Below are 72,089 nucleotides of genomic sequence, written 5' to 3' on the forward strand. Positions count from 1 at the left end.
ATTTTAGATCAGAAAGAGCAAGTGTTGCATTCTAAAACTATTCCCCCAGTAAAGGTCTTGTTGAGAAGCCATTCCATTGAGGAAGCCATATGGGAGCCTAAAGAGCACATACGGGCTCAGTATCCATACCTCTTCATTTGACAGGTACGAAACTTCGAGGATGAAATTTTCTAAGGGGGGGGGGAGGTTGTAACGCCTCGGTCCAACTATTTAATTTTATTTTGGAAAAGTTACATTTTACACGTGGTGGACTCAATTCCGAGTTAAATTGAGAAAGTTATGGTCTAAAAATGTTTTGGGTAAAATGATAATTTTGGAAGTTGGGTTAAAACCCCTAAACCCTAGCACGAGCGATCATATTCTCTTTTCTCTCTCCACGCACACATCGTGAGCTCAACTTCCCATTTAAAATTCAATGCCGTTTGACCACAGTTCCGGAGATATTGGTGTTAAAAGTTTTGTCTCTACCTCCTTTACATAGCCTAGTCCTTCATCGATGATGACAACTAGAGTTTGAGCCGAGATCAGGATTGGAAGTCGCAGCCAAAAGCCTCCTTGCAACGCTAGACTTTGCATGGGCGAGATTAATGGTTTCTGGCTAGCACTGGCCAAGAACTTGGTACCAAAACGTTCCTCAACACCTCCTCTGTGTTTTCCCTCCAAGGATCAACACGATCCATCGCCGGTGAGCTCGAATCGACAACGGCAAAAGCTATGGTTTTCGGAGAAAAAATCGGTGGTTTGAGGCCGTTAACGATCGCATTGGAATTTGACCTAAGGTATAAAGTTACTCCCCTTGTCATACTCGTTCTTTTGCGATATTCCACTGTTTGACCGACGAACATGTGCTTCGTCTAGTGTGTGTTGTTTGGTTCGTTGTGATCGGACCGTCGGATCGGTCTAGTTTTGAAAAGTGTTGTTCTTCGTGCCATTAGAAATGTGTAGGAACTTTCAAATAAGAGATCAGAGGTCTTGAAACCCGTGGGCCCGATTGCTCTAAGGTTAGATCTCTTCGACTCGGTTGACCTTAGGAACATTGTCCTTAGGGTCGTGCATACCTTGAGACCTGAGGACTAAGGTTTCGTTTTAAAATTAAGTTTCAGAATCGCTCGATAATCTAATCTTTGTGTTCTCTCAAATAAGTACTCAGGCTACACGTACCCTACAGGAAGGATCCTATTAGGGTTAAGCAGCATTGGACTTTTTGTTAGTGGACTTTGTTTTCAAATGAGCATGATCTTTTAAATAACAACATGCATGCATAACTGTGATTTGATGGGATTTCGATTAATTTAATATGTTGGATTTATGGAACTTTATGTTTTCCTTACTATGGTTTGATTTATGGTTTTTATAAAGGAAAATCAGGTTTTACTTTATATATAAGTATATGGAAATGAATTTTGGGATATTGGAAGATATGGCTTTGCACCACTATATGTACCTCCCTTGGTTCGATATGGAAACTTGGATACTTGGGACACATGGAAGGCTCTTTTGGGGGTGTGTCCGCAAGACACGCGGAAGGCTCCCAGGCTGTGGCGGAGCCAGAAACTTTGTACAGAGGGGGCACCGCAAATATTGAAATGACATTTGAATTTTTTTACTTAATAAAAAATCCCTAAATTTGATTATTATACTCTATTATTTTACACATTACATTAAATATATACTCATCATTAATACTAGCAAAAGATATTGATTCAAAATACATGTACTTTGTTAAATACACAGTAAGAAATTCCAATTTTAGTTTATTGCTACAAAATTCATAGTCAAAATAAGACAAAAAGAGATGTAGAAGGGGTAGTAATAATAGTGAAAAGAGAGACAAGAAAAATATAAAAAGACCCTCAATAAAATTTGATAAAAGATTGGTAATTGTGTTGAGAAAACAAGGGCCTCAACAAAAGTGAGAGGGGGCATAGGACCCCCCTGGGCCTTAGCTCCCTCTGCCCCTGCTCCCAGGGAGGTGTGTCGGATCCTGTCACCCTTGGGTGGGTGGACTGTAAAGCCCTTGGTGGGGCTGTCTGCGTGTGTATGACGGAGATTTCAGCCGCACGTGTATTGAGGATTCTGTCGTGCTTGTATGGGGAGCAAAGTCTTCTTGTTGGACTGCTCAACCCTAGCCATATGTGTATTGAGGATTCTACCATGTAATTTAGTTGTAATGGTCCGCGTGTTGGACTGTTCATTCCAAGCACATGTTTTGGTATGGTGCATATGGATATTCTTATATATATATTTTGAAAGGAAAGTATACCAGGTTTTGGGTTTGTTGGGCATGTGCATTGAGGGCACTCTGCACAGGTATGGTGATTTTTATGTGGTTTCATATTTGGGATGGATATTTTGATCACTGGATTTATACTATGTTTTGTAAGCATGTGCCTTGGGAAGGATATGTTTGCGGGAGAGTATTTGATTATGAAATTTCCTTATTATATGATATAACATGGATTTCCGATTTATAGCATATCTCAAGTATCAGAATATACTTATATAAAGGATTTCAATTACATGGTTGGCATTATTAAACGGAGGGGGTTAGTATGTTCATTATAGCTTATGTTTAAAATTTTATTTTTGTCCGCTCACACTTTCTGTTTAGTGCCCCTCGGGCTGTAGCTCGACGAGATCCATTAATCCACATAGAGCTTTTCTTCCAACACACTCTGTTTCCTTCCTTAGGACTTCTTGTTTGTAGTTCATGGAACTAACTTCTGTTGTAATTAACTCTACTTATTTAGTATGCCCATGAGACCTTTGGACTGTGTAAACTTATGTTCTTTAACTTGTTATTGCTGGAAGTTTGGGATTTCTTTATTACTTGCTTTACAGGTGGATTTTCTTTTTGGGAATTAATCTTTTTACAAGGGAGACTCAGTCGCTGAATGTTTTGTAGAAGTCTTTGCCTTTCTTGGGAAAGAAGGGTAGTCTAGTAAAATGGGCTCATCGTCTGCCAAATGTTGAATGGACATATGGTACGGCTTGGGTTTTGAAGGGGAATCCGAGGCGGGTCCTGCCAAATGGTCTCTTGGTTGGTCAACCTGTTTATTCTCCTATGGAACAAAATTTGAAACTTACAAATAGTCAAGGTGACATTCTCAATTACCCCTCACGTTTTCGAGGGCTGGTAGATAGGCTAATTTATCTTACTATTACCAGACATGACATCATGTATGTAGTCAATATTGTAAGCCAGTTTATACATCAACTAAGGAAGCCACACTTGGATGCTGCACTTCGAGTTCTCCATTATTTATTGGGTTCATTTTTACACAAGATTTATCATGTTGTTCACCCAATATTTTGAGTTAGTTCTTGACATTTTATAGCTTTTTACTTCCTTTTTTGTGCTTTTCTATACTTTACCTTGGTTAGAATGAAAATGAGCTAAAAATGCATTATTGGTTATAAATTCTGTTTTTGTTCATTTTCGTAGGTCAACGTCTTGGCCTTGGATCAACATTCTCCAGTGCTTGGATGTGATGAAGATTTTCATGAAACTTGTTCCAATGGATGTTGACTACAACATATCCGAATTTGAGCTCCATTGAGCAAGTATTGCCTAGCCAACTGATCCAACAATTGATCCTAGCTCTGGAAATTTGTCTTGGGCCAGTTTTTACCTCCATAATGTCATGTTGATTCTTCTTGTTACAATACAAGAAATTACTTTGATTGAGTGTAATTTTCTGAGACAGAGTATCTTTGTGAAGACAAAAACCCATCATGGCAAGGAGACAAGGAGGAGACAAATGCTAAAGGGGTGAGTTGGAAAGGACGAGAGAGAGAGATGAGGAATGATGAAAGGCAATCAGCCATATTCAACATCAAAATTCATTTTTGCAGAGATTGAGAGAAGGTTTTGGGGAGCTAGAGAGCAAGAAGGAGCAACCAAGGAGAGGGGAGAATGACATAACAATTGGAGAGAACCTTGGGGAGCCTTGAGGCAAGGATCCAAGGGGTTGAAGATGCAATTCTCTTTCTCCTCTTTGTTTTTAGTTTCTTTCATTTTAATTATTTCTTATATTTTCTTAGTTTCACTGTAACTTCATATTTTTCTAGGGCTTTGGTCGAAGCCCTAAACATGATTACACTTTTGTTTTGATGCTTTGAGTTTATGAATTTTTAGATGTTGTTGATGGATCCCATTCACTAATTGAATCATATGATATGTGTTTGCTTCCTTTGATTGATCACCTTAGGTTGTATGCATGTAGCTAAAGTTGAGAAGTTGTGTAAGATACCCAAGAACATAATTTCTAATTAGCAACAAATGATTGAATCCTTTCTAAGTGAGCATCATGTGAATTGATTTCTTGACAACAATTGATGAATTCCTCTTCACTAAAATAATCTATCATTGATGTATGTTTTTCTTTGATTGATCACCTTTGAAAGCATGCTTCTTGAGGTTGTTGGGATTATGTGTATCCTCATGTTTTCCTAAGCAACAAATGGATGAAGTAAGAATCATCCATGTGAATTGGTTTCTTGAATGCCTAATGTAAACATCATACTATTAGGGTTCTTGTGATGTTCATATTCTCTTTGAACTTAATTTTTCTTGTAATTAAATTGAAGTACTAAGCACACCTAGATTGATTATAGGGAAGGCACGAGTATTGTAGCACTAACCCTGCACTCTACTTATTTTAGAGAGAATCATGCATCTTGAGCTACTAAACTGGTCTTGATTGCGACCATCTTCATCAACACGTTTAGAATTAATTACTTGTCCATGAACATGGGTAGAATTGTTTAGGGTGGATTCCGAAACCCTAGTGTTTGTTACATATTATTTTCACACTTTGATTTTCATCTCTGTCATTCTTGTTAAATTTAGAGTTCAATTACATTCAAGCATTAGAATTAGGTCACTCAAATCAAATCAACACCCCCCAACCCCCCAAAATCGTGTGTGTGTGATTGTTTGAAACTTTGTGTGTTTTCTTCACTGAATTCTGTTTATTTCGGTAACTATTTTTGACATTTGGTCTGTGTAAAGTTCTTCCATTTTCTGTGCTGAATTCAACCATATAAAGAACGTGAAATTTGGATAAACGGTTGGAAAACAAAGGTCGAAGCTGAAAAACAGAGAAACGTATCTGTCCAAATGGTGATAAACAGGTGATAAATAGGTGATACAGTGGTGATAAAAGGGTGATAGAAATTGCTGTTTGTATTTATCTTTGGTTTCTTGTTTTGTTTCATTTCTTTTACCTTTCTGTACTCATTTTTAGTTTCCAATTTGTATTGTACATTTGTGTTGTGTTAAATAAGTGTTCTTTTCATACTCAAATTAGAACTTGTAGAAAGCCGACAGTTCCTTGTGGGATCGACCCCGTACTTACATAATCTATACCTTAATAGATTCGTGCACTTGCGGGTATTTTTAATTCGATGATTAGCACATTGATTTGTGTCAACTAACAAATACAACATTGTTTGAAGACTAGTCCATGACAAGTTGTGCTTCTTGTTGGAAATTGTCTCACATTAAGGATGCAAGCTTCGGTGGAAGCGACCTGTTGCAAGGTAGGCGTGACCGGTCGTTTTGAAGTAGAGTCGAAGAGCTGGAAAAATCGCAGAAAGCCACCAGTCTCCAAGTTGGTGCGACTGGTCATTTTCAGGAAGATTTCATTGCTACTGGTCACCCGCCGTGCTATGTTGATTTTTCCACGCGTTTTCAGGTTCTTTTCACATGTGTTAATTCCCTACCTAACTCCAAGTGCCTCCAAAGACTTTTATGGGTTCTATGAAGTTTGGCAAGGTGCTGAAAAAGCTGGAACACCATTTAATGTTGTTTGTTGACTTGTAGCAAAGGATTTTCTAAATAAGGTGGCTAAAGATGCAGGCATTAATGACTTGCTATTTGCTTGCCTAACCTATGGTCTATGTTGGGTGGCTAAAAGTGTGAATGTGCAGGAAGAGGAAGCTTCCTCCTAAGTCCAAGGGTCTGTCTATAAAAGGAAGAAGATGCAAGGCAACTGAGTAGTGGTCAAGTTCATCAAGTGTGGGTGAAAACCATCAAGGGATGAAGATAGAGAAATTAGCTCAAGCTAGGAGCTAAGAGTTGGAGTTTTGTAAGTCTAAACACCAAAGAGGGGAAACACCAAGTGTGAGAGAGTGTTCACAAGTGCATCAAAGTGTTGAGAGAGAAAAGAGAGCTTGGGGAGAGAATAGAGTTCAAAGAGGTTTTTCTTTGTAAACCAATGTTGTAACTTATTCTTTCATTAGTGAATTTCTCAAGCGGTTCACCACAAGGATATAGGCAATTGTTGAACCTCTATAAATTCTTGTGTCATTTTGAGCTTGGTTATTTTCTGCAAGTTTGTAAGTGTGTGATTCATCCATCATTGTGTTTGTCACAAAGTCTATCAACGACAAGATCATTAGGGAAGTGAAATCAATTTCACAACACTTCTTTCTTCTAAGAGCGAGTTGAGAGCCTTTTATGATTCAAATTGGACAAATTGTCACTACTACAAAAAGGGCAAAAGACGACCAGTAAACAACGACGGTAGATCAAAAAACCGTCGTTATTTTTTAAAAGACGACGGTAATAGAAACCCGTCGTAGAAACATACTTTAAACACCTAAAAAACGGCACACGTATAGATATTTTGAAACCACGACGCACCAAATTAAAAAAGCGTCGTCTTATTACAAAGGTATTTTCAGAGTTAAAATCTGAACCTAAAAACAACGACTGCATCTATGAAATCACCGCCGTAGAAAGTAAAGACGACGATATAAAAATAAGACGCCGTGTTAATTAATTAATAAACACGACCCAATTTTCTTAGTCAGCGACGCATAAATTCAAAGGAATCTACGACGGTTAATTACAAAAAAAATCGCCGCTTTAAATTAAGTTACCACGACTGTAAATATAAATTTATCGACTTTTTAATTATAATATACTACGACGGTATCCATAACTCTACTGCCGCATAATTGTACTAACCACGACAGTTTGTTAAATTAACGACGTACAAATTTTATGCAATTATTCGTCTATCATTACCAGAATGAACTCTGTTCCTCATCATAATCGAACCAGAATGAACAAAGGCAATGTTTTAGAAGTGGATGATGTGCCAATTACTCTCACAAGGAGTTTGAGGGCAAGAAGCTTGTCTCAGCCGCCAAGGAAGGTCTCAAGCTTGATGAGAGTGAAGACGAGGCAAAGAAGAAGGAAGAGTTGAAGGAGAAGTTTGAGGGACTCTGCAAGGTTGTGAAGGATGTTTTGGGTGACAGAGTGGAGAAGGTTGTGGTGTCTGACCGTCTGACCGTGCTGGACTGCCAACATGGAAAGAATCATGAAGGCTCAGGCCTTGAGGGATAACAGAGCGGCTGGGTACATGTCGAGCAAGAAGACCATGGAGATCAACCCAGAGAACCCCATCATGGAGGAGCTGAGAAAGAGGGCTAATGCAGACCTTGTTCTCCTTCTGTGTAGAAAGACAATTTTTTAGATGATGTGTGCGTGTTTGTGTCTTTCAGATACACAAACGCGCCCACACATCAACACCCAAACTGAAAAATGAAAGCGAGATGAGACAGAGAGGTGATGTGCCTCCAGAGAATTGAGAAAAAGTTGAAACCCTAATTGAAAAATGAAGACGACAGAAAGACAGAAAACCCATTATTTATAAACAAATCTTATATACCACGTCGGTGTTTTAAAATATCGACGTTTATATATAACATACACGTCCTTTAAATTTAAAATAAGGTCGTATAAATTATTTAACAACGACGCTATATAAAAACGACGTTGTAATTTTTTGGAAAATTAATTTATTGTGTAATTAAAAAAATTACATGTCGGTATGAGTAATTAAAACGACGTGGTATTAATTTTTAACGTCGTTATTATTGAATATAAGGTCGTTTGGTAAATTGGAAAATGACGATTCATCTTTTTTGAAGAAACATGCGTCGTGTAATTCGATTTCAAAACGTCGTTTCATTAAAATATACCGTCGTTGAAAGTAATATTATAGGGCAGTGTTAACAATAGCGCCGTATAATGTATCATACTAGGGCGCATACTATTAATACGTCGTTGTTATGAAAAGGTTTTTTATTATTTTAAACTTTTCGCCTTCCTGACCCATACTTGCATTGGTTCCAAACCCGAGAAAAACTTTCAAGCTTTTCTCATTTTTCATTCTCCAAGAACTGTTTCAAACTTTCAAGCTTATCTCCTCTTCGTCTTCATCTCCGAACTGAAACACCAAACTCCAGAAGAAAGCTTTCATTGCAAGCAAAGGGTAAGCATTTCTGGAAGGATTTTTGTTCCTGTTTTGCATGCGCATATCATTTTCGTTTTTTTAAATCTTTTTACATTTTTTCTTTCCAAGTTTGATAAAATTTGCAGACAAAGACGAAAAGTTTCCAAGTTTGAACACTACTCTGGTTCTTTTACTTCAACTAAATAAGACGACGGTGGCTTATTATTTACGTGGTTAGATTTATAGACCACGACGGTTCGTCAGTCACCCTAGCGTCGTGTGAAAGTGTTCGTCGTTGTTTTTTAAAATGATATCCTTTTTTTGTTTTTGATTTTTAAGGATATCATTTTAAGTTTCCAAGCTTTCATCGCATGTTTGATTTCTCTGAACAATGGTTTTTGTTTCGAAAATCTTTTTAATTATTTTTCTGCTGAAAATATTTTACGTTGTTCCTAATTTGTTTTTGTGGTATAGACGACGGTATATTAATATTTACGTCGTTTTATTTTCAATACCACGGCGAATGTTTATTATTAACGTCGTTGTAATATTTAATACTCTGTTTTTATTATATCATAAGACGTCGGTTGTTTATTATTGACGTCGTTGTAATATTTTATCACGTCGGTGATTAATTACCGTCGTGTAAATTTATTATTACGTCGTTTGTTTTGTTCTTACGTCGTTTGAAATATTATAATACGTCGTAGTTTATAAATAATCGTCGTGGTTTTTCTTAATTTCACTGATATATTTTCACTTGCTGGTTTAATTTGTCTATAACCATGGTTTCTCAATCCCAAAGTAAGGAGTCTGGTTTGAAAAAAAATGAATCCTCGAAGAAGGAGCTTAGAGTTGTAAATCCTCAAACCAAGGCCTCGAAGAAGATGAAGTTTGTTTCATCTTCTGAGACAGAACCAGCCAGCACGGCAACTATTTCTGAGGAGGCAAAGTCAGGTCGGGGTATGAGCACAATGCCCCGTGTTGTGCAGAGAAAAATTCAGAAAATCAAGCCTGTTGTTGAGTACAATGAAGAAGGGAAACCTTATGGCCGTGCACATAATGAGATGCAGTCCTACATTGGTATGTTGGCACGCTCCAGAGTCCCACTTGTGGACAAGAAATGGGTTCAAATATCCAAGGATATAAAAGAGCAGATTTGGGAAGCCGTTGACATGGCTTTTGTGGTTGGTAAAGGGGGCAAGCAAATGGTGCTATCTTCTGCCGCCAAGAAATGGAAAGATTTCAAGTCCACACTAACGAGGTTTCATATCCTTCCATTCATCAAGGAGCAGGATAGATTAAGGCAGCCCCCTGAAACATACAAATTCATAGAGAAAGCTCAATGGGATGCCTTTGTAGCTTCAAGGTTATCTAAAGAATTTGAGGCTGTGCATGAAGAACAATCACAGAGGAGGGAGAAACTCGAGTACAATCATCGATTGTCTCGAAAAGGATATGTTGGTTTTAAGGAGGAATTGAAGGAAATCATGCCTGGGGTAGATATTGATCGATCTACCTTATGGAAAAAAGCAAGAGAAGACAAACATGGTAACATCCCGGATCCAAAGAATGCAGAGAAAGCAAAATTAATTGTAAGCCTACTCACTCTGTTTTAAAAAATTTATTACGTCTGCTGTTATATTTTTCCGTCATGTGAAAAGTTTTACTACGTCGAAATATTTTAAAAGGCGACGTTAAAGGTCTGAATCTGGAATCCATGCTCTGTTTTTTGTAATTATATCATAAGACGTCGGTGGATTATTATTGACGTCGTGTTAATATATTAATAACGTCGGTATTTAGTTAGCGTCGTCTTAAATATTATATTACGTCGATTGTTATGTTATTGAGTCGTGTGAAATATTATATTACGTCTATTTTTTATAAATAACCGTCGTTTGTTTCCTTATTCTGACTTTTTATTATGTCTTTTTGTTAGGATGATTTGCAAAAGCAAGTCTATGAATGCACAATTTCTCTGTCAGGATCCAATGATGTTTTGACAATGGCTTTGGGTCCCGAGCATCCAGGAAGAGTTAGAGGTGTAGGGGCTGGGGTTTCCCCTAAGCAATACTTCAACTTACCTAGACAACAGAAGGTTAGGTTTGCTGATCAATTGAAGGAAAGTGTAAGACTTGTCCTTCAAGAAGAGACTTTGAAAATGGAGGCTAGATCAAGGGAAGAGAGTTTAAAGATGGAGGCTAGGACGAAGCAATTGGTAGAAGTTGAGAGGGAAAATTTGCTGAGTCAGCTTTCAAAAATCATCCCCAATTTTGATCCAAGCCTGCTGAAACTGAATACATTGTCCCAAATCCAAGGGCAAAGTCCCAAAAATCCAATGTCTGACAAAGCAAGCTGTTCTGGGGCACTTGATGTTAGAGCCCTACAATTTGAGGAGGATACTGCCAAGAATGGGGAACAGCAGGAGGAAATGGTAACGTCTTTGAACTTTGAATTTTCTGTTTCTCTGTTTATATTTACCGCCGTGTTAAAGTTATACCACTACGCTCTTTATTAAACCGTCGTTTGATGTTATTCAGACGTCTGTAATTATTTTATACCGTCGTCTGTTAATGTTTACCACGACGGTTTATTTATTTGTTTTAATTTTTCTACAATGTCATTTATATATTTCTTTATTTCTTATAACAGAAATCAGGGGAAGTTGAAAAGAGAGTAGAAGGAAAGATACTTGAGATAGTTGAACAGGTAAATTCTCATAACTTTGCTTTTTTCAATTTTTTTTTTTCAATAAAGGAATTACCACGACGTTTAATGAATGTTACACGTCTGCAATTATTTAATTGAATGTTTAAATTGTTGTACAAGCTTAGATACCGTCGTAGTATATGAAATACCACGACGTTTATTATTTACCGTCGTGTGATTAAATATACACGTCTGTAATTCTTAAATACCGTCGTTTGTTATTATTACCACGACGGTTTAATTTAATATTTTTACTTTTTTTTTTTTTGCCCTTTTTGTACTATGTCTTATATATATTGAGTTTATTTCTTATAACAAAAATCTGGGGATCGTGAAAAGATTGAAGAAAAGAAAGATGAAAAGGTAAATTCTCTTCACTTTGCCTTTTTCATTTCTTTTTCAATTTTCAGACGGCGGTTTACAGAGAAGGCAGACGTATAAATTGAAAAAATACGACGGTAATTTGAACTTAGGACGTGGTAAATAAACACGACAGTAGTGTTGTAGGTACCGTCGTAGTATGCTCCAAAATAATAAGTCGATAAATTAATCACTCGCGTCATGGTATATTATTTAACACGTCGTTTTTTGTAATATACCGACGTGTATTAATTACATATACACGTTTAGGTCGTGGAAAATGGTTTGTACGTCGTTTTCTGTGTAAAAATGGTCATGGTTTTAACTTTAAACGACGTTTGTTTAAAAATTACGTCGTTTATTATAATTTAAAACGTCGTTAATTTATTAACGCCGACGTGGTTTGTGGGTTTTATTAATAATATTTTATTAATAATATTTTATTCTATTTAATTCGAAATATTTATAATAAATTGAAAATAAATCCAAAAAATGCAACGTCAACTCCTATGAAGTCATTGAGATATTTTCTTCCCCCTTAAGCTTTAAAAAATTAAGTTTGAGTTATACAAATTTAAAATTAAAACCAAAAAGAGAAATGTTTTCATGAGTCACAACATCACTTATACTTTCATGGTTTAGGGTTTATATAAATTTAGAAAAGGGATTAGGGTTTAGGGTTTTATGGACGAGATATTTTAGGACATAAAACCCTAATCCCTTTGGAGAAATTATTTTTTAAAAAAATATATATATAATTGTGGTTTTATTTATTAGGGTTTAGGGTTTAGGTTATATTTGTCTATTAGGGTTTAACGACGGTAGTTTGGTTTTGCGTCGTAAGGATATTTACAACGACGTCATTTTTAAAATAAGCGTCATGTTTAGGTTGAACTTTTAACGACGATTGTGTTTTTGTTTCCGTCGATGTTTTTTAAAAAGCGCGCTTTCTAAAAATTTCACCTCGACCTAAAATTTTCAGATTTCGCTCTAACTCTTATACAAGTTGCCAAAATTTCTGTGTCCTAAAACATTTCGCTCCGCTCTCTCACTTCAACTCTAATTCAAAGTTGGTCTCTCCGTCGAATCCAAGTTGGCCAAGTTTACAACTCCGTCGAATCCAAGTTGGCCATAAGCTGTGAGCTCTGCCTACCTGTAAGTGCAAACCCTAATCTCATGCTTGTAAATTCATTGAATGATATTCAGTTCTGTGGTAAAGGGTTTTGTGATGTTTTAATGTTGTCGACGGTATGGGTTAATGGATTTAATGTTTATTGTTTTCATGAATCGGGTTTAGGGTTTAATGTTGTCGGATCTTTTAATACTCTCTGTTATTATGAATCGGGAATGGATTTAATGTTTTCATGCTTAGTATATGTTGGTTTCGTGCTTAGTATTAATGTATATGTTGTGTTCTGAATATATTCTGGGTTCTTGAAAATAAACTGGGATTTCGAAATCTTTTTTATGCATACGACGACGCTTGTTTTAACAAACCGTCGTCTATAAAAATATACCACGACGCTTGTTTTAACTACCGTCGTGGTTCAAGTTCACTGGCGTCTGTTTCTTGCTAGCATTAGACGACGTTTTTTTAAAACCCGTCGTCTATATATGTGTAAAACGTCTGTTGTTGTTAAAAAACCGTCGTCTGTTTACTATATTATTTGCTATTAAAACCTTATATAATCTGCTATAGTGATAGTCATTGCTTGTCTTTTCACCTTATATATGTTGTGTTCTGAATATATTTTGGGTTCTTGAAAATAAACTGGGATTTCGATATCTTTTTATGCATACGACGACGGTTTTTTTAACAAACCGTCGTTTGTAAATATATACCACGACGCAGTTTTTAACTACCGTCGTGGTTCAAGTTCGCTGGCGTCGTTTCTTGCTAGCATTAGACGACGTTTCTTTTTAAACCCGTCGTCTATATATGTGTAATACGTCTGTTGTTGTTTAAAAACCGTCGTCTGTTTACTCTATTATTTGCTATTAAAACCTTATATAATCTGCTATAAGTGATAGTCATTGTTTGTCTTTTCACCTTATTATAGATAATAGGATATAGTGTCGGAGATGGATAAGTCATGGATGCACTCGGATAGAAGATCGAAGGCATATGAGTTAGGGGTGGAAGCATTTTTGCAATTTTCTGTAGAAAATCTTCTAACTACAACGCATATCCGTTGTCCATGTGTTAAATGTGCGAATTTGAAATTGTTTGGGGTTGGAATTATAAGGGATCACTTATACTTTAATGGAGTTGACCAAAGCTATAAGAATTGGACATTTCATGGAGAACCTTGGGAACCAATTGCAACTAGTAATGCTAGTAGAAATGTTGAAGAAGATGATGACCATAGTAGGTACAGTTTTGTGTCTGAAGAAATAGAGATGGATGATAATGATTTTGGTGATTTTGGATCCGATCCTTATGAGTTTGCTAATGTGATTGGGGATGGAGAACAACCATTGTACCCTGGTTGTAGAAAGTACACCAAGTTATCGGCATTAGTGAAGTTGTATAATTTGAAGGCAAAACATGGGATGAGTGATGTATGTTTTACAGAATTATTGATACTTCAGGGCGAGTTGCTTCCAGAAGGAAATACAATACCGGCCTCTTTGTATGAGGCAAAAAAGACTTTGTGTGCATTGGGGCTGAGTTATGAGAAAATCCACGCATGCCCCAATGATTGCATCTTGTATAGGAAGGAGTATGAAGATTCAACTAATTGTCCTACTTGTGGTATCTCAAGGTGGAAGGAAACCAAAGATGGATTCTTGAAAAAGGGTGTGGCAGCGAAGGTGTTGTGGTATTTTCCTCCAATTCCAAGGTTTAAAAGGATGTTTCAATCACATGAGACAGCTAAGAATTTGACTTGGCATGCTGCTAGAAAATCAATTGACGGTCAGATGTCTCATCCGGCGGATTCCCCGTCTTGGAAACTTGTTGATGATAAATGGCCCGAGTTTGGTAATGAGCCGAGAAACTTGAGATTGGCTCTTTCATCTGATGGATTCAATCCCCACAGTTCTCTAAGTAGCAGATATAGTTGCTGGCCAGTTATCTTAGTTACATATAATCTCCCACCATGGCTGTGCATGAAACGAAAGTTCATGATGTTGACTTTATTGATTTCCGGTCCTAAACAACCCGGAAATGATATAGACGTCTACTTGGAGCCTTTGATTGATGATTTAAAATCATTGTGGGATGGGATTAGAGGAGTGTATGATGCACACATAGGAGAATATTTTACACTCAGAGCTGCATTACTGTGGACCATCAATGATTTTCCCGCCTATGGAAACTTATCTGGTTGTGTTGTTAAAGGATATAAAGCTTGTCCAATATGCGGCGATGATACACCTAGTCACAGGTTGAAAAATGGCCACAAAATTTGTTACATTGGGCATAGAAAATGGTTACCAATTAATCATCCATATAGAAGGCAACGTGCAGCTTTTAATGGGAAACCTGAATATGGCACGCCTTTGGAGCCATTAAGGGGAGAAGAAGTGCTGCATATGGTTGAAGATATTAATTACATATGGGGATCGAAAAAAGGGGGAGGTGGAGGTGAAAATGATGGTGACAGAGTTTGTTGGAAGAAAAAGTCAAAATTCTTTGATCTTGAGTATTGGAAATACCTTCCAGTGAGGCATGTCCTCGATGTTATGCACATTGAGAAGAATGTTTGTGATAGTATCATTGGTACATTGCTGGAGATCCCTGGAAAAAATAAAGATGGGATTGCTGCTCGATTAGATTTATTGAACATGGGGGTCAAAACTGATTTGCAACCCGAGTATGGAGAAAGAAGTACTCGTTTGCCTCCAGGGCCTTGGAATTTGTCAAGAGCAGAGAAGAGAGCGGTTTGCAATTCTTTCTATGGTATGAAGGTCCCTGAAGGTTATTCTTCAAATATAAAAAATCTTGTATCTTTACAAGATTCAAGACTTCTTGGCCGTAAATCACATGATTGTCATACCTTAATGCAACAATTGCTCCCTGTGGCAATTCGTTCTGTTTTGGAGAAGCCTGCAAGGTATGCAATAACTCGTTTGTGCTTCTTCTTCAATGCTATATGTGCAAAGATGGTTGATGTTTCCAAGCTAGATAAGTTGGAAGAAGATGTAGTAGTTACTTTGTGTTTGCTTGAAAAATACTTTCCACCTTCATTCTTCGATATCATGGTTCATCTAGTAGTACATCTTGTGAGAGAAGTTCGTCTATGTGGGCCAGTTTATTTTAGATGGATGTATCCGTTCGAAAGATATATGAAAGTTCTAAAGGGGTATGTTCAGAACCGTACTCATCCTGAAGGTTGCATTGCGGAGCGTTATATAGCTGAAGAAGCTGTAGAATATTGCACTGAACATTTATCTGATATTAGTACAATTGGAGTGCCATCAAGTCAGAAGATAGGAGTTTCAAAGCCATTATCAGGTTGCACAGTGAGCTTAGTTGATCGGGACCTGTTGAACCAAGCACATCTATATGTCTTGGAGAATACGGAGGAAGTTCTACCTTATATCGAGTATGAGTTTTATTCCTTAAGTTTCCATTTTAAATTATTCCTTATGTTTATCTTATATGTTTGGGACCGTAATGCTTGAATTTTTCGTGTCATGTAGGGAACATATGATCCAAATCAAGGCCGCTTATCCAAAATTTAGAAAGAGAACAAAGTGGCTGCAAGATAAGCACAATAGCACTTTCATTCAATGGCTACACTTCAAGGTATATGTTATTCAATAACATATTGGACTTTCAATTTTCTTCTTTCTATGTTAGATTGAATTAAGATATGATTAATTTGCAGGTTCAAAGTGAACTTGATGAGGGAGGCAATCATGGGGTATCAGAAAATTTAAGGTGGCTAGCAGCTGGTCCAAACATGGCAGTGCCATTATATAGGAGCTATCTTATTAAAGGTGTTAAATTTAACATCAAGGCACAAGATGATGTGCGGACAGTTCAAAATAGTGGAGTTTATTTACTTGCACATACCATGCAAGTTGCTAGTGCCAAGGATAAAAACCCAATTCTCTCATATATGGGTTTTTATGGTGTCATTCAAGAAATTTGGGACCTTGACTACCAAAAGTTTACAATCCCAGTCTTTAGGTGCGATTGGATAGATAGTACTTCCGGCCTTGTAGTCGACGAACTTGGATTTACCCTTGTAGATTTGAGTAAAATTGGACATAGGAATGACCAATTTGTTTTGGCTTCTCAAGTCAAACAAGTATTTTTTGTTGACGACCCGATGCATCATGGTTGGTCGGTAGTGTTATCAGCGCCTAATAGAGAATATAATGATGATGTTATTGGTGATGATGTCTTAGGTGATGTGAGAATTGAGTGTGAGCCATTTACTAGAGGGATGCCAAATGTTGACACATTTGATGAACTAGTGGGTGAGTTTGGGAGTCAAAATATTCGAGATGGGTGTGAAGATATATGGATTGAATGATGCTCTTGTAATTTATGAAATTATTTATGCCCTAAACAGCACTACTGTATGACATTAATTTTGCAATAAATTGTAATGTGTTTTCTTCACTTTCATTATGCAGGTTTTGGACACAAAACAATCAGTACATAAAATACTGGTTCAGTATTATAAAACGACGGTCCTTATACAACTGTGAAAAACAGACGTCTGTTGCCATAAAATTGTCAATAAAAAACGACGTTTTGGAGCATTCAACGACGGCATTGAATTTACCGACGTCTAAAAGCGAACTAAAAGTGAAAAAAGACGACGTTATTGTGAAACAGTTATTAACGATATCACGTCGGAGAAGGATAAAGAGCCGACATGTAATTACAAATAACACGACTTCAGTACAATAATACCGACGTCTAAAAGGACAGATATCGAACCTGAACGTTACAAAAGACGACGTCTTGGATGGATTAGACGACTATTATTTTACTAAAGACGACGTATAAATAGGGAAACACGGCTGTCTTTTACATGATCACGACGTTGTATATCACATACTACGTCGTTTATAGAAATAAATATGTCGTAAGTCATGAGCCTAACATATTTTCCACGTCGGTTATGTAAATATATAAGACGTAGTAAATATTAATAACGTCGTATTTTATTTATTTAAAGACGTAGTATATACATACACACGACTGCGTTTGTATAAAATAGGTCGTCTATTCTTCTAAATGAAAATTTTTTGGTTCATTTTTCAGTATACAGACGTCGGTTGTTTTTGTAAATGACGTTGTTTATTATAACAACGACGGTGATTTACCTTAACCGCTATTTCCACGTCAACATTAATGGAAAAACTGAAGTAACAATACTATTTCACGACGGTTATATAAATATATTCGACGTCGTATGATTTAATAACGTCATATTTTATTTATTTAAAGACGTAGTGTTTTCTTTTACACAACGAATGTTGTATAAAATAAGTCGTCTATTCTTCTCCATGACAATTTTTTGGTTCATTTTTCAGTGTACAGACGTCGGTTTTTTTTTGTAAATGACGTTATTTGTTATAACAACGACGGTGATTTACCCTAACCGCTATTTCCACGTCAATATTAATGTAAAAAACGAAGTGGCATTACTATTGCACGACGGTTATATAAATACATTGGACGTCGTATGATTTAATAACGTCATATTTTATTTATTTAAAGACGTATTGTATTCTTTTACATGACGGAGGTTGTATAAAATAGGTCGTCTATTCTTCTCCAAGACAATTTTTTGGTTCATTTTTCAGTATACAGACGTCGGTTGTTTGGTTGTTAATGACGTTGTTTGTTATAACAACGACGGTGATTTCGCGTCGTGGTTTTACTTTGCAAAAGACGTCGATCGATTTTACGACGGTTTGAAAACCAAATTCACGACGGTGAATTCCCGTCGTCTTTTGCCTTTTTTGTAGTAGTGTGTCCTATGACTAGGAGGTCGGCATCAGGTTATTGTATTTTTCTTGGAGTCTCAGTTATCTCATGGAAGACGAAGAAACAAAAAATTCTCCACCGTGGTTTTGTTGAGGCCAAATATAAGTCCATGGATGCTGCTACTTGTGAATTAACTTAGCTGCGATACCTTCTCAGAGACTTACATGTTACCAATCTTGGACTTGCAAAACTATTTTGTGATAATTAGGTTGCTTGCAGCTAATCCAGTATATCATAGCGTACAAAGCATATTGAAATTGATTGTTATGTGATCAAAGAAAAGATTCAAGATGTTGACATTGTTACATCATTTGTTCCTTCATCCTCACAGGTTTGCCGACTTGCTCCCCAAGCATTGGGCAATGTTACGTTTCCTAATTTCGTGCTCAAGTTGGGAATTATGGATATCCATTCTCCAACTTGAGTTAAGACTAGAATGGGAAGTTATTTTGCTTTCCTAATTGATGAATGTTTGTCGTTGACTTAGCTTAGGCTCCAAATATTTGTGTTTCCTTGCAAAGCTATGTAAACCTGGTATATATATCAAGCCTTTTTTTTTTTTGGTGAAAACCAAGGTATACCCCGCGCGATTGCGGGGACTAACCCTCGAGGTACTGTCGGGCGCAAAACGGGGACCTCTCCCAACAAAGTCTGCTCTATTCGCAAGCGCCTGGGATCGAACCCAGGACCTCTTGTTTAAAGGATCCAAGCCCCTTCCACTTGGACCAACTCCTGTTGGTTATATCAAGCCTTTTAGGCTAATTAAATCAATATAGAAAATTATTCCCACAATTTATTTACCAATTTAAGAAAATGGGATAGCATATCCTCTCCCAAACTAATCCCGCACATAGTTTGGTATTATAATTAGTTTGTAAACAAACTAGAGAAAAAGTTATTTAAAAAAAAAAAAAAAATCTTCCATAGAAAATCTAAGAGATGAAAAATGTTGCATTATCAGATCATCAAGGTATCTAGTTAAATTCATTACAGAAGGATAATAATAAATTTTATTCAAGTAAACACATACTGGGAAAACAAATTTAAATACATTTATTCTTGAGTTCCTTATTAATTAAAGTAGCACGGGTTCACTTTGTTTAAATATAGACTTGCAACAGAACATGGATGCAAATATGTCCTTGAGAAGGGGAAACTGCAGGAAAACATATAAAAGCACTGGCACACCTGCCCATATAGTTACGGGAATAGAGAAGACGTCCTTACGACCGTAAGCAATAAAAAAAGCTGAGCTAAATGTAATCATCATGGCTGTAATAGAAAAGAAGAGCAATGCGAGTCCCATTTGCAACCGCCATGATAAGGCACTAAGAAAATCTCTTTCAGCATAGCGTGAGGTGAGGATGGCCGAGAACGTTAACGTTGCAGCTAAGGCCAACAAAAATGCTATTGCATCTGAAATGATGAAAATTCGAAACCGGGCCGTTTTAAATAGATGATCTCCCATAATAACAGTAACTTCTGCCGCAAATAAAGCACTAGCGATGAGGGTTGAAATGATTGTACATGATTGTGCTGTCCCGTTCATCCATTTCTGTCCATCTTGTAACAACACTTCATGTTCAGAAGTGAATAATTCTTGAGGTGTTTCGCCTTTTGAATTTTTCATCTGTATATAAGAAGGTTGAATAATCTTTTTCACCTCCTGCATATGCCAGATTAGTTGCTTAATTGCAATATTAACATGTATACAAAATACAATTTCAATTAGTTAACTAGACAAGTAAGATCAAGATCATGGTGAAACTTAATTAATGAGCTACTTTGCATATGTCAAACTATGATTTGTCGGCACCGAGTATGGCTCTTTATATGTAATAATTAAGCGAAACAGTGTCCTAATTAAAATAGAAGAGAGAGAGAGAGAGAGAGAGAGTGCGTGTAGTTAGGTACCTCAAACCATAATAATTCACGTCGCATTTGAAAACCTGCTCCAGCTATTTTGTTCAGCTGACTTACCGGAGCTAATCTTGCAGCTAAATGAAGTAAAGTGCTCCCATCTTCCTTGTCTTTAAAGGTAGCTATCACATTCTTGACCATGCCTACCTCATATACTAAACTAAAGATAGTCTCATGACGATGCCAAACTGCTGCATGTATTATGGTCCATCCTTTGCTATTTCTTTCCCATATCAGACCAGGACACTCGTAAATAAGCTGAGCTACAAACTTGCAATTTCCTATTTCCATTGCGTCAAACAATAGATGCGAAGGACTTGTTAGTACATCAATTAGCTTTGCCTTTCCATGTTTTGCAACTTCAAGCCAGAGTTGTTTGACTAAAGCTTGTTCTGTATTTTTATCTGTAGTAGTAGTGATCGTGAAAGAAAGTCAGTGTTTAATTCCGTGATGCACACAAAATATGGATTTTTTTAATGGTGGCACTAATTTGCGCGCGCGCGCGCACACACATATATATATATATATAATATACAGAAATTCTCTTATGCGGACATCCGGACGTTATTATCGTGCGGACGCAGTGTATTTTGTACTACCCCTCTCTGTTTTCCTGCCTGTTTACAATAGGATCCGCACGATAATAACGTGCGGACATCCGGATAAGAGAATAACTGTATATATATATATATATATATATATATATATATATATATATATATATATAAAGAGAGAGTTGAGAGATCCCCCAAATAAATACCATTTCGGGTCCCCTATAAATTTTTTTTTCAATAATCTAACCCGTCTATTTTTCAAGTCTTCATTCATAGATTATCCTTGCAAAAAATGACGCAAATTGAAAATCATGGCACCTAGTTGGGACTAACAAAATAGACAAGGTACTTCAAGAAAACACTATAATAACAACTATCTAATTGAGTGGCCAAATGGTTTTGGATTCAAGTGATTTTTTGTAGAGATGATCTTTGATAATATCCAAAAACTAGATGGTTCGGATCATTGAAACACAATGCATGATATATATAGTCTCTTTCCACTGAGGGATCCCTCAAATAATTTTAAATTTTATTTGAGGGACACCCTTTATGGTACTATATGAATTATTTTTCAATGATCCAAACGGTCTATCTTTCAAGTCTTCATTCATAGATTATCTTTGCAAAAAATCAGACAAATTTAAAATCATTAGAGCATCTCCAAGGGAGATGTCAAACACTAAACATCAAATTTAAATTTGATGGCTGATGTGGCAATTTGATATTTACACAGTTTTACACTCCACTCGATATGTCAAATAAATAATTATTGTAACAGTCAAATCATTAAAGATAAAGAAGAAAAAAAATAAAAAAGGAAAATTATAAATTAAAGTAACAGCCAGCTGTCTTTAAAAGTAATAAAATATTCATTTGACATCTTGCTTTTGGGATGTCAAAAATAACAGCTGAACCTCCAACCTTCATTCCACATCAGCTTTGACAATTCGGTTGGAGTGATGTGAGATGTTATTTCTAGCTGTTAAATATCTATGTGACACTTTTGACATATCGGTTGGAGATGCTCTTAAGACATCTAATTAAAACCAACAAAATTAATGAACACGATACTTTATGTAATGTAAACTCACTTTTGAAGTTCGCACATATTCCTGGACTTCCCCGTGGATATGATGAAGGCTTTTGGGCCAATAAATGCAAGGCTGTCTTTCTATTACGATCACGATCACGTTTTAAAGCAAAATCCGGATGATCTTCTAGCAATTTTGAGGCTAAACCTGCAAGCACTCGTATGCGCATGCCACATTACTTAGGGATATTTTGATGCATATATTTTTAACTGACAATGAATATTATTCAAAATTCTGCCTCATTTTAAATGTTTATAGTGATGGATAACTTTGTCGTGGGTGTTTGCTGTAAAAATATTTTTCTAAAATATCATCTCGTTTGTAAAAATAAAAAGTTCAACCTCACTTCAAATGCATATCGATCAGTAATTCATTGCCATCTTATATCTTTTGTAGCCATGTACAATTTATTTATTATTTTATAAAATAATTCACCATTAATATTGTGTACATTTGTGTATGTAAAGGATGAGAGATTCAAATTTTGGACCTTGGATGACCGATTCAAATTTTTAACGTTCTTCTAATAAATGGTTTTATTTTTATACGTTCTTCTAACCGCATATGCATGGCATGTGTCAACCCAAAGACAATGAGTGTGTCTCTTTGCACTCAAGTTTGAATCACTTACTTCTTAAATTAGATTAATTTAAAGTAATTTTAGACTATCATTTGTATAAAATTGAATATAAAAAAATACCATTCTAATTAAAAATCCACGCGAGGGACAGAAACGTTGGAACTTACCGTAGAGACCACTATCTATGCTTGTGAAAAATAGCCTGGGCAGATCTTCTTGTGAATCTCTATATGCGGGTTCAGAATATAGATGCGACGCCATCTTTTGATGTCCAAACAAAGCAGCAATATAGAGTGGCGTATGTCCTTCAAAACCCCGTTGTTTTGGCAGCCCTGGATCCTTTCGCATCATAATTTTAGCAATTTTAACGTATCCAACGGCAGCAGCTACACAAAAAGCAGTATTTCCTCTTTCGTCTAACAGTCTCAAGTCATTTAACTCCATTTTACCCATCAACTTCTCCACAAAGCGAACATGTCCTGCTCCGGCTGCAACATGAAGTGCAGTATACGATCCCTGTGCGATATTGGCACGCACTATAGACGGCTCTTTACCTATGATCTCTTTTGCCGCTTTCCAGTCATTTTTTAGTGCAGCTCTGTACAGGGGTACACATAAATCTGGATTTTCTGCTTCTTCTGTACATAACAAGTTCAAAACACCTTAAAAGTTTATTGTTATCACCTGCTGGTATCACTAGACCAAATGGTCACTGACAGTACATTTCAAATATTTTAGCTAGTTGTTTCAATGATATAGGCATTCTCCAATAAGTATTTAAGTTAAGGATTTGTTACATATTTCTAATCTCGGCCGTTGGATTGCATTTAAGAGACTACCAACACTTTTAATGAATGCAATCCAACGACCAATATTAGAAGTGCGTAACCAATCCTTCACATAAAATACTTATTAGAGAAACTCCCATAATACTATTTGTACCACATTTATTGACCACTTTGCTGATTAATATATATGGGATCCATCTGTAGTATTAGAGAGGTGGTCAACAATGTAGTCATAAATAAATAGCACCGCTCGTTGTTTCAAATATATATATATTATCCTATTTGGATAAAAGTAGGACTTTTCTATATATTAAACAGCACAAATAACTCTTTTACATGAGTTCTGGGCTCATGAACTTCACCAACAAAGTGAGAGCCACAAGTATATTAGATCAAATGGTGATTAAAATACTAAAATATATTGTGTATTGAATGTATTTGAAGTCACTAGAACACTTTATTTTGAATGCCTGTTGTAAAAAACAAGTAAATAAATAAATAACTAAACATTAGTGGGTCATTTTAAAAAATTCCAGGGACTTATAATTTAAGAAACCTTTTTAAGTAACCTTCTCTAGAAGAGGCTTACTTGGTGTGGGACGCTCGTAGGAAGCGAATGGATACAAATCCCATTCGATAGTAGATGGGGTTGATCCGGTTGGATTACCATTATTGCTTTCCAACATTCTCTGGAGATAGAATCTCATATTCATTATAATATTGTTTTTCAATATTATTAAGCTACAACTACTTCATTTTAAAAAGACAAAAATGTGGAAAGGACCCATTAATATAGTAGTTTGGAGTAATTGCTCATCTAGGAAAGATTCTAGGTTCAAGTCCTAGCATTCGTGTTGTTAATTTAGTATATTATCATCATTCTCAATAGAAAAGGTCATAAAAATAAAACAACAAAAAAGACAAAAATGTTAAATAATATTCCTTTATAATATGAAACAACGAAAATAAGATTTTATGTCCAACCAAAATTCTCTATAAATAATGCTGAAATATAAAAAATAAAAAATAAAAGCCTACTAATAAGCTCATGAATGCATGTTAGGAGGCTAATTGATAATAATGTAAGTAATGAAGAACCGTAACACCATCAAAACTTAATCTAACACATAAGTTTCATCAAAATACCATCTTATTTTATAATGAAAATCTATTTTTGTATAGTTAGAGCATTCATAATAGGCTCCCTAAACCACCTCCTTAGTTAAAATTTAGTGATGAATTGAAAAAACCCACCTCCAACCTCCAACCATGCTCCTTATCCAGTTCCTAAAATAGGGAAACCTCTATGAGCTCCTAAATCTGAAGGACTCCTGGTGAGTCCGTATAATTAAATGCTCCGATATTTTAATATTATTTTAAGCATTTATTTAATACTAATTATTTTGTATTTTTTATAGAGAGCTCCTAAAATAGTTTTCTAGTGTTTTTAGCTAAATTTTAACTAAAAATTAGAGAGCATGATTGTGGATGCTCTAAGAAGTAAATCCTGATATTTTAGTTAGATGATCAAGTTAAATGCCCTTGTACAAAATAGAAGCACCATAAAATAGTACAAAGGATAACAAAACTATCTGAAACTCAAATGTTAGAGACAAAGACAATTGTGTAATCTTTAAAAAAGCTTACGAGGTCTTCGGGAACACGGGGAAAGAGGCTGCAAAATGTCCATTGGGATAATATATTCGGTTGGTCCTGTCGCTGCAGATGGAATCCAAGATTCATTATTGGAAAAACAATATTACTTAGAAAAAATTTGGAAAAAAACTACATCATTTTAACAAAAACTTCAGGTTTTTTTTTTTTTTTGTTGAAAAGGCTTACTTTTTTTTAGTTGGAGCAGATGCTTGTATAAAATAGTACAAAGGATAACAAAACTATATGAAACTCAAATGTTATGAGACAAAGACAATTGTGTAATCTTTAAAAAAGATGAAAAAAGCTTACGAGGTCTTCGGGGATGCGGGGAAAGAGGCGGCAAAATGTCCAATTGGATAATAAATTCGGTTGGTCTTGTTGCTGCAGATGGAATCCGAGATTCATTATTGGAAAAACAATATTACTTAGAAAAAATTTGGAAAAAAACTATGTCATTTTAATAAAAACTTCTTTTTTTTTTTTTTTTTTTTTTGGAAAAGGCTTACTTTTTTTTAGTTGGAGCATATGCTTCTATAAAATAGAAGCACTATAAAATAGTACAAAGGATAACAAAACTATCTGAAACTCAAATGTTAGAGACAAAGACAATTGTGTAATCTTTAAAAAAGATGAAAAAAAAACTTACGAGGTCTTCGGGGACGCGGGGAAAAAGGCGGCAAAATGTCCCATTCGATAATATAATCGGTTGGTCCTGTTGCTGCAGATGGAATCCAAGATTCATTATTGGAAAAACAATATTACTTAGAAAAAATTTGGAAAAAAAACTACATCATTTTAATAAAAACTTCAGTTTTTTTTTTTTTTTTTTGGAAAAGGCTTACATTTTTTTAGTTGGAGCAGATGCTTGTATAAAATAGAAGCACCATAAAATAGTACAAAGGATAACAAAACTATTTGAAACTCAAATGTTAGAGACAAAGACAATTGTGTAATATTAATCTTTAAAAAAGATGAAAAAAGCTTACAAAGAGGGTGCAAAATGTCCAATGGGATAATATATTCGGTTGGTCCTGTTGCTGTAGATGGAATCCGAGATTCATTATTGGAAAAACAATATTACTTAGAAATAATTTGGGAAAAAACTACGTCATTTTAATAAATATGTTAAATGATATTATATTAAAAAACCAAACGGAAATAAGATTTGATGTGCAACTAAAATTCTTTTGAAACCTCAACTTCCTTCACTTTATAGATAAGAATAAAATATACAAAAAAATAAAAATAAAAACCTAGCGACAAGCGCATGTTACAGGGTCATCATTTGGCCCACGGACTCACAGGTTGATGGGCGCCTGCCCAGCCCATCGAAGAAAGCTTGGCCCGGCTCGTTATGGGCTATGGACCGGCCCCACCCGTTCTTTAGGCTAAGATGTCTAAAGCCCAGTCCAGCCCATAAGCCCAACCTGTTTGAGCCCAAAATACCCAACCCAGCCTACCCATAAAAGTTCAACCCGCAAAGCTCATATACAATAACACTTAAGTTTAATATAAAAAATAGGCTTAATTGCTACAGTGCACCATGAAACATTGGTCAAATCTCACTTTACCCCCTTAAAGTTAAAGTGACCCACTTTGCCGCCTTGACCAAAGTTTGATATTCCACGTTGCCTTTTACTGTCAACTCCATCCAAAAGTCCGTTAAGTTTGAAGACATGGCAGGGGTGTTTCAGTAATTTTATGCACCTAGGTCATTTACTCACCAATTTAAATGGGTGATGTGGCAAAATGGAGCCGACCTTCAGCATGGATTAAAATTGAGGGACCATTTAAACTGAAAAGCCTTGTTTTAACTTGCATTAGAAAGAAATCTATTCATTATAAGGAGAAATTATAGAATGGTACTGTTGACTAAGAAAATGATTCCGATGTATGCTTGTTTCACTTATTTTATCGTTTATTTAAAGTATTTTTGTTATTTCTCCCCTGTGCATCTTAAACATCTTTAAAAAAAATGCGCGGCACATGCATGTATATGCCTGAATTATGCTCTGAGTCTGACCTGCATCTGCTAGTGGAACCATATCTATTGCCGGTTGAATTTCGCCTTCTCCTGGTTCTCTTTCCATTGCTCTGCAAACATGCGATGAATAAGATTAGCTCCTTTTTTAATTTCGATTGATAAATGTAAAAGCAGAAAAGAGAAAAGTGGGCATGCATGCATGTCTTCAGGAGAGGTAAATGAAGGATTATTTAACTTAATTACCTTTGCTTTGCCTTCAGGGCCTCAGGCTAGCTCTTAAGCTCAAAGATCAATCTCCGATTGTTATTTCAATCCTACATGTCCAAAAAATTTGCCACGTAATTCAGATGTCAGCTTGATCATCATTTTTTTCCCAAAGAAAAAACGGAAAAAAATAACAAAGAGAAATTATGCAGCACAAAATTCTATACTAAAAAAAGAAAAAGAAATTTGCTTTGTGTGGAGATGGGGTACCTGGCAGGCACTCGTCAGACCCGGCCTCGACTAAAGCGGCATGCAAAGTGTTGAAAAGATTTGGGAACTTTTTATAAAAGGAGGACAGGAGAAGACATTGTACGAGGAAAGGAAACAAGCCTGACGTGACAATATATAACAACGTTCTGGTCCACCTTGTTCTATAAATTATTAGTCAGACATTAATTAAATAAGGTATTTAATTATATACATGTTCTTCTTTGTAGTTAATAACGTTTGTGTTTCGACAAAAATACTTTTCTGGAAAATGATAAGTAAAATGATTGTTTTGCCCTGTTTAGGTATTTGTTATATACAATGATAATAGACTAACTTAACATTATTTCTTTTTAGAGCATCTCCAACCAATGTGTCAAATTGCCACATGGACATGAAATGACAAAAATTGAAAGTTAAAGTTGCTCCAACCGAGTAGTCAAATCTTACATGGATTTGAAGGCTAGAAGAGATATATTGAAAATAACATATCAAAAAGCTTGATATCAAATATCATTTTAATATTTTGTTAGTCATGGACTGCACTATCATTTACTCTCTTTTAAAACTTTACGCATCATAGGCCCCATTTGCTTTTAAAAATATAATAAAATAATATGATATTTGACATTTCAGATTGAGTTAATTTTTTCCAAAGTGTCAAATTGCCATATAAGCCATCAAATACAAATTTAACATTTTGCATTTGACATCTCCCTTGGAGATGCTCTTAGGTTTCTTTGGTTCACTAAAGCCAAATATTAACCTTAACATATCATCAAGTGGAAGGTTAACTATTTTGCATGCGTGGTAAAGAGACGCGCGCAATGATAACTGATGGTATGTAATAGATCAATAATACATAGTAGCTCAAAAGGAATATTAAGGGGCTTATAACTCAAATGATTAAAAGCAGTTATTTCTATACATGAAGTTTTGTGTTTGAATCTCGCCTTCTCAATATCGTTTGTATTAAAATTTTATTAAAAAATATTTGAAGAAATAAAAAAATTGAACCAACAACCTCCTTTAGTTTTCGTCTAACAAAATTTCATAACAAGCCCAAGTAATCCTTAGGACCAACCTCGTGGCTCTAAATATGATGAATATGATATATATTTTTTATTGACCTCTCATGAGACTCTCAGGCGAGTTTGAGTTTGCTTTTTTAGGAAGCACTTCAGCTCATAAGTGTTTCTACTAAAGATGCTTTTATTATAAAGATGTTGAAATTTTCTTAAAAATATCCAAGTGCTTTTTCAGAAAGCGCTTCTATGCCCTAGAAGCACTCCAAACTTTTTTGTCAAACACCGTCAGAAACGAATTTGGTTGTTAGAAAAATTGGGCTGTCAAGAGAATAACGGAAAATAAATTAAGTAATATAAAAAGTTGATAGTTTCACACCAAGGGAGGAACCACACTAAGGGCTCGTTTGGGACTGCTTTTCTAAGAAGTATATCTACTCATAAGCGTTTCTAATAAAAGCGTTTTTATTATAAAAATCTTGAATTTTCATAAAAAATTAAAGTGCTTCATGGAAAAGCACTTGGGAATGCTTCATGAAGAAGCACATAATAGGTGCTTCTCCAGGAAACGCTTCTATGACCCAGAAGGACTTCTCAACTTTTCTACCAAACACTGTCAGAAGCGCATTTAGTTATCAGAAAGCATTTTTGACCCTTCCAGAAGCACTCCGAAACAGGCCCCAAGGGCTACAATGAGCTGTAGCCCAGTGTGGTTTTTTAAGGAAAAAAAATATAAAACCTATATATTTAACTTGTTTTCAATATTAGCCCAGTCAGTGGCAAACTTATTAAGGCGCAAGGAGGTACAGGTACACCTCTCCTCACCGGAAAAACCATTGTAGGTGCTTCAAATTGCTCCTTTGCTTAGCTGGTGGTGATGCACTCCAGGTGTACAGATTACCTTATTTCCATTTTCAACATTTAAGTAAATGGAGTAATATAAAAGTAAATAGTAAAAAGACAAAGACATTTACTTAAGTTTGCAATGTAAATAAGGAAGTACCCCCCACTTGGAATCAAATAAAAATACTAGAAAATCAAATTCCCACCAAATCAAAATATGAAAAATCAGTTTTAGATATGATTTTGGCTAAAAATGATGGCTCATTAAATCAATATATACTTCATACTAAAATCTCATAAAATCGAGTTTTCTTATTTGATGTGTGAGGAATAAAAGCCACCAAAAATTATCTTGAGAAAATAATTATTCCAAAAAACCATTTTTCATACTTAGTCAATATTTTTACATAAAACAATTTTTCATGTATGATATGAATGCATGAAGGAAACTAAGGTCAATCTAGGTAAAAAGCCTTAGATGTTCAATTCACTATGGTGTTAAACCCTATTTGGTTTATGTTAAAACTTATTGAAAATTAGTCTATGGAGTTATGAACTAGCATGGTTTATGTGATTTAATATTTACTTTTATTTCTAGAAAGACTATAAAAATTGTAAGTACCAAAAAAAATAATCATTAACTTTTAAGCTAATAACTTTAACTAGCCCACCCGTTGAAAAATTCCTGGTTCCACCCTTGTTTCACACTGATCTCTCATTTTGTTTTCATATAATTTTGAATTGGTTTGGCCGTTACCCGTGAAGAACTTTCTGATTATTAAACAAAGCTAGCATCCAGATCCAGGCCAGGGTGGAGCTCCATCGAACTCATTTGTCTGACCTTTGGCAATTGTTATTTTTATTTATCCAGACTGTCTGAGTTTATTCCATGCCGAAGCTGTCAATCAATTAATTTCTATAAAAAAAAATTTTATTAAAACAGGTTGGAAGTCGTCCCTTCCATGTTTTGTTAAATTTCCCAATTGATAAAACAAAGAACCTGATGGTGCAACTAACGCAAGAGAGTGGAGAGAACATGAACTCCACCCTGGCCTGGATCTGGATGCTAGCTTTGTTGTTAAATAATCAGAAGTTCTTCACGGGTAACGGCCAAACCAATTCAAAATTATATGAAAACAAAATGAGAGATCACTGTGAAACTATCGACTTTTTATATTACTTAATTTATTTTTCCGTTGACTTTTTTAAGGCCTAGTACATCCAAATGGAGAGCTGGCAAAACTTGAAGAGGTACACATGCAAGATCTTTATTTAAACCACTTAAACGTGGTCTGCTAATGGACATGGAGTTCTAATACGACTGGTCATGTAGTACTTGGAGTTGTATTTTTCAGTTTAAATCCAAGACTAATAAGGGTTCCTAATGTCGTGCGGAGTTTCTATGTCTTTATATTTGTACTAAATACAATAGACAAATTACATGTAGGAATATACGAGTTAGCCTAAATACCATAAGTAATTCATGAAAAAGGAAAACTAATCAACAACATCAATAGGATTAATTAATGGATTGGTAATTAAGAGACTAAATTGGATTATTAGTGGCGGATTCGGTGTCCTAGTGCTTTTATAAATTGGTTTCATCCCCTTAATTCTTGTGTGCTTTATGTGTTTTTCTTTTAATTCTTGCAATTTAAGTTTTATTTTATCAATCACTCAATCAATCGTTTGTTTAATTAAGTTTCGTGCAATTTATTAAATTATAAGTTGCTTTGATCAATCCTTGTGGGTTCGAACTCGTACTTGCATATCTCTATATTGTTTTTCTTTTAAAGAACTGTTATTGAGCAATTCATTTTTCTGAACAACTATTGATAAAAGATAACATTGGAAAATTAAATTGATTTTAATTTCTTCATCTTCTAGTTAAAGTTTCTCTATGAAAATTTTAATTGAGTTATAATTTAGATTAAAGAGCATGAAACATATTTTGCTTAATGCTTTAGAATTTCCATCATTGATATTTCAATTTCAAACTCACTTTTCTTTTAGTACGTTTAGTTGCTTCTTTGTGTTCAGAACTTTTCATATGTGCTTCTTGAGGATACGATACTTGGCTCTCAACCCCTCCTTGGCGTCTTCTATCAGTAGTGAAAGATACTAACTAAGGGACTATTGCGAAGCTTTCAGATTCTTCAAGTGTGACACATCTATCGTGAAGCTAATATGATCGTTGGCGATCTAGCTACAATTAGGTCAAGCTAAAGCTTTGAGATTTTACGGGCCATGTGCCAAAAGAATAATTTGGTGTCCTAAAATAAAGTCTTCAATGAAAAATTATAAAAAAGAATCAAACAATATAATCAAAATCTTGTGATCATGAAATTACTAATTATCATTAATCAAGAAAATAGACAATAATATACAAAATAGGAAAACCAACATTAATATTATCCTATTAATATAGGAAAACCTTAATATCCAGGAAAGCCAAAGCAATTGGGATATATTATCAATATAATAAACTCACATCAATTAAATATATTTATTATGGGCCCTCTTAAATGACAGCTTTCCTTATTTTGCACTGAAAGAAAAATGCAAGTTCGTTATCAATATTATCAATATTAATATTAATAAACCAAACGCTATTATCAATACTAGCCTCTCTGCACGCACTTCCGTGTCTGCAAGAGGCTTTTTTAAACAAAGTTTAAATTTATTTTAGAATTAAAAAAGATAATGGATAGTTGTGGTCCATAAAAATAGGATTCATTATCTGATTTTTTTATTTTTATTTTTTAAAAAAATATGAAAAAGTGTGAATTTACCATATTATCCTCATTTAATTAATAATTTCAATTCTTAATATTTGCATTAACCAATGGCATTTTCTGGTATTTTAAATGTTTCACAATTCTCTGCCTTTTGCTTTATATATATAGATTAATGTTAGTAAATTAATATACCATTATTAGGCTTCAACATTATATTAATGTAAGTTGGTATTTAAGAGGGTCGTCGCTCACTGTGCTCATGCCAAACGCCGCCTTAGAGCATCTCCAAGAGTAGTAGCAAATTAAATTCTTTAAATTAAAGTTTGTTGACCTATGTGGCAATTTAAAAATGTTTATTTGTTACTTGATTAATTTTTGCTCCAACAAACTCTTCAATTCAATTAATGCAATATCATGGAAAAGAATGAAAAATATGAAAATATGTGAAAAATGTATTTATTATATGAAAATAAAAAATGCATGGTTTTAACATTTTCAAGGTAAGTTTTGTTTTTCCAAAGTAAAATTAAATGTTTTAATAGCCAAAGTCAACTTACCAGTCCTTAAGAGAGAGAAAGAGGTTGCAACTTTAATGACTGAGGTTGAAAAGGCTGTTGGAGAGAGTTTTTCTGATGTTGTTGAAGATTCTGTTGGAGATGCTCTCATACTTGTATTTGGTTTACAAACTTCCTTCATTCAGTTTTCTCGAAACTCGTGTACGATAACCGGAATTTAGGGATCCTTATAGAACCTCGTTGTAATTTTATTTCTTGTTTTAAAAACAAAAACAAAAACAAAGAGCATTCCTTATAGTCATTGATATAAATAACGATAATATAAAATAAGGGTTAGTTACACTTTAGTACCATGTGATTACACCCTTAAGACTTATTAGTCCATATCTTCTCAATTTTTAAAATAACATATCCCATTCTTTTAAATTTGTTACAATATGGTTTCAGCTAGGGGTGGGAATTTATACTGAAAACCCGACCGAACCGGCCGAACCGGACCGGTTTTGGCAGGTTGGTTCGGTTTTTTTAATTAAAATTATTGAAATCGACATAAACCCGAACCGGACCGGTGGTGAACCGGTTTGAACCGGTTTGAAATATTTTAAACCGGCGAAACCCGAACCGAACCAATTCCATGTAAATTGCCAAAAATTCATACAAATGCCAAGATGGGGAATCGAACTTTGTTCAGAGTTCAATTACAAGGCCCAATTACCACTGGACTAATGTGGCTTCTTGTGCAATGTGTGTATAATTGTATTATTTATTACAATCTAGAATATTTTAAAAAAAAGTTAGGGTTGTTTTCCCTTTCCCACAAACTCTCCTTTTCTTTTTCTTTTCTTTCTCCCATCTCAGCCGTCATCCCCTTTTTCTTCTCTTCTCTCTCCATCTTTTTGTCATTCCTTCTTTCTTCTTTTATCTTTTATTTTTTTTCTTCTTTCTTCTTCCTCCCGCCGCTGCATCTTCTTTTTTTTTTTTTTTTTTTTGGGTAAATAGCTGCATCTTCTTCTTTTCTTCTTCTTCCTCCCCATACCCTCAACCACGAAGTGGTCCTCAAGTTGCTGGCTGCATCTTCTTCTTCTTCTTCTTTCCCTCTTCTCTCCATCTTCTTCTTTCCTTCTTCTTCCTCAGCTTCTTCTTCCTCCCCATACCCTCAACCAGGAAGTGGTCCTCAAGCTCTCAATCTCAGTTCAATCTCGCCAAACCAAACCAAACCGCACCGACTTCTCGGCGTGCCGATTGTAGTCGGTCTTGTATCTCCTCGGCGCGGCGACGGTCTCCAAAATGAATATGCCGATGACCTCCGGTTCGGCGTACGGTTTGGTCCCAAACCCGACCCAACCCGCACCGTTTCCAGCCCTAGTTTCAGCGTTAGTTGCCTACGTGGCACAATGAGTCCTATATGTAAAAAACTTAAATTGATTAAAATATGAATAAAATATTAATAATAAAAAAACTCTCTCTCTCTCCTTCTATCCCGCAACCACCCAGCGCCCCCCTCCCTCTCCGGTTTTCTCTTCCCCTCATTCCCCAATGACCACCACCCTCCAACCCCCACTAACCCAAAACCCCAACCCAGCAACCACCTAGACCCCTTCCGCTTCCCCCCCTCCCTCCCCTCCCCCAATTTCTTCTCCCTCTACCCCGACCCCAAACTCTAGTCCCCACCCACCAACCAAACGCCACCGTTTCGGCCGCACCCGGGGCAGATTCGAACGACATCGGCGAAATTTACTGGGCATTTTCGTTACCAAATGGGAATGCCCAGTAAACGCTGAGCAAAGCCCAAGGGGAAGAAGACGAAGACACCGAGTACTTCTACGACTCTCTCGGCGAGCTAAGGGGAAGAAGAAATCGCGGAGGGGGGGGGGAGGGTATGGGCAGTTGGTGGGTTAGGGTTCTCGGTTCATTAAGGGTTAGGGTGATGGTCTTGGTGAATGAGGGAAAAGAAAATCGGAGAAGGGGGGTTGGATGGTTGAGAGAGAGAGAGAGAGAGAGAGATTATTTATTCTTTTTTTATTTTTAATATTTTAATATGGACCCATAGTGCCACGTAGGCAACTAATGGAGAGATCTGACGAAAACCCTAATGGTGGAAGCACATTGTAACAAATTTAAAAGACCGGGGTATGTTATTGTAAAAATTGAGACAGTAGAGACTAACATATCTTAAGGGTGTAACCACATGGTATTAAACTGTAATTAACCCTAAAATAAAAAATAATAATAGTAATTAAAATGCATTTGTTGCGTAGGACCTGCTTGGGTTACATGGGCTGCGACCACAACCATACATTTAACTCACTCCGGTTGGACTTCAAGCTTTAGAACCCCAAAATTGGGCTAAGTTTGTTTGAAGTACAAGCGAGAGTTTAAACTACAAGAGGGAATGAGGTTTCACACACACACACATACACACTATCAAAGTGCCATGAAGATTCGAACTTGAGACCTCTAATCTGTAAGTCAATACTATTTTTTATTGGGCTAGACCCCATTTGCAAAACAAGTCTATATTTGCTTGCGCCTTGAGGTTGTAAATATTGGATCCCGGTGGTGGTTGAGCTTGATTTAGAGCCTCCATTGCACTTGCTTTATGCATTGGGGTAACCACATTCTCCTTTTCCCAATAAACATTTTATGTTCCTCGATAAATATATCTTTTGGTGTTTTGCCTTCTGAATTTTTCATCTCTTGGTAGGAAGGTGGAACGAACTTTTTCACTTCCTGGTGATCAATAATATGAGTCATTACATGCGGAACTAGCAAACATGAAAAACTAACCTAACAACTTATTTGTTTACAATATATAAATATCAATGTTTAAATCTCACAAATAAAAAAGATAGTAACAGACTTATAACTCAAATAGTTAAGAGCATTTACACATGTACCTTACTCACTTAGATTCTTTCTCCTATGTATCATTCAACCCAAAACTCAAGTACAAGCTAAAATTTATGGGAGGAACTTGTCTTTGTACTAATCGACCATCTTTTTTCATCCGAATTAAACTTTAACATATGTGTCCAAATAAGCGAATATATATATATATATATATATATATATATATATTATTCTCTTATCCGGATGTCCGCACATTATTATCGTGCGGATGCTATTGTAAACAGGCAGGAAAGCAAGGAGGGGTAATACAAAATACATGGTGTCCGCATGATAATAATGTCCGGATGTCCGCATAGGAGAATTTCTGTATATAAGTTATTCTCTTATCCAGATGTCCGCACATTATAATCGGACATCCGGACATTATTATCATGCGGACGCCATGTATTTTGTATTACGCCTCCCTGCTTTCCTGCCTGTTTACAATAGCATCCGCACGATAATAATGTGCAGACATCTGGATAAGAGAATAATTGATATACAAAAATTCTCCTATGCGGACATCCGGACATTATTATCATGCAGACACCATGTATTTTGTATTACCCCTCCCTTCTTTCCTGCCTGTTTACAATAGCATCTGCACGATAATAATGTGCAGACATCTAGATAAGAGAATAATTGATATACATAAATTCTCCTATGCGGACATCCGGACGTTATTATCATGCAGACACCATGTATTTTGTATTACCCCTCCCTGCTTTCCTGCTGTTTACAATAGCATTCGCACGATAATAATGTGCGGACATACAGACGTTATTATCATGCGGACGCCATGTATTTTGTATTACCCATCCCTGCTTTCTTTCCTGTTTACAATAGTATCAACACGATAATAATGTGAGGACATCCGGATAAGAGAATAACTTATATACAGAAATTCTCCTATGCTGACATCCGGACGTTATTATCATGCGGACGCTATGTATTTTGTATTACCTCTCCCTGCTTTCCTACCTGTTTATAATAGCATCCGCAAGATAATAATGTGCGGACATCCGGATAAGAGAATAACTGTCTATATATATATATATAATTACGTAGACATAAATACATACATAAACAAACACATTCATATATACATAAACAAACACATACATACACATCATGTAATATATATAATAAAAAATATTTCTCCTACATTATTGTTTTAAAAGGGAGGGAGAGATGGGTTACCTTAAACCATGATAAGTCTCGTTTCATTTGAATGGTAGATCTTGAGCCGGTGTTCAATTGATTTGGTGCAGCTAACTTCGCCGCTAAATGCAGTATGTTGTTGTTGTTATCATCTTTAAACGAGAGCACGATATTCTTATTTAAACCCAGCTTTTGTGCCTGACTGAATATGCTTGGCTGATGGTATGCGACTGCGATGTGGAATAAACTCTGATTGCTGTCATCTGTTTCCCATATCAAATCAGGATAAGAGCCAATAAGCTCAGCCACGAACTTAAAGTTTCCCAGCTTCGTTGCGATAAATAGTACATGTGAAGGGCTTCTTAGAACGTCGATAACAGTCGAGTCATTTTGCCATAAAACTTCTTCCCAAAGACATTTCAGTAATTGACGGCAGGGCGTTCTTGTCAAGTTTCTCTTGTTTGAACCTGGAACAAGTCGAAAGCAAATTAGATTTTTTGTTTGAGTATGAACGTAGGTATGGTGAACTTATGAAAATGAATATTCCTTCTTATTGTCTAACTTGTCAAAGTTAAATGTAATTGTATAAGCTTCAATTTCTCTACTTTTTTCCCTTTATTTATGGGGTTTGTCAACTTTCAGACTTGTATCACAATATATATCTAAACAACTTATACGTACAACCTAGCATATTGATGCTATGACCTGAATTTTTCAAACATGAGTAACAAAAAGGTGACAGGTTTGGTTTTGATAGCAATAAGCAGGATGAGCATGAGTGATAGGTTTGGTTTCGAAACAAGGGATTAGCCCTAAGTTTCTAGTTGACCAAAATACATATGCTAGTCAACATGATAAATTCAATTAGGTTAGCGTAATTCCCCCAGCATCACTAATTAAACATGTTAGAGTTTATTAGTATTCTACATGAATATGAAATGGTATGAGATAAACATGATAAGACAAAACTCGGGCTATCACCCTTATTGATTAAAGCCATGCTAAGAGTAGTAAAGAGGTGCAATGAGTGAGAGAATTACAAGAATGAAGGAAGTTTTTCAATATTCTTGAAGTTTTGATGGCGAATGCTGAAGGCTTCTGAGCCAACAAATGCAATGCTGTCTCACCATTCGCGTTGCGAACCACTGCAAGCTCCGGATAGTCTTTAAGCATTTTCAATGCTAGTTCTGCATAGTAAAAAAACAATAACACTGTTAATTGGAAATGAAGATTCCTAATTATCCGTACACAGTTTACTTAATATAAAGCTGAAGAAACTTTCGGCCACCACATTTTGAAATTCCGTCGGGAATTCTCTGAATGGCCTCAAAAGATTGTTTTTCTTGTCTACATAGTAGTTTACCGATGATTGCTTGTATTTGGCCTATATATCTTAAGGCCATGTACCCAATGAGGGGTCAGAGGTAGTAATTGTCATCGATAACGAAATCAATTGTTAATAGACATGTTAACATGCTTACCATATAAACCGTTGTTAATGCAGCTGAAAAATATCCCACCTCTTTCCCCCTCATTAACAAGTTTTATGAGTTTAGGGTAGAGATACAAAGCCATCTTGCCATGTCCAAACAAAGCAGCATAATAGAGCGGTGACAATCCTTGACCTCCCCAAATTTCTAGCAGCCTTGGATTCTTTTGCATCAAAATCTTAGCCACTGGTACGGTTCCAGCTGCAACAGCATGATATAAGGCTGTATTGCCCTTTTGATCTTGCAATTCTAGGTCGCGTTTGTCCAACAGTTTCAGCAACTCCTTCACAAAGTGAACATGTTTTGCTCCTGCGGCAACATGAAGAACAGTCTGCCATCCTTTCGTGATAGATGCACGTAAAAGAGTTTCATCTTCATTCATGATTCTATTAGCTGCTTCCCAGTGACCTTTTACCGCAGCCTTGTATAGGGGCACGCATTTTATGAAGTATTTTTGTTTTGCTTCGGCTGTAAAGATTTGAAACACATGGTTATATCATATGTAACAAAATAACACTTCCACTAGTTGGTTGTAGTTGAACATAAACCAAACAGCGATGAAAACAAAATTTAATTAAATGTGTTCTTTCGCTGTAGCCAGATTACTTATTTCTGTGCAAAATTCTATGAACAGAATAGAACACTAAACACTCGTATTAAGATGCAAAATTGTTCCACCGCATTTGTTGTACAACAATGCAAGAAACGATCATTTTAATTACTCCGAATAGTTTTTAAAGAGAGAGATCTTACGTGAATCTTCCAGTGCATCAAGAGATGGTGTTTTAAAAGAAGGTGACACCGGCTGCCAAGCGGGCGAGACTCCATGTGCATCGCCTGTTTCATGATGTGATTCCTTTGACGGCGGGCAAGGTGTTGAGCTGAAATCTTCTGCCACCATTTCGTCGGATACTATACATGCCATTCAAGAAACAAGTTAGTTTTGTAAGAGTTTGAACTTAATTGGAGCTACAGTTCAACAGAGATTGCTGAGTTCAAATTGTATATATGTATTTCATTTATTTATAGATATTGATGGAGCCTTCTAAGAGCTCTTAATAATTAATTTTTATTTAAATTTTGCTTGGACAGAAAGGAAAGGAAGTCTTACACCTATATGGAAATACTTCATTTTCAGACTATCAATTTATATCACTAATCACATTAAGTTTTGTGTGAACGTGACAACACATACAATGTTTATGATATTACACTTTGAATCTAAACCATTTATGTACAACTTTTTAAGCAATATGGTGCATATTAGTACACGAGTCAAGATCAATAACTACACGCCCTTTGTATTTCTCAAGTTATATTATAAGAAAATACATTCGTGGCACATAATGAGATGGCTGAAATATTTTAGGTGTCTAATAGCTAACAATCACGGTTATTCATGTCCATTGTGCTAATAAAATTAATTGTTTTTATTCACCTTGAGTGCCAAGAATATCAGTGGCAATAATGTTATTTTCTTGCAAAACAATAAATTCCCATAAAAAAAAATATTAAATTCCGTAAAGGATTCAAAACAAATATATTCTTAGAAGAAGAAAAGAAACTTGATGGCCCTAATACGATAATGCTACTTTTCTAATTATAATATAGTAATTACTCCTTTCATGATAACCACTCTTCTAAGATATACTAATTGCTGTCAGTTTTATTTGGCTGCTTATGTGTAAGAACATCTCATGTTCATATAAAATATTGGTTAACTTTGGGTACACGTTACACCTACCTATTAAAAGACAAGACTCGTGATGATAGGAACAATGAATTGAACTAATACCCCAATAAATAATGACTATCACGAGGATTAGGTAACGTGGTTACCTAATATGATTAGAAAATATGATTTATCTAATCGCTTCTTATAAGATTTTTCTTTGTTGGATTGTTAGATGTTGATTCCTCTTCTCTAGAGTAGTTTAAATTATCGTCTAGTAAATTTAGACTACGGAAAATTAGGGTTTTCTTTTTCTTTTTCGAAACTGTACTCAATTTCCTTACTTTATTTTGTTGTGGGTCAAATCCCTAAACAAATTTCAAAACTTGATTGGTCAGATTTTGTGGGAAATTCAAAGTACCTCCTATTTTTTGTGATTTATTTTTCAATAGAGTTTTGTGGAAATTCAATGCCAATTGGTCTTTGACTTGTTATAAGGTTTTGAATTTTCCAATACCTAAAATTGAATACACAATAATTTACATATTATCACCACCAAGGATTCTTAGGTATTTTGGGTTCTATTGTGGTTGTTTTATGGAGAAGGCGACTGCAGCGCAGTGGATATGAACATGGTTTGAGTCAGGGGAGAGATATATTTATATGTATAAATGGTTTCCAATCTCCTGAAACCACCTACTCAATTTTGTTTCCCAGAATGCCCTAATTTTACCTCCCATTAGAAACAAAACAAAATAAAATTGAAAAAGAATACCCACCCACTCGACAGCTGCCTCCCCATCACCTTCGTCGCTTATGTCGGTCCCTTTTCCTTTTTATTTTTTCCTTTTTTTCTAGGGCTAAAGATCATTGCATTCCAAAGGAAGCCAACCATCCAACAAAAACAAATAAAAAATAAAAAAAAGGAAACCAACCAAAACAAGGAGGGAAAAAGCCACAAGCGCAGAAACAGCATCAACAAAAGCAAATAAAACACCCCTCCCTCTATTTATCTTATCGTTTTTTTCTGGTAGTGACATATTTTTTTTTATATTAACACTTATATAAGCTTTATAAAAATTTGATTTTTTTAATTCAACAAATGAATTCCATTGTTTTTCATAGAAGGGGACTCTAAATATTTTCGTATATTTATTACATCATAACTAGATGTCTTAATGATTTGTGATTTGTCTACTGTTTGTCAATGACGATTTATAAATGAAGACTTGAAAAATAAATGCAGATCATTAAAAATAGTGGAGAGTGATTCGAGAAGATAACCCGAAAATATTTCCTACATATAGAAGGGGACTCTAGATATAGTATATGAACTTTTGAGATAAACACCCAGTAAAACAAGTGAAAAATCATATGTATGCAACTATGAGGATTCTCCTATTGTGGGGTTACATTTTTCAGAAGAAAACGTGATTGATAATCACAGAGGAAATACCAGCTAACTGAAAGGCTAGCTAGCTCTTCCTGTGATGTTGATTGCAGAGGAATAACACATACCTGGAAATGTGTCGTTTCGGACAATCGACCTCCTGCACTACATCACCAGCAAACGGAAAGAGGAGAGAGCGATCCGTGACTGTACAGTGCTGTTGTCCTGCTGAGGTTCGTCTTCGATAGAAAAAAAAATACACGAATTCCTCTGTTAGACTGATGAAGGAAATGAAACAAATAAAAGGAAATGAAAGTACGCGTATGGACCAACCATAATATTTAAAAGTGCAATAAAATTTGTTTTGCCGCCCACGAGTAAGTTTTTTACAATTTATATAATTGCTACTTGATGTAAATAATACACATATAACCAACACTATACATATAATATACATAAACAAGTAATATCAGGTGATCATTATCATATTCCAATACCAGATAAGTCAATCATACAGAGTTCTCCAAACTGGGTCCTGCCCCCATTGCACATTAAGGCTCCGTTTGGTTCGCGGAAATGATTTTCCAAGGTCACAGACATCATAGTGGAAATTCACTGTGAGTTTAGTATAAAAGTTATAATATAAATTAATTAGAGGGTGCACTTCTTCAACATGAAGAAAATGAAACATTGCCTGTTTCTCTCGTCAAAGGGTTATATTGTACTTTTTTTTATCTATATATATAAAGCGAAAGGCAGAGAATGGTAAAACATTCAAAATACTAGAAAATGTCATTGGTTAATGCAAACATTAAGAATTGAAATTATTAATTAAATGAGGATAATATGGTAAATTCACAATTTTTCATTTTTAAAAAAATTAAAAGAAAAAGAAAAATCAGATAATGAATCCTATTTTTATGGAACACAACTACTCATTATCTTTTTTAATTCTAAAATAAATTTAAAAATTTTAAAAGAAAAGATGCGTGTGTATATATTAATATATATTACTTTTTTTTTGTTTGGGATAATATATTTTACTTTAAATGTCATTTAAATATGCAATGTAATTTACTGTACAATTACGTATCTTTTGCCCTTACATGCCTACATAATATGTGAAACTTGTCGTTAACGTTGGCAACTACGAAGAACAATATCAGGCGCATTCGCTCATGAATTGATTCGAAGTTAACAAGAAATTACGACGAAGACTCCTGCTGATTACATGTTTAATAATATTTCTTGCGTATGCAATGTAATGTTTGCCGCCGGCCGTATTGTATTAATCTCTGGAGATTTGTCTTTGTCTGTAATGTAATTTAATGAACTTATAGCAATATTTCCTGTTGTATAATGGGCAAAGGATGAAAATATTGAAACTGATGTTTATGGAAATATCAACTTCCGGGAACTTTAGAAACCTAGAAACAAACTAGGTATGAAGCTTTAGGAAATACTATTAAGAAAACGATTGTTAGTGTTGTACAAAGCAATGGAGTACTATGATGAAGAACACACACAACCAACCAAGAAAAATCACACACACCAAATAAAGAAAATAATCACAAAGAACACAAGGAAGTTCGATGTTGTTCATACGGCCTCATGGTGATCGTCCCAAGAAATTTAACTAGAAATAACAACATCATTGGTTTGCAAGAAAATCCCCTTTCGCTCTTATGAATCCTAGCTTTGAAAGGCTCAAACCCAATTTGAGCCTAAATTGAATTAAGTGGTTTTCTTTTGGAAATTTAATATGATTTTACTGGAATGAAATTTTGACAAGTATTGATGAGTAGTTGTTTTGTTGGGGCGAGAAGGCTTAAATTTAGTAGATTTTCTTTACATTTGTTTTCCAAACCCAATATATATTTTAAATGATTAAATAATTTTTGGGGGGGGGTTGGGGTGGGTGGGGGAATGTATCCCTTGTTTTGGTGGGGGGAAGAAGGCTTAAATATAGTAGTTTTACATTTGTTTTCCAAACACAACATATGTTTTAAATGATTAAATAAATTCGCGCAAAAATGGCAAACTTGGAGTAAACTTTAATCCCTGCAATTGCACCATCATTAACATGTTTCGAAGGATGGAGAATGAGACCAACGAGATACATGACATGACAAGATAGATCCGAAGCCTATCGAAACCCATTTTAGCCATGACAGCTGCATTGTAGTTTTGCACACACTGCAAGTCTGCATCGCAGTTTTGAGTCTATGAGTATTTTTAGTTAACAATACTCCGTGTGGATGGAATGATTTAAAATGAGGGACATGAATCTAAATTTTAGTTAACAAAATTCACAGAACATTTTAATTATTTAAGAAAAGAGGGAATTCAAATTCCGAAGAGAGAAGTATGATTTAGAATCCATAACAAACAACACCAAACCTTTTTTTTTTTTTTTTTTTTTTTCTCTGTAGCATTTTACGAAAGGGTGATATCATCAAGGGTTGTGAAAATGGCTTCATCTTTCTCTTCAATAATGCAAACTTGCTGCTGGAATTATTGATGCATCCGTCCGCCATCATGCCATTTTGATTAAGTTCCAGGCGTACTTCATGCCTCAATATTGTTTATTCAAAAATTACAAACTACCCTTTTCTGTTTATCACTTAAAAAGAGAATTCGAATTTAAAACATCTTTCGTGATTGAGAAGAGAAGTATCAAGAATTATTAATAAAATTAGTTTTTTTTCCCAGTTATCAAAAATAGTTCCTTTTTTTTTCTGTTTTTTTTTGTTGCCTTTTCCGAGAGAAGATGAGATTGTATATAGTAACATAACTTCAACATGTTCAATTCCATTAATTTGTAAAGACTCAGACACTGCATCTAGCCAGCCTGAATAAAAACAGCACCCAATAATTTGTTCATTCCTATCCTGTTACAGCAAATTCTAAATTATCAATTCTGAGTACCCAAATACAAAAAACTATCTATCTACATGCTTGCCTGCCTGCCTGCCTTGGAACTACAGTAGTCGACCAGAGCAAATTCTTCAAGGAAGACTGAAAAGCCCCACATACAACTCTCGAAAGAGTGAAGTGAAACGAATGAGCATAAATACCAGCCACCAGAAATGCTACAACATATGTTTTCAGGCCTTTGGAAGCAGAGAATTTGCTCTCCATCTTAATGGAGAAGAAAGTCTCCAGATAAGATAAATCACCCACAACAAATGGGACAGACTTCATGTTCTCGACCTCTTCTGCTTTTGAGATACAAAACGAACCCCTTGCTTCCCGAGTTCCAGAGATTTGACTTTGCCATCATCCAGAGTAACAGATAGCGTTGATGTGCCGTCGATTATGTCAGTAACCACTCCCTTGTGCCTGGATAAAACAGGGGGGGAAATAAATAAATCAGCACAAAATGAATGCACCAAAACCGGCACCTAAACCCTTAACCCATAAAGGATGCAGGAAAATGCTCTTACTAAGGTAACTTAGCACCATCGACAGCCACATATCCATGAGAAAGAAGCATCTAACAGAGATATGGACGACATTCATCTTCATGAACAAATTGTTGACATCACAACTCCAAACACCTTTTATATGTTAGCTTATATTGTAAGGAACTTTTGGTTTCTTGCAAATACAAGGCAAGATATTGTAAAAAAATCATGACTAATCATCATCCTTCCAAGTGACCACATCCTCTTTCAAGAATAGAACAGCATATACAACAGCATCATGAATTCTACTTAAAAATTTAATGAGTAAAACTTGCACACAATGGATCAAGTGACGCACTTTATCTAAACAATCAATTTTTCCATATAAGAGATGCAATATATATAAAACAACAAACCCACCATGAATTGTCAGATAGCTGCTGAACTTCAACTCGCTTTCCAATTGCATCTCTGCCCAACTTTTTCAATATCCAATTAGCATCCATGATCTCATCCATTAGATTATCTTGAACTGATTGTGTCTTATCATCATTCTCACTAAATGACGTTTTCTCCATAAACGGTGACGGTCTCTTTCTTTTTGACCGTTGGCCCTTAACATAGCTTTTTTCTTCCTCCTGATAGGAAGAACTCTGATTTTCGAGATTAGGTTTCTTAAGCTTAAACTTCAATAAAGGTTTTGTATCCTTGGCCGGCGATTGTGAAACAGGTGTCTGACCAGGATCATCATTGCTTTCAGTACGTATATTAGACCTGCTTAGTGATTGCTTGCGGGAGTATACCCTCTCGTTTCTCATAGTCGGGACTTCACCTACAGGCACAACTGCAGCCGTGCCCCCTTCAATGCTTTTTCCAGACGAACCATGTACCGGCTCTGGAGGAATGGCTTCGTATCCATCAACCTTATCTCCTCTAGCAAATTTAGGGTTAGAATCAGAAGCTCCTGACCTAACTTTTCCCAACTTTATAAAATTTCCTTCTCTTCCAGCAACCTTTGAACCTTTCAAATGGCCAGAATAATCGCTTCTGTCTACACACAGAACATGAAAATTTCAGTTGCATAACGTGAGAAAACATCAAATTTAACCAAATTACTAATCAATGGGAAGGATCAAACTTTTCCAGTATAATAATGGGTTGCACTCCTAGTACCTTTAGCATCACCGATATTAGCAGAACCATCATGTCTATCCAACATAAGACTTGCCTTCTGCTGGCTCACATCTTCACTGCCTGCCCATGAATAGGAACTGAGGTCATATAAGTGTGTATATATACAATACATATATAGACAGACACGGAGAGAGAGAGAGAGAGAGCAGAGTGTAAAAAGCTTACGAAATAGCATGAAAGCTATGAGCCTAACACTAGGTATAAAGAGAAACTATTTATCGATTTTTTTCATTAACTTGTTTGTTTCTTCTTCTTCATTCTTGGAGAATTTTCTATTTCTATTAATTCATTTAAGTTTTTTTCGCTATATCCACCATAAGCAGCTAATCCTATCATCGGTTTTTGGCCCTCAAAATATAAGTGGTGCTCTCTCTACTCTAAAAGTATTGCAGTTAATGGAAGAGAATAACGTTTGTTGGGACCTTCCAACAGCTCCACCAAAATCCCAGTGGACTTTCAAAGTACATCAGGGAAATGAGGGTTTACACCCCAAATTTCCACCATTTCATTGAGACATCGCCAAGATACTGGCAAGGTGGACAGGTATACCTTCCACCCCTTTCTCGGTGTGTGGGTATAAAAAACACAAACAACCCACTCGACCTTTTCGAACACTGAATGAGAGATAGTGAGGGTCCAACAGGGTGCAGATGTGATAACTTACTGACCAATAAATGCTAATTAAATGTGACTTAGGGAACACTCATAGCTATTCCGCTCAAACTCAAGCAACAGAGTTGCAAAAGGCAGCAATGTTGCATATTCCTCAAACATTGTACCATAAATATAAGCCTACAATCACACATCATATTAAGTTATGTATGTCTGAAAAAAGTTAGTTGTATGTAAACCTACAATTTTCTGAACTTTCTCAAAACATTTATAAGTGAAAAACTTATTCATCCACTTCAATAAACTAAATTCTTTTTTTTTTAACTCTTTCTGATGATAATGCTAAAAATAAGAATGGCAAAGTAGAACACATCACATAAATGACATACCATTCGAGGTCACCACATCTTGTTCTCTTTGACCCGTTGAAACATCAGACCTTGGAGACTTAGTTATATTTATCTTCCGTGCACCAAAATTTATAACTAACTTCTTCCCTTTCACAGGCTTTGACTTTCCAGCATGCTTTGCAGTATCCTCTCCGCTATCAAGACCATGAGACTTACCCTTGATACGAACAGCCTTGGAACTCCTATCTTCATCACTCACCATCACTTCATCAACAAACTTGTGCTTCAAAACACCTGGCTCATTGACAGAACAAATCTCTTTGGTGTGGCCCATACTTCCAGTGCCAGGTGAAAAATATATGTCTGGTTCTGCATTTTTGTAGGACTGCATCTCATCATTCTTGTCATAGCCCAAGCTAGATCCAAATGACTGTGAATCATCATGTCCACCAAAACTCTGGTTCACTTCGGTTGTACCGATTAAGAAATCCTGTTGTTCCTTTTTCTTAGCAGACACTTTATTTAAAGATTTCTTTCCGCTGTCCTTGGTCTTTTTTGGTGACTTATCAACTAATCCTTTGACAGACAATTTTAATTGACGCCCAAGTTCATTCTTTAATATTTGAGGGCCATTTTCTTCATCCTCAGAATAGGGTGAAATAGAAAATATTTCTTCTTGAGTTGGCAGCCCAGCGGCAGCCCTCAAGCTATAAATTAAATCTTTATCAGCGGCATCTTTTCTCCTCCAAAGCTCTTTCACAGCATCCTCATTATTCTTGACCTGGAAAAGAAATTCCAAAATAGGAAATAATCAAATTAGAAATCAGGACGACCACGAACTAATTAACTTAGAGCAAAAGGAAGGGAAGACACAGATTTCTAATTTATCTTTGCAAACCTGGTAGCACTCTCCACGACATGTGGCACATTTGTACTGGAGATTTCCATCTAACTGATACTGCTGATATCTCTCATCACTGAACAAATAAAGAATCCCTTTCAGAAATAAGCATGTATTATTCACCAATTTTGAAGTCGAAAGATAGGGTTGCATTATTTATAATGAATCACTATACAGGAAGGGAGGCTTACTAGGAAAGTTCTGTATGCATGCAGGGAGGTTTATTAGATTGATTGGCCTGCTGGCCAGACCATAACGGCTAATTAAACACATTTGAGACATTAAAGGAGAGACGGAATTACTCTTCTCCAAATGACAAGTTCTATTTGGGAAACGTTTTATTATATAAATGCTAACATTGGGACCCAAAGTTAAATGGTAAAAACCAGCCTCTTTGATTAAAAAAATTATTCTTTGGGACCAGTAAATGTAAAGACAGGATAATTCAGCAGAAATATTATGGGTCTATAAAAGTAATGAACCTGATTCCATCACATTGGCAATGCACCCAGCGCTGGCAAATATCACAGCAAACCATCGGTGTTGATTCTGAATCTCTATAAACCTACAAAATAGGATAAACAGAAATGTCAAGAATTCTCTCTCTCCCCACCTCCTCCCTTATTTGTGCGTGCATGTCTGACAACTATCATTTTTTGATAGGAACATGTCTGATGACTATATACTATATACATATCAGGATTAATTTGCCGAGAGAGAGAGAGAGAGATAGAGAGAGTAAACAGTATAACATATTGAATTAAACATCAAATATAATCCACCATTTGAAATTACATTGGTATATGAATTATGGTTCCCTATTAATAAAAAATGAAACTGATCACTCATATGTAATGAAAATAGTGCAAGTTAATTAAAAAAAAAATTTATCTCTGTCCTTAATAAATTAATCAATACCTTCAAGCAAACAGGACAATAATTCCCCTTTGCAAATAATCTTCCACACGCATCACAGCAAGTATATCCCAGAAACCATCTGTCAATTTAACAAGCAAATAGTGAGTCCACCAATTCAAGCTAAATTAAATTATAAGGTTGTAAAAAAATTGACTTTCTATACAATAAGAAAAGAATTGAGGAAAAGGAAATATATCCTAACAGAAGTTTACTTGCTGGCTTTGAATTTGAATGACCAATTTAGGGAAAATCTACTTAAATGGGGAAGGAAACCATTGAAGTACACAAACACACAAAAAGGGAAAAACAAATTAGATCACTTAAAAGTGCAATCAAAGCATCTTACACAACCAAAACTCATTGCAAAAGACACACTTAAATTTAAATTTAAATGGATTTCATTGAGGTATAAAAGCTATACAAAAAGAAAAACACCATAATACAAAAATGAGGTGCAAGTGTCAAACTATATACACAAGCATAAAAGGGTTTAAAGAGATGGTATCCCACAAATGGGCATGGTGCCGGCAGTCCTGATTATCGGAAGAACAATCTAAGTTAGAGAAGGGTGCCCAACCAAAAGAATTATGATACTACAAAGTTTCACAAACCACAGAAGAAAAATAGCAATCATCATCTTAACATGTCCCTAGAGACAAGATAAACTCAGAGTGTAAAACATTAAGAACTAATACCTTACACTTAAGCCATTTCCTGGGACTTTTGACCCACAGCTGTGACACTGTGTATGTTTTGGGCACACATAAGGTCCAGGAGAAACATTCTGCATCATGAATCAATAAATATAAGCATATTTGCTAGCCAATATATAAACTCAGGAATAAGCAGTGCACACCCCACCTTGTGTGAAGGATGCTGGCAGTAACAATGGTAAGCACCATCACACCTCTTGCAGAACATAAGCTTGTTTGGATCTCCTGTTCTTCGGCATACCTGAAGAAACAAGAGTTGTACATGTGTAAGATTATACTACACGGATTAAAAGCAAAACTAAGCACGCTAATGTTCACTTTACTGCTAAAAAGTGATGACTCTATTGTAGGAACACCATATCGGCATAAGATGTTGTAGAGATTAGTGTTTGTATTAAATGATAAGGGCATGAATCTAACTTTCATATTCTTAATTCTATTTCACATACAAAGTTACTTTGAACACCATAGCTCACATATGCATCACATAACAGAAGAATACCAAAAATACATGATTGGTGGTGCATTAAAGAATGGAAACATAAAAATTCTGTAGAGCAAGAAAAACAGAGCTTTGGATGAATACTGCAAGTCACACATTACCTCACAAATTCGGCACAGGGGGCACGTCCATGAACTCCAGTGAAATAGATCTACAAAGAAGTCCCGTCAATTTTATTATCTAAAATTTGTAGCCTCATAATAAATAAAAAATGAAAATTGGAACAGTAGTCTCACCTCTGTGTTGAGACCAGACTTTTATGCAATTCCTGTGGTACTTCTTGCCACAGGTTTTGCATGGAAGCATCCTTCTTGCTCTCTCACTTCCTTCGTTTTCACCACAAAAACATATCCGGCACATAACATTGACATTGGACTGAGCCTGTTCTTCTCGCACAACACCTCTTGAGGTATCCTGTTAAAAGCAAAAAGAACCCAGTATTTCCAATGTAACAAATACAGAAAGAACATATACCAGGGCACAAAGAACAGTAAGATATCAACGCCCCAAAAAAAAAAATTTGATCCTCAAAAGGATTTGACATTAAGCAAAGCTGCAAATTTCATAATGGCAGCATGTGTCCCAAGAAAAGCAAACACAAAGGCTCCCGACCTCAATTAGCAGTCAAATTCTTTTGACGGGGTTCTGCTTCTGCAGCAACATGCTATAGGGTGGGGGTCCAGCTTATGGGATCAAATCAATACACTCTAAGAAGAAATATTTGAAATCAATCTCATTGCTATCATCGATTTCATAAGTATCATACCAAATCCCATCAATCGAATTGCTTTTTTGAGTAGATACTCTAGGAAAGGCAGGTAATGGGAGCTATGGGCTGTTCAACATATCATGATGGATATTCAACTCCCGTCCTTACAAGGTACGCTGTATCCAGTCATTCATAAGCAGAAAGTCTTCTTACGACTCATTAGGGAAATTTATGCCAAAAGAAGGTAAACTCTTTTTTGAGCACTATCATAGAAAAGCTACTTAACAGTTTTTTTCTTTCCAGCTAAAAGTGCTGCAACCACTTTGGATGACCCTAAAAACATCCTCTCTATTGTAAAGCGTTTGCTTTCTCTCTCTTAATTTCTTTTACGACCAGTCCTAGTGTTCTTCAAACATTAAATGCCTTGCATAAGACCTTAAAAATCCACCTTCTGTCTTCTAACAATTTTTTTTCCAGATGTACAAAAGATATCAATGTCTTCATTCCAATTCAATTTGAACTTAAAAGATAGACCCATTGCACATTAATTAAAAGATATTCAAAGCTTCCTTATAAATGAAAATCCAAAATGAGATGCATTTCTTTAACAAATATAGACAAACATATGATATGCCCTAATGAATGGAAGCCAAATTTATGGAAACTCCCAATTATTAAATATCCGAAATCATTCCGCCACATGCCAAACTGAAAATAAACACGAAAGCAACCGGGAAAAAGTTACTTTGTTGCAGCATTAGCCAAAAACTTTTCAGCATTCAGCATTCTTTTACAATCAACACTACCGATAAGATGGATTCAGACACAAAATAAATACCAAGATTATCCTATAATTTAGCTACAAAACACTTACACTTCAAAAAAAAAATGCAAATAATCACAAGCGGTAAATTTCAAGAATTTCAAGAACCTCACCGACAAATAACCGGACTCGAATCGCCGAACGAAGTCCTCTGCCGCGACCATATCCGCGGCAGCCTTGCGCTGGAGCGCGGCCCTCTTAGCCTGCGCAGAGGCCGCGGCCGCCGACTCATCATCAACAACAACGGCAACATCACCGACGATCGATGGGAGAACCGGCTGAGGAGGAGGAGGCGGCGGCGCAACTCTCGGAACGGCGACCTGGACGGTTTTGCCTTCGTCGCGAGCCCTAATTCCGGTGGGATCGATGAGAAAGTCGTGGACTCGAAGCACGTCTTGAAGGAACGAGGTCTTGGCATTGTCGGTGGCGAGAGTGCGAGGAAACCCTAGCGGACAGTCGCAGATTCGGCGGCTTCAATGGGAAAAAGAAAAAACCAAAACAAACAGAGACAGAGAGAAAACAATGAGAAGTTTGAAGAAGAAGTAAGCGAGAAAGATAGAAACGAGAAGAGAGGAAGAAGAAGAAGAAGAAAAAGAAAGAAATAGAGGTTTTAGAGAGAGAAGAGAATAGATAGAGAGGGTACCATGTAATTGGGCAAGCGACGTGAAATGCCATATTGCGAGAGAAGATTTAGATTTGAAAAAATTTTGGGTTTAGGGATCGCCCTCCCTCCCTCCCAAAATTTTTACTTGGAAAATAAAAGCCAAATTAAAAACCAAAAAATAAAAATAAAAATAAAAGTTTCAATTACAATTAGGTGTGATGAGTGGGGGTGACTGTGTGATAATTCGATGACGAAGATTGTTGTGAGGCGAGTCAGCGAGCGAGCGAGCGAGAGAAAGAGAACAGGAAAGAAAGAGGGCTTTTTCTTCTGCGGCCTTGTTTTGTTGTTGAGTTTATTTGTTAGGTTTGGGTTTATATGGTAATTGGGCGAGGGCCTCGTACGTGTCAAATGCCTTTGGGCTTTTCTGCGTCGCTGTTTCAAGAAGAGAACAATGAATAAGTCCCTTTTTTTTAAATACCAAAAAATCAATTTTTTTTTCTTTTCAATGATTTTATTTCTTTTTGGTGGAATGTTTTTATTGTGGTTTTAGTTTCCATTTTTTCAATTTTATTCATGTTTTTATTAACAATTCGAATTTAGACAAAACTAAATATTTTTCGTCAAATCTTTTGTGTTATTGTAAATATTACACTTGCATGTGTAACATCGAAGTAACTTTTGTATACGCCCATTGCATCGGAATTTTTTTAATTAATTTAGTAGAAAATTTAGCTTTAATTGCAACTGTTAGTTAGTTAATTACAAGATATAACAAGATTGAAAATACACTAGACCAAAGTAAAAAGTATAAAAAGGGCAAGAGTACAATGATAATATGGCCCACTTTAGTACCTTAAACGTATGATCATTACACGTTAGAGCAAGTCCACCTATAAAGGCTAAGGCAAGGCTAAGGCAAGGCAAGGGCTGCCACTATTCACGTGAATAGTGGCAGCCTTGCCTTAGTTGGTTCCACCCTTGGAAGGCTAAGGGCCAGTTTGGCATTGCTGTGCTGTGAAAATAATCGCTGTTAGATTTGCTGTGAGAGAAAGCAGTTTGGCGTTTGGTAAACTTTTTGTTAAAAGTGTTGTTGGTACGGATTCCCATATAATCAAAAAATAATTGCCTCATAATCATTAAACCCAACGCCTCTTCGAAACTGATTCCTGCATAATCAGAAAATGAAAGCACCTTATTAGCTGCTTTCCCTTATAGCTTTCTCCCACAGCAATTTTTAACAATAAGTGATTTTCTCATAGTTTACTAAACGGGTTGGGTTTCACAAAAATTTAAAAAAATCACTTATCACCCCAAATAAGCAATACCAAACGGGCACTAAGACAATGGCAAATACTATTCACATGAGATATAAATTGATAAATTTGTATAGAGTTTTTAGTGTGGGAAGTAAAGAATATGCCTAGGTATTTATTAAAAAAAAATTTGGAAATTTTGGTTTTTTTTTTCCTTTTTTTTTCCATTTTTTTTAGTTGCTGACGTCATTATGACGTCAGCATTGCATCATCCTGCCCAGGCAGCAGCCCAGGCAAGATCTGCCCGTGGGCTTGCCCAGTTTGATGGGACCCATCATTTGCCCGGGCCATTTTTCTTCCGCTGGAGCATCTTTGGGGGGCCTTGGGGGGCCTTTTGCCCAGTCTTGTGCCAAGGCTGGAGATGCTCTTAGAGAGGCGGTACAAAGGTAGTTTAATAATGTGGTCTCCTTAGCATAACCCTATATTCTTGCTTTCAACTTTTATCTTCTTTTTGGGGAAATCAACCTCATTCTTGTTTTGGCCGCATACAATTAAGTTTCGCGAGATGAGTTTTTGTGGGAATATCATTCCTATTCCCCTTAGAAAGTTTGGTAAGGTTGAAAATGGTAATCATGAAATAATCTATTACTATTTCAATGTTTGATATGTGCAGTACATGCTGCATTGGGATGGAGGAATTTGAAAGAATGAATTTGAAGATTTGACAAAAATGCTAAATCTGCTAGAAATAAAATTAATAAAAAAAAAATACTTGAAAACATTAGATTCAGTGTATTTGAAATAACTAGATGCAATATATTTGAAATTGGTTTAAAATAATTATATGGAATGAGTCATTTGAAATTCATTTCCTTCTCATTCAAATCTTGGTATACATATGAATAGTATAATCTTATGATTTAACCTTATAATATCATCTAAATCCTTAGATTTGGAATCACTCCATCCAAATGTAGAAATCAAACTTTGTTCTATTTTCCAATAATTATTCACGAAATATTTAAAATAATTCGTACTTCCTATTTAGATATGGATTTTAATTTAAAGAAGAAGAATTTTGTCATAGAAGGTTCTAATGGCATATCTGGAATGGGTATTGGAATTACTTCGCTTTCTGATTCTCATGCATTTACTAACACATCATGAATATAAATAAATAAATTATGTAGGTTCTACAGCATAATCCAAAACCTGAAAAGCCATGAATAAGGTTGGTAGTTGATCTCATATCCATTTCTTCTATCTCATAAATTCTAACTTCCACAATTCATTACTTTTCCCATCATAAGTAAACATGCTATTAGAGGAATGACAAAACCCAAGTTGGCTCATTGGTTTTCATGGATAACACACATTCCATGTAAAGGTAGTACATTTCCAAGATTGTGCATCCTATAAATATGAGAACTGAATCTCACCCATTCAACTTTCATTCCAGCAAAATAAGTTGGGAGTGTGTTCAATTGGGAACTCTAATGGATTTTAAAAGATTTTAAAAGTCCACAGGTATTTGATCAGGATTTTAAAGGAGTCATAAAAGTCTATGTATATTCAATCATGACTTAAAATTCCACAAAAGTTTAGGCGTATTTTTTTTAAAAATTGAGTTTGAAGGAAATACCTAAAAAAAATTGTGGATTTTGATGGATTCTAAAGTGGAGTCCATGTCTGACCAAAAATGTATGTATGTATGACAGTGAGCATTATATATGCATATTCTTATTGGTTACGAGGGAAAAAAACTTACATATATCGGAGTAATGAGACATATTTTCACGTCATGAGTGTTGTATAAACAGTTGTCCCCTCATTTTGTTCGAGGTAAGTTTGGCAGCATGTGTGTTGAGAAATAGTCCCACATTGCTTGGGCTAAGTGTCTATTAAACCTATTGGTTCTATCTCTACCCAAATATTAGTTTCAATATGTGGACTAAATGATATTTTTCCTTGCACCTGATGATACCTGAAATATGATATCATGCATGCTGACTGAAGTTTTCAACTTTAGCTCACAACCTAATGTTTCAAAAGCAGTATGCTTTCAAGCATATGAGCACCTTTTGGGGCCATTGAAATCACTTCTTACTTTTGATGTCTGAATAACTTAATTGTAGAAAATAAGCAACTTGTTGTAGCACTCTTCCAGACAGAAATGAGTTTCTATTCATAGTCAACCATTCTTTTGTTGATTTACAGTTTACACTACCTCTGTAATTTCTAACCTCTTTTTCCTGCCATTTCTTTTCTTTTTCAAATGGCTCCTAAATTTCTACAAACTATGATTTTCACAGCCCATTTGGTTCCTTGCTACAATTGGTATCTAAAACTCTAAGCTATCTTTTGCTATGTTTGATACATTTACATGATAGAAAAGTCATCATCAAGCCCATCTAATTGTCCTTTTAGACTGTTTTCTTGGATGATCAAAACTGAAGTTATGACTGAGAAATCAGAACCTGATAGAACATCCCCAATTGGACCCAACTCTGGACATTGCTGCCAGTCATTCATCCCAAACGTCAAAACCGAATTCACTCTTTCCCCTCTTCCCACTATAATGAGTGAGTACTGTCCATCCAATGCCCTCAAGGTAGTATAGGTTTCAGCAGAATTGGCAAGATGCTTCTCCATGTAAGCAACTTGCCCACATGACACATGTCTCTCATAGAAGCTAGCAAAGCACTCATCATCAAGCTTCATTTCCTCTTCTTTCTCAGAACGGCTGACTGTGTAATTCCCAGGTCTGGTTGCTGCCTCTGAGCTAGCGTCAACCAAGAATCTTATGACTGTGAGTTTTACACCTGAATGTCGTGCTACGCGACCAGCATAGGCAAGTGCTTCTCTATCGTCTTTACCACCAATGAAGATGACTGCCACACTGACAGAATGATCACAAGCTCTTGGTAGTTTTTCAATCAATCCAAGACCTCTGTCTACAAGAATTCCCACAGAGCACGGAGCATTCTTGAGGACCTGTTAATACCATAATTATCATTAACTGATAAATGGAAAGTATGCCATAGCAGATATGTCTGTAGAAATGTGAATGAACTTGGAAATATGAGCAGATATCTAAGACATCACCTCCTTTATATTCATCGTCAATATGTAATATGACCTTACTAATTAGCATTGTGTTTATCATATAACTATGTAAATATGAGACTTAACTTTTACATGCTTATCTCTGTGACTAATTCTTCAAGACATAAACCGAAATCCCTAATGTAAATTAGAGATTACATCAGTGATAGTATCATACATGTCTAAGTATATACTTCCAAGTGCAAAGTTTAAATCTATAATTGTTCCAAACATATGATCATGTTGCTAGAAGTATTTAACTATTTCGTTCATACATTTTGGTATGCCTGACCAACTATCAGAATGAATTTTGTTAATTCTCGATATAATACGTAGCTGATTGAAAGACAGTTTTCTGATATACATTACCTTACGGTTCACATATCTGAAACCAGAATGACCATTATCCAAGGTTCCATCTGGGCGTTGGACCTTGTGAAATGGCAATATGATGAGGGCTACCATTGAGTCCTCTGCCAAAATGCAAATATCCTGGGGCATGCCATTGAAAGTCGAGAGTGCAAGCAATCGTCTAAGTGTGATACCTTCTCCGCTCTCCCCTACATAGGTTTGAACTGCAGTAGTGACTTGATCTCTCATTTCTTTTACTCCTGTGTGAGTCACAGTCATGGTGTCCACTTCTTCTTCTTTGACCAGTGTGGCTGCGATTTCGTCTGTGAGTTCTATCATGTCGGTTACATATACCACAATACCAGGGTCAACTGTCCCTCTAGATATCTCAATGAAGTTAATGGTAGTACGCACATTTTGAGGCCCATTAAGGCATAGCAATATGCGGAGTTCACTTGAAGGATCAAGCAACTGAAGCGACATTCGATGAGTAGGTACCCGTTTCCTTGCACGCTTGATGATTTGTGCCACGACTGATGGGGCGTGCACAACAGTGAAAAAGATAGCTATCACCATCACAGTGCTGGTTGAAGTAGACGTTTTCCCAGCCTGCATGTGATCACAAGGGCAAAAAGCAAGAAGATCAGGATGGTTCAAATCGTGAAGCTGGTCCCAATAGGCATGAAAATGGTTGTTGATGTATAGTTATAAGTTATATATCTACTATAATTTTCTGTCACAAGCTTCAGTGATGTTTAAACCGTGCCATTAATAAGTAAAAAATGCATCTGAGGAAGTTAGTATCACAACACATGAAAATTGGGGAAGGAAAAAAGAAAGCACATGAGGAAAAAAAAAATAGAGGTCAGAGACTAACTGTTTTTGCAGCAATGGCTAAGTATATGTGAAAATGGCCTTTGGTAGTGAGAAGAAGCCCAAGTGCTACAGATTCCGGCCAGTTAAAGCCCAACAGCTTTCCAGAGATGACTGTTCCAGTAACTTTTCCAATTGTTGCTATAGCAAAAACTACAAATAACCTTCCCCATGTCCCGAATTGGCCAGGTTGAAAATCCCTGAACACAGCTTCATACCCCATCCAAAAGAAAAAAATGGGATAGAAAATGGTAGTTAACAAGTAATTGATCTTGCCTACTACCCATTTTGAGACTCTCCCCTCCCTTGGTAAAAAGGTTCCTGCCATAAATGCACTCAAAACAGGACTGTATCCATAAATTGGTGAGCATGAAATGACCAAGGCCATGAAAGCAAGAGCAAGCACTAGGTGTGAACCTTTTATGGGTTTGCCTTGCGGGTTTTCATTGTTGACCCAGTTCATGAAGAATGGTGAAACATATGCTGCAAAAAGTGTCTGGATTACTAATGCAGAACCCATTTCAATGGATCTCCAAACGCGCTTTGAAGTCTCTACAACTTTATCTCCAGATTCGACAGGGCAAAAGACATAGCCAATGGAGAGGAGAAGAGTGGTTACAAAATCAGCATGCATTCCTGCAGCAATGACCAGCTGGCCTATGTCTGACTTTCCTATTTTGAGACTTGTTATCAGACGTGTCAGTACCGGAGAGGCTGTGCTAGAGAGGACCGTGGAGAGGGAGAGAGTGAAGTCGACCTTGAAACCTTCTGTAAAATGCATAAATGGGGTTATGGCACAGGCTAGGATGAATGTGGAGAGCATACCACAATAGGCCACCTTAGCATCCTTGGTTGGTTCTTTAAAGAGTATATACGGATCCATTTCTATGCCTAACACAAACATATAGCAGATCATGCCAAAATCAACTATGAAATTCAATGTTTTACTCGCTGAATCTGTTACTTGATTGCGTATGAACCCTATGTTTCCAATGAGCAGTCCTATCTGCATACCATACGAGATAAGAATTTAATCCCAATAGTAGGCAACGAGTAGCATCATAAAGAAAACAGCACCCATAATAGCAAAGTTCTTATCAAGAATGACCAGCAAAAATGGCACTTTTTTGTCATAAAGATGAAAGGTTTGGTAGGAACAGGCTTTAAATTTAATGCAGAATTTACACTACAAATAAGTAAAGAGCATAAGAGCCTCTCCACAGGACATACAAAATTATGAAAGTAGGCCTCATTAGAATAAGTAAGTCCTTATCTGATCAAATTTACTACTCGTCTGGATGCTGAAGAAAAAGACTCATAAGAAGGCTTATTGAAGGACTTTCTTTTGAATTCATCAGAACCACATACAAGATGTCTTCTCTCTTCTTATGGTCTCTAGACCAAATAACTTGTCCTCCTCCTAGGAAGAGCTACAACTGATGTTGTCAAGAGTCGAAATCGATAGCATAGAATGTTAAGGACCAAAGTTCTAACTGGAAAAGACCAATTAAATTTTGCTGGTTGCTTAAGGGGTTTGTTTTTTTTTTTTCCCTGTTGTCATGACCAACCAAGTAGACTGATATGACAAGAACAATCTTCATCACCCTGTTAAGGACAATCTAAATTGGAGTCCCAATGACAGATATGAAAGGTAAATATTAAAACAAAAGAATGCCCCTATAAAGGCATGACTATATGATCACACATATCATCATAGCCAGCCAGCTATACACTCCCATAATGTCATTCTGCACTCAAAAATTAATTTTTATAAAATACTCGCAAAAACGAGTGCAGAATGACAAACTCGGAGTGCGAATAACATTTCCCGCTCATATGCATTGCCAATCATTCATATCAAGCTATATGCCAATGGTTGGGGATGGTTTCAATTCATCAGTAATTTCATTGGCAACCTCTCAAAATGACCCAAAAAAAGAAAGGAAAATAAAAAAGAGAGTTTAATACAAGTCTTGAGAGAGAGAGAGGCTTACAACGGTGTCAGAGGTAATGCGAGGCTGAGAATATGGCTTTAACAGGAAGTGCGATATATTGCACAGAGCATACATTAAGAAGAAACCAAGTGCATACTTGGCTACTTTTCCAAAAAGCTCTTTCAACTTTAGCGTGCATGGTCCAACAATTGAAATTTTCTGGAAACTATGGATTTTTTTCTTGCTGCCCATTTTTTTTTTCCTCTTGTTTTTTTCTCAATCTTTGTCCTGAGCTTTCTTCTTTTGCGTTTTTGTTTGCAAAATATTTTTCTTTTTTCGTCTGAAAGTTTGCAAATGAACATCAATGCCACCATTTCTCTCTCTACCTTGGCTTTTCGCAGGATGAGTTTGTGGTTCTGATTAAAAGGCTTTGTTTGTGGAGAAATTAAAGGAGAGCGGCTAGGAGAGAGAGCCATTTAGAATGGTAGAAATAATACAACTTTTTAAATAAAATGCAAACAAATGGGAATTTTTGAATTAAAATACTACTTTCTATGTTAATAAATCCACATATAAATTTGATTAGTTAAGCAACTAATGGATTTTGTGGCAAAAAAAAAAAAACTGGATTTCAAGAATTAAATTTTGTTCATATTCCTACGGATTTAATTGTCATGTATATATATATATGTAACAATTTCTTTCTTGCAAATCTTAATACAAGAAATAAAGAAAGAATGTGCTAGCTAATCCAGTTGGTAAGGTGACTTATAACTCTAGTATAATAAAATATTTGATGATCACAAATCACAACCAGAATTTAACTCTGCTCTTCTCTTCTCAAAGTTTAGACTCCATTTGAAAAAAAAAATGAAAAAAAAAGTATATTGTCTTCATATTAAAGGCCTAGATCAAAGTTTTTCTTGATCTCGGGTAGAGTGATAGAACGAGGAAGATTTTTTTGGTAATACATAATGGTAGGGCCTAGCTAGAAACATTTAATAAAACGTAATTGACTAATTTGAACCACCTTCCTTACTAATAAAATAGTATGTTTTTCTTTCCAAAATTTAAAACAGCACCAAGTTCTAATGCCCTCATTAAATTTATTTTATTTTCGAGGATTTTCCCTGTTAAGAGGAGCTCTAATAACATACTAAATTATTAAATTCACACACTGCACTGATACTAAGGCTCGAACCCAAAATCTATACTCAAGGAGCTTGTGCTCCAAACCACTACACTAATGGATTATTATTAGTGTATTATTTGCTAATATTCATATGTGAATATACCAACATTTGAGACTTTACATATTCACATAAAATATAATATAACTATATTTTTATGTATACTAAACATTATAGAAATTATCATATGGACCCCATCATGTGGATTGAAGTGGGCAGGCCCGAGCCCATGAGTTCATATTCCTACGGATTTAATTGTCATGTATATAAATATTATAAATAAGATTTTTTTTTTTAATTCAGGATTTAAAGATGGGAGATTCACTATTAAACCCAATATCCCATTTACAACATAACAAAAAGGCTTTTAACTTTTTTTAAATTACAAAACTGTCATTGATTTCTTAAAACAAACTCAACTCAAAAACCTCATAAAAAAGCCCAAAACACTCAATAGGGCATCAAAGTAATTTAATAATCAAAATTAAATTCAATAGGGCCAACTGTCATTTTTTGAGTTTTTTTTTGATTTGTTTATAGAAATTAAATGGTGTATGGTTTATTTATAGTTTTAGTGCTAAGAATGGGTATATAACTAAATATCTCTTTAAGGATTATCTTGCATTTGATTCTCATAAAGCAATAAGACACAACATAGATCTTTGTCAACATAACCACACACTCTCCGAAAGAAACACTTGAATGTGAACCAAATCCAAAAAATTGGGCCATAGACGTCTCAAGATACCATCGACCTCCGCAATCGTCATAGTTAGATTATATTGATCATAATGGTGGTGGCGTACATTATGCATAAATCGTCATAGTCGAATCATCTCTCTATATATATAGAGAATGCTAGCAACCTTCTCTCTAGCCTTCTCTTTTGGACTTTCTCCCTTTTCCTCATGACATGTGTCATTTTCCTTACACTTAAAACAATGTCATTAATCATCACACAAGCTAATTTTTCTTTTCCAAATTAACCCTTATTATATATATATATTACAACAAACTAGCATTTTAACAACTTTCTTTCCACCTTATTAAAAAAATTAAATAAGAAAAAAAAAAGGTTTTTATATATAAAAAAACTGTTTGATTTTTGTTTTTCCAAAGAATACATATGTCGCTAATAAAACCTTCAATCCTTGCATAACTTTCTTTCCAACATATAAAAAAATTAAATAAGAAAAAACGTAGGTTGTTATATATATAAAAAAAAGTATGGTTTTCGTTTTTCCAAAGGAAACAGACTATAATAATAAATTGGTGTCCTAGCATTATCATAGCATGGACTTCTTTTGTAACATTCTCACTGAATTAAAAAAAAAACACACCTTTTTTTCAAAAAAAATAAACTGACGTTTTTTCTTGTTTATTTATTTTTAATAAGATGGTAAGAAAGTTGTAAAAAAAATCAATACATTTAATAAGGATAAACTTGGAAAACAAAATTTAGCTTGTGTAATGCATTTATGACATTATTTTAAGTGTATGGAAAGTGACACGTGTCTTGAGTAAAAGGAAGAAGGTCCAAAGGAGAAAGTTAGAGAGAAGGTTGCTAGCATTCCCCATATATATGTTGACACATGGTAAAAGCCGAATTAAATCTGCCCAATAGGAACAAGACACGTAGACCAATCAGACTACCTAGCAACCTGATCAAACTCCCACCAAAGCACGAATATGTATTGGCTCGGGGACTAACAAGAGTCACCACCCCAGCTACTAGAGGTACACTCCAGCAGAGTGTGAACATGTATCGGCTCGGGGGCTAACCGAGGGCATCACCAGAAGTCATCACCTCAGCCCCCAAGGATTTATTACCAGCCTTCAGAGAACTGACTGACCAACATGTATGCTCAGGGGCCGACTCGATCATTCTTATACAGAAAATGAAAGATCATGGACGAGCCACTTCGATGACAAGACCTCTCCTAATAGAAGCACTATGCTCCACCTTCAGAACCACCACTCCTATCACCTCTAGTCCCTTGTGCAGACCCCTCATATTCGTCGCTAGACAGGATATGATGGGGGACAAGCTACTTTGTACACTCCTGCCCTTATCCTTGCATGTGGGACCACCATAACTGCATTGTGGCAAACCTCAATTGGTCCACCACTATGACAGGACAGGAGCTCAGGTGTGATGTGGTCAACTTGGCTCTGAGCCGACGAATATGGCTTGAGAATATCTTACGGAAGAAGCCCTATAAATAGGAAAGATTCCCAGAAGATTGAGGTGCCCACTTCTTTCCCTTTTCTGTAAACATATATTTCGACATTGTTAATCAAAAGGAGTATTTGAGGGACACCCTTATAGTGGCGGAGTCAGAAATTTTATCAAGGAGGGTTAACCTTAAATAGCGAGAGTGAAAATTTTGTCTAATTGACTGGCTCATTCAATTAAAGAAATCACAAGAAATCTTATGAATTATGAGGTGTGTTTTTGTGATGTTGTGTTAGAAAAAAGATACTACTAGAGCCAAGAGGGATTTTGTAGTGTACTTGGTTAATTGTTATAGTCTAGAGATTTAAATAGTAAACAAAGAAAAGAAGAAAATGAGTAAACTCAAAACACAAGAAAGGTCAGCCATGTAATATAGAAAGTAATTGAGTTAAATGCAACACATACAAAAAAAAATTATCAAAGGATGAGAAGGGTCAAGTGACCCTTGTAAATTGTAGGCCTTAATTGGCTCCGCCCAGGGCCCACTCCGCATTGTATTTCACTAATCCAAATCGTCTATTTTGTAGACATTCATTCAAAGATCATCTCTACAATTGAATCCGATATCTTCTGACCCCTCAATTAAATTATTGAAATTTAAGTACTTTCTTAAATCACCACGTTCATGGATTTTGTTGGTCTCAATTAGATGACTTAATGATTTTCAATTTGCATGATTTTTTGCAAGGATGATCTATGAATGAAGATGTGAAAAGTAGATGGTTTGGATTGTTGAATTTTTTTATTTTTTTGTAGGGGACCCTAAAGGGTGTCCCTCAAATAAAATTATCTCACCTTTCGTGAAGAAACCATAGCCTTACTTTTTGTGGGAAGGGAGTGGATTTTTATTTTATTTTATTTTTATTATTTATACAATTAAATAATTGTCTAATGAAAAGGAAAATTAAATACTTATGTTGCTCACATGTCATGTCTTTAAACGGTTAGATTATTGGGAGCTTCACTAATATACCCAAAATGAGTGCTGAAGTTATAAAAAAAACCCCATATGGAAAACACTTTATAAACACACCCAAAACCCATTTATTAAATAACAAATTAGTGTTGAAGTTCCAATAAATTACAAGCACTGCCACTATCAAGCCCAACAGAAAAAAAAACTCAAAAAGCACCCAAAACAACCCCAGCCCAAACTTATAAAAAAGCAAAAGATTTTACCATTTCCAAAACCATAATTTAAACGTAACTTCCAGCCTGTGACTTCAATTAACCATCTATGCCAAACGTCCCTTCAATCACCGTCTTCATCAAAGTGTCTTCTTCATCTCTCGAAACCGAAACTCCATAACCACCACCAAGCTTGATCTACTTTAAAAAACAAACACCACACACTAACTTTCACCTACAAAACCAAGACAAAATTTCAGAAAACAATTTCAACAAGAAAACGCTTCAAAGGTAAGACATTTACAAACCAAACCTACACTGTAATTTTGATTAATTGCTATAGAGTTCCAGTCTAGGGTAATAACAGTATTTTAAATTCGAATCAAGGACAAAATCTTGAAACTATATTGGATTTCATTATTGCACTAACTGCTTACTATCATTATTTTAGTCGCTAGTTTACTGAAATTTCTGATTAATGGCTGTAAAGTTCCAATATAGGGTAATAACATTGCTTGTTTCCTCTTAAATCCTTTTTTTTTATGCATGTATACCACTGTAAAGTTCTAGTATAGGGTATTAATACTGCTTGTTTCCTCTGAAATCCTATTTGTAATGCATGTCTACCACTGTATAGTTCCAGTATGTGGTAATAACATTGGTAGACGTGCATTAGAAATAGGATTTCATAGCAAACAAGCTGTGTTATTACCCTATATTGGAACTTTACAGTGGTAGACGTGCATTACAAATTCGATTTCATAGCAAACAAGCAGTGTTATTACCCTCGACTGGAACTTTACAGTGGTAGACGTGCATTAGAAATAGGATTTCATAGCAAACAAGTAGTGTTATTACCCTAGACTGGAACTTAACAGTGGTAGACGTGCATTACAAGTACGATTTCATAGCAAACAAGCAGTGTTATTACTCTATACTGGAACTTTACAGTGGTAGAAATGCATTAGAAATAGGATTTCATAGCAAACAAGCAGTGTTATTACCCCATACTGGAACTTTACAGTGGTAGACATGCATTAGAAATAGGATTTCATAGCAAACAAGCAGTGTTATTACCCTATACTGGAACTTTACAGTGGTAGACGTGCGATTTCTTAGCAAATAAGCAGTGTTATTACCCTAGACTAGAACTTAACAGTGGTAGACGTGCATTAGAAATAGGATTTCATAGCAATCAAGCAGTGTTATTACCCTATACTGGAACTTTACAGTGGTAGACATGCATAAGAAATAGGATTTCATAGCAAACAAGCAGTGTTATTACCCTATACTGGAACTTTACAGTGGTAGACATGCATTAGAAATAGGATTTCATAGCAAACAAACAGTGTTATTACCTTATACTGGAACTTTACAGTGATAAACAGAAAAAACACGAATATACTCAAATTCAACTGAAAAAGCATACATCAATTAATATGAAAACCAAATCGAATATCACAAATTTCTAACCACATCTCAAACAGCAAATCCACAACCAAACAGAATCTGAAATCAATCCAAATTATAAACAAAAAGAAATTAAAATCACAATTTAAAACTCAAATGAATATCTAAGTACAAATTAGAACGAAATCAGAAAATCCAATAAATTACCTCAAATTCAGCAATAACAAAAATAAACAGATAAAATCAAGAAGAATAGTATCTGCATGTCAAATTTAAACTCCAAGACTGAAAAAATTAAAAACGAAAACCTAATCAGCAACTTAATTAATCAAACATGAAATCACCATACAAACTAAGTCGTTGAATTTAAAATGTTCATAAGCCAAACACAAACAAAAAACACAACGATTCATACAATAAACACTAGAAAATACTGAAATGAGAAATCATCATAAGAATAAACTGTGAAAATACGTACATCAGATGCGTTGATCTCATGGATCAGGATCCGAGTTCACCTCCTGAGTTGTGAAACGACGTTGCCGAGGTCGGCGTATCCAGCTCTTCAAAAAAGAGCTTCTTCAATGGCGATCGTAGAGAGGAAGACGAAGCGGCAGCACCTCTGACTCTGGAAGTATCGTCGTAGTTGGCATCGGCGAATAGGAGATCTTGGTTGAAAATCAGGAACATTGGACAGATCTAGCCATTTTGGAATATATCGTCGGTGGAAATTAGCGATCCGTCGGGATTGGTGCAGGTGAACGAGAAATCATCTTCATGTTCGTTCTTCTCGCAATCACCACCGGTGTCAGCATTCTGAAAGCCTTCGTTCGGCAATTGACACCTCAAATATACAGAGTAGCCACAGAACTCTGCGAGCTTAACCATTAGCTCTGTTCATATCGAAAAAATGGAAATTAGCACCAAATTCAAAGAAGAAACTGAAATCGAGTCAAAATTCAAGTAAATTAAGCAAAAATGAAAAGGAAAACAATGAATTGAAGCAGATGGAACAAACCTGCAAAAGAAATGGAGGCATCGGCGGCGAGAACACGTGTGAGGCCACCGACGTAACAAAGATTGTCGTCAGTCTTGTGTTGGTCCATGGCTCTGAGACTGTTTGGTTTACTTTGAAGGCAGAGAGAGGGAAGAAGGGAGAGAACAGAGGAGAGATGTGGGTTTGAAGGAGGAGAGGAAAGGGGCTTGAGGCTTCAGACCTCAGGGAGTGGTTTTGTTGAATTTTAATGTTCTCTGCATTCTATAGATTCTAAACGAGATCCAAAACTAATTTAATGCTAAAAAGGGTAATAAAGGTATTTGATCTTATTAATTAAATTAAAATATATACAATTGTTGATTTTTGGGTTTATTTTGGGTGTGTTTATATATAATGAATGGTATAGGGTATATTTATAGTTTTATGTCTAGGAATGAGTATTTCACTAAATTTCTATAGATTATTAGGATGGTCAAAATTTTGCGAAATACGGGTAAATACACGAAATCAAAATATAAAGGCTCATAATCCCCAAAGTTATCGCTTCAAGAATTAATGAACCTATGAAGACGAAAATGATACTTTGTGAACTACATGCACTAAAAACGTGTTTTTGGGCAATCATTTCACTCATGCACCCATTCTCCAAAAGTTCAACAACTCCAAGCCTAGAAGAGTCCACAAATAAAGCTATGGGTTAGCAAAATAGAACAAAAATACGAAAAACAAAATAAAACAAAAGAGAGTGCCAAATATAGCCGTTGCAGTAATAACTATTTCGTATATAAAACCCCCAAAACTATTTATACGAAAGGAGAGAGACAGAGGGAGAGAGTATAAATTTTTTTTCTTTTTATTTATTCGTCTTTTTTTTAACACTTTCCTCCTCCGGTGGTGAACCTCGGTGATCCGGTGCTCACTCACTCATTCTTCTTCCCCCTCCTACCATCTCCACCGTCCGATCCCCGGAGGCATAACCCCAACCACCACCACCACCTTTTCCCAAATTTCACAATCCTTTTCCAGGATTCCAATTCCCAATCTCCCTCTCAGACCCAAAAACAAATTATAAGAAAAAATTAAACGAATTCCCATCCCATCTCCTCCAAATTGAAATCCTTTTCACAACGTATACATACCTACATTATACATTATATATACGAACGTACATGTACACGTATATGTTGTATAGGCTTTGAGATATTGAGACTTAGGTTGAAGACAGATGGGTGTGATTTCAAGGCAAGTGTTCCCTGTTTGTGAAAGTCTCTGTTTCTTTTGCCCTGCATTGCGTGCGAGATCACGGCATCCCGTCAAACGATACAAGAAGCTGCTCGCCGAGATATTTCCTCGGTCTCAGGTGAATTTCTTTATTCACCTTCACTTTTTTTTTTTTTGGGTGTGTTTATGAATTAATGTCTAATGTGGGTAGTGGAAATGCTCAATAAAAATTGATTTTTATGCTACAAAGTGAAAAGAAATCTAAATTGTACACAGAAGCAATGTGGGAATTTTTGGTTCTTGTGTTTGGGGATCTTGTGAAAATAGGACTGAAATTTGATTTATGTTAAAAAGTAACTTGCTTCCCAAGAAATGAACAATTTTTTCTTTATTTATTCTATACATGATCAGGTCAGAAAATATGGTGAAACAAAAGGAAAACCATGGTCTTGTATTATGTTCTTCTTGCTAAATAAAAGTTACATGTCAAATAGGTTATGCTTTACGGTTCTAATTGTATTACCAATGTGTTATCTGAAAATTTCCCACAATTTGGTATTTAAATTGATATTTGTTTTTTCTTGTCTGTCTGAAAAATCATCACTGGGCATGCCACAATTTGGTATTTAAATTGATATTTATTTGGATTTGGGCTGTTTAATTAGGCTTTCAGCATAACTGGTTTTTATGTTACAATTTTCATTTTATGCCAGTTCCATCAGTTTGTGTTATTGGAACTTTTCCCTCCTATTTTGGCAGGATGAAGAACCAAATGATCGTAAGATCAGTAAACTATGTGAATATGCCTCAAAAACTCCTCTTCGTATCCCAAAGGTGCTACCTCTGCTCATTATATATGTGTGAAATATGGTTTACATTGTTAATACGAACTGAAGTGATAATCTGGAGTTGAAATTGCAGCTGCTCACATAATTCAAATTTGGGTGAGGGTTGAATTTCTTTAGAATTTTGTACGACTTTAACTAATTAAACAGAAAATTAAATGTTAATATGGGATTAGTGTTACAGTCCTATGTGATAAGAGGCATCATGCGTTTAGGAATTCAGAAGTGAAGGTTGTTGAATTGACAAGGAGATAATTTCTAGTTTCCTGCATATGCTTAAGTTTGCATATAGTTTCAATGACTATGGAAGCTTAAGGGGTTGGAATGGGACTTTTATGAATGAATCTAATGGCCATAAAAATGGAAGATGAATATGTGTGAAATAAGGCTGAAGGAACGGTTTTATGTCTGAGCGAAGGCATATTATTTTGTTCGAGGAGTGCTTTCAAAATCCTAGCAGCACATGCTTTTGCTGTTCACTTTGACTATCAGGAAGGAGATGAAGATGCTAGAAAGTAAAATGAAATATACTTGCGGTCAGTGGTCACTAATTGTAAGCATCTCCTGGTTAAGATGCTAATAGTGTTCTGTACCTTGTGATGCTTGTGCTAAGCTGCTGTTTTGCCTTCTTCCTTGTCCCTGCTTCTGTTGAATGGCTTTGGAAGTTTTCTGTTGGTTTGGAGGAGGGACATTCATTTGTAAGGGTGGTTAAATACTCCACCAAAGTGATCTAGATAAAATATTGGGTGTAGGTGAATTTGTAAGATGGTATTGCCACACGCAGATTGGTAATGGTGGTTATTATTAAGTACTGCACTAAATTGATATGGATAAAAGAACTGGACCTAGGCAAATTTGTAAGGCATATATTGTAGTTCTACATGCAGATTGACTGAGACACAATACCTCCTCTTTTGGCAAGATGATCAAGAATTGTAGTTAAAGATATGTAGCAAACCTAGTTATGGAAATCAGTACCTTGTTTCTTTGCAGCTACCATGCTTTGAGCTTAAATATTTTTTATTTTTTATTCTAAATAGAGGGGATTCATTATTTTCAAAAGCTGCTTTGAGAGTTCTAATTTGTTCAATTTACTTGGATCTAATGATTCCATACCTTTTTTTTCTTCTGGTATATCTTTTTTCTTATGTATTAATAAACAATATTCGTTCATTTGTTTCATCTTCCAGGTTATAGATTTTATTTTACTTTTCATATGTGTACTATTCTGTTGTGTTGATAGAAGTTCAAAAATTCATACTTCAGATCACAACTACTCTGGAGCAAAGGTGTTACAAGGATTTGAGAACTGAGAACTTTCACTCTGTGAAAGTTGTTATGTGTATCTACCGGAAGTTGTTGGTCTCTTGTAAGGAGCAAATGTGAGTTCTTTAGTTCATAATAAATGTGAGTACATTATTAAGGTTATTGCTAGTATGTTTCTTTTCAGATTCCTGAACATATTGAGAAAAGCTCGACCTATTGGCTGGAGTGCTAAGTTGATTACGACATACTTGCTGAGCCATTTATCATTTCTTTTCAGAACTTATAAAGCCAGAGAATGCAATAAGATAGAAGCATTGTGCTCATGACATGCTTCCACTAACTACCTAGCCTGATGAGAAATTACTTAGTACTATGGTTGTGAAATTTGACCATTAAAATAACGTGCATATTTGAATCTTTACCCCTGTGAATATTATGGGGCACTTCTACATTAAGGAAGAATGCATTAAACACTGTAACTTAGGAAAACTTGAGAACTTAAACAAGTCAGTCCACACTATAAATGAAGGCTTTACCTTCTTTAAAGCTTGGTTTCACATGTATGAGATCCAAAATTGTTAAAGTCAGAGCATCAAATCCAAAACCAATTGGCAATAAGTGGAGTGGCCCATAATTTTATCTCTGTGATGCAAGGCATAAAATTTTCAGTGGAGGATTAGTTATGTTGGATGACATATGGAGCATGTGTAGCCAAATCGGGCCTAACATGTTGATGATTTTCCTGTTGTGGATTCATGTGACAGTTAGAGCATCGAAGACACAAAATGAATTGGCAGTAAGTGGAGAGGCCCATGATTTTATGCAGTGTGATGCAAGGCGTAGAATGTCCCATGTAGGAATTTACATTGACAACACAAGGTTTTTTTGGCTAGGTTGAGTAGATTTGGCATAGCCTAAGATTTTATATATTGTGATGCAAGACGTAGTATGTCCAATGTATGACTAAACATTGAGAGCACAAATGACATTTTTGCTAAACTGAAGAAGATTTGGCATGTGGTGGATTGACTGGAATATATTCACCTAGCTATGAAATTCAGGCTGACCTTTATTGTATATGCTGAAATTCAGGTTTATTTATCTTTATTGTATACGCTGATTCCGAAGTTTTAGATTCATCTTAGTAATTTTCTCATCCCGCATAGATCATATATTGTTTTAGGGTAAAGTTCCTGGAATACTTTTCCATTTAAATACTGAATGTTGTTGAAAGGAAATTACAAGACTATCCTTTGGAGTTCTTTTGTAGCTCATGTTGTGCATAATGACTGATTTTCATGTACAAGTTGTGATACATTATATATGACAGGCCATTGTTTGCAAGTAGCGTGCTTAGCATTGTACAAATTCTACTTGATCAATCACGGCATGATGAAATACGTATTTTAGGATGCCAAACTCTTTTTGAGTTTGTGAATAATCAGGTGGGAGTCGTTGGTATGTTCTTTCTCTTTCAGATTGTTGTTTGTCTGTGTTTGCTTTCGGTAATTGGATATGAATTGCTTTTGAAGTTTTAATCTCGCGTGGCCGTTTTGATTGTGCAGAAGGATGGTACATACATGTTTAACTTAGATGGCATGATTCCAAAACTTTGTCTCTTAGCTCAAGAAATGAGGGAGGATGGGTCGGAAAAGCATTTGCGTTCTGCTGGGCTTAAAACTCTTTCATCAATGGTAATTCACCTCAATGTAAATTTGATACTTGTTTTGCATATTATATTTGTTTCAATATCATGTGGTCTGGTAATTGATAATTTTGACATTGTTACCTACGTGTGAAAGTTTTGTTCAAATTGTTATACCAAATTAGAATTGTTCTACATAAGTTTATATTCATCATGGGACTTGTTTGATGGATATTGATGAGCATTTGTTAAACATGCAAATTTCATTTGAAACGGCTATGTAGAATGAAATCTATGATATTTTGAACTTTGAGGAAATGTGTTAGTTATTATAGTTAATACCTTGAAAGTTGAGGCTATAGTGATATAATAACATGCACAATTGTCACTTAATAATAGATGTAAAAATCATCAAATGAGGGGAAATAAAAAAAGACTCGACATACTAAATCTAATAAGCTTTATGGTGGGTTAGGGACCAGGATCTAAATATCCCCTAGTGGACTCTCTTGGAGCTGGAGTTTGAGGTCTACTGGTGGAATTTTGGTGCAGGACTCTTAATATGGTAATTGTTGACTCATGGAGAGTGACATTGAACCTTCTTCAAAGATCAGACTCTCGTAAGAGTATGATGTAGTATGAAACACATAGTGCACTCAGAAGAGTAACTGGATTTGGTTCTTGTGGAGAGTACTGAGTTAGACTGAGTGGATTTCAGGTCCCCTGTAGTTCTGGTGTCAGACATGAATAGGGAGATTTTTTGAGGTTTCATATATGGGTTATCCCATAGAATAAAAGTGGCTCCATAATATAATATACACTAGATGAGCTCACCACCTATAGCCTTAAGCTC

The 72,089-nt window shown here is 35.6% G+C and overlaps 5 protein-coding genes across 7 annotated transcripts in view; 1 reads left to right on the forward strand and 4 right to left on the reverse strand.

The window, feature by feature from the left end:
* Window positions 1-19,354: 19,354 nt before the first annotated feature.
* On the reverse strand, window positions 19,355-26,961 carry LOC110745527 (uncharacterized). Its single transcript, XM_088248101.1, has 5 exons — window positions 26,895-26,961; window positions 22,595-23,089; window positions 21,848-21,994; window positions 20,194-20,621; window positions 19,355-19,945 (listed from the first exon to the last, which is right to left on the reverse strand). Exons 1-5 carry the CDS (start codon window positions 26,959-26,961, stop codon window positions 19,355-19,357), a joined length of 1,728 nt encoding a protein of 575 aa, XP_088104227.1.
* Window positions 26,962-34,592: 7,631 nt separating this feature from the next.
* Window positions 34,593-41,353, reverse strand: LOC110756220 (uncharacterized). 2 transcript variants are annotated; one of them, XM_088247989.1, is made up of 6 exons: window positions 41,178-41,353; window positions 38,741-38,899; window positions 37,979-38,455; window positions 37,538-37,684; window positions 36,537-36,964; window positions 34,594-35,177 (listed from the first exon to the last, which is right to left on the reverse strand). In XM_088247989.1, exons 2-6 carry the CDS (start codon window positions 38,886-38,888, stop codon window positions 35,022-35,024), a joined length of 1,356 nt encoding a protein of 451 aa, XP_088104115.1. In that variant the 5' UTR covers window positions 38,889-38,899; window positions 41,178-41,353; the 3' UTR covers window positions 34,594-35,021. The 2 variants fall into 2 exon arrangements, with proteins under 2 accessions (XP_088104114.1, XP_088104115.1); XM_088247988.1 differs by lacking the exon at window positions 41,178-41,353 and having other exon boundaries at window positions 34,593-35,177; window positions 38,741-39,055.
* Window positions 41,354-43,825: 2,472 nt separating this feature from the next.
* LOC110745528 (PHD finger family protein) lies at window positions 43,826-52,108 on the reverse strand. The gene is made up of 13 exons (XM_021945635.2): window positions 51,822-52,108; window positions 51,292-51,649; window positions 49,883-50,060; window positions 49,748-49,797; window positions 49,293-49,385; window positions 49,127-49,215; window positions 48,432-48,510; window positions 47,996-48,078; window positions 47,511-47,589; window positions 46,652-47,393; window positions 45,630-45,710; window positions 44,877-45,507; window positions 43,826-44,391 (listed from the first exon to the last, which is right to left on the reverse strand). The coding sequence occupies exons 1-13, from the start codon at window positions 51,851-51,853 to the stop codon at window positions 44,250-44,252; spliced, it is 2,637 nt and encodes an 878-aa protein (XP_021801327.1). The 5' UTR covers window positions 51,854-52,108; the 3' UTR covers window positions 43,826-44,249.
* A 3,125-nt stretch (window positions 52,109-55,233) lies between these two features.
* CHX28 (cation/hydrogen exchanger 28) lies at window positions 55,234-59,743 on the reverse strand. The gene is made up of 4 exons (XM_021945636.2): window positions 59,359-59,743; window positions 57,369-58,370; window positions 56,510-57,100; window positions 55,234-56,029 (listed from the first exon to the last, which is right to left on the reverse strand). The coding sequence occupies exons 1-4, from the start codon at window positions 59,548-59,550 to the stop codon at window positions 55,415-55,417; spliced, it is 2,400 nt and encodes a 799-aa protein (XP_021801328.1). The 5' UTR covers window positions 59,551-59,743; the 3' UTR covers window positions 55,234-55,414.
* A 7,318-nt stretch (window positions 59,744-67,061) lies between these two features.
* LOC110745273 (protein SEMI-ROLLED LEAF 2-like) overlaps window positions 67,062-72,089 on the forward strand; it is a 12,211-nt gene continuing 7,183 nt past the window's right edge. The window contains exons 1-5 of one of the 2 annotated variants that reach the window (XM_021945354.2): window positions 67,062-67,619; window positions 68,240-68,314; window positions 69,592-69,707; window positions 70,922-71,036; window positions 71,157-71,285. In XM_021945354.2, coding sequence (XP_021801046.2) covers window positions 67,485-67,619; window positions 68,240-68,314; window positions 69,592-69,707; window positions 70,922-71,036; window positions 71,157-71,285 — 570 coding nt within the window. In that variant the 5' untranslated portion in view covers window positions 67,062-67,484. Of the gene's footprint in view, window positions 67,620-68,239; window positions 68,315-69,591; window positions 69,733-70,921; window positions 71,037-71,156; window positions 71,286-72,089 lie in introns of those variants that run through there. The other variant, XM_021945355.2, reaches the window with a different exon arrangement.

Source organism: Prunus avium, chromosome 2 (assembly GCF_965620075.1).
Source record: "Prunus avium chromosome 2, drPruAviu1.hap1.1, whole genome shotgun sequence".
Taxonomy (NCBI): domain Eukaryota; kingdom Viridiplantae; phylum Streptophyta; class Magnoliopsida; order Rosales; family Rosaceae; genus Prunus; species Prunus avium.

What these genes read in the sequence shown, in the direction of transcription:
- LOC110756220 (XM_088247988.1), bottom strand. Translation starts at nt 38,912, where the DNA reads ATGGCATGTATAGTATCCGACGAAATGGTGGCAGAAGATTTCAGCTCA. An exon ending in TGATGCACTGGAAGATTCAC is followed by an intron (nt 38,456 to 38,740) that starts GTAAGATCTCTC and finishes AAATCTTTACAG; the next exon opens with CCGAAGCAAAACAAAAATAC. An exon ending in CATTAACAACGGTTTATATG is followed by an intron (nt 37,685 to 37,978) that starts GTAAGCATGTTA and finishes TTTACTATGCAG; the next exon opens with AACTAGCATTGAAAATGCTT.
- LOC110745528 (XM_021945635.2), bottom strand. Translation starts at nt 51,853, where the DNA reads ATGGCATTTCACGTCGCTTGCCCAATTACATG. An exon ending in CCCTGTGCCGAATTTGTGAG is followed by an intron (nt 49,386 to 49,747) that starts GTAATGTGTGAC and finishes TTGTTTCTTCAG; the next exon opens with GTATGCCGAAGAACAGGAGA. An exon ending in GGAAATGGCTTAAGTGTAAG is followed by an intron (nt 48,511 to 49,126) that starts GTATTAGTTCTT and finishes TTAAATTGACAG; the next exon opens with ATGGTTTCTGGGATATACTT.
- LOC110745527 (XM_088248101.1), bottom strand. Translation starts at nt 26,961, where the DNA reads ATGGAAAGAGAACCAGGAGAAGGCGAAATTCAACCGGCAATAGATATG. An exon ending in CATAGATAGTGGTCTCTACG is followed by an intron (nt 21,995 to 22,594) that starts GTAAGTTCCAAC and finishes GAGTGCTTGCAG; the next exon opens with GTTTAGCCTCAAAATTGCTA. An exon ending in GTGAATTATTATGGTTTGAG is followed by an intron (nt 19,946 to 20,193) that starts GTACCTAACTAC and finishes TGGCATATGCAG; the next exon opens with GAGGTGAAAAAGATTATTCA.
- CHX28 (XM_021945636.2), bottom strand. Translation starts at nt 59,550, where the DNA reads ATGGGCAGCAAGAAAAAAATCCATAGTTTCCAGAAAATTTCAATTGTT. An exon ending in GCATTACCTCTGACACCGTT is followed by an intron (nt 58,371 to 59,358) that starts GTAAGCCTCTCT and finishes TATGGTATGCAG; the next exon opens with ATAGGACTGCTCATTGGAAA. An exon ending in TAGCCATTGCTGCAAAAACA is followed by an intron (nt 57,101 to 57,368) that starts GTTAGTCTCTGA and finishes GATCACATGCAG; the next exon opens with GCTGGGAAAACGTCTACTTC.